Genomic DNA, 67,294 nt, shown 5'->3' with positions numbered 1-67,294 from the left:
ACACTCACAGGCCAAAAGGTCACCGGGCCCAGACTGCGGGGCCTGCCAAAAAACCACCCTTCCCGCCCCTCCCAACGCCCTTCCAAGCGCACCCAGGCCCAGCCCGGCCGCTCAATCCCCCAGGTCTGGGGCTTTTCCTGCGCAAGCCTTGGGAATCCAGGCTCTCCACCTTCTCCCAGGTTGGGACAGGAACTCCGGATCCTCCTCCTCTTCTTCAGGAGTCCCAGGATTACAGGTGGGGCCAGGCCGCAGCGAGCAGACAGCCTGGTATGTTCTGCTTTCTGCCGGCCCAGCCCACGTGCCGCCCCCGTACCCCTTGGCCCACGCGCAGGGTCAGATCCAAAGCATTGGAAATTCCTGCGCAGAAAAAGCTCACTATGGTAGGTGGGGGCGGGACAGGAAGGGGAATCCAGGGAGAGATGCTATGACTATGATGTAAGGTGGGGATGTGTCCCCGTGAAGCCCCGCCCCTAGCTTTCTTTCTCTGGGCCTGGTGCTGGGGTGAGGGTGGGGGCAAACTCTGGAGTGAGCTGTGATGTGAGGCATGGGGGGGGTCGTGTCCTAGTGAGTGCCGGCCCACTCTCCCTGCTGAGAGCTCCCGTGCCCCTCCCACCCGACACACCCCTCCCACCTACCCGGCCTGGGGGAGCTTCTTCCTGGAGTTGGAAGGTAGCATCTTGCTAGCCTTCCTAGCTGCTCTCCTCCCCCTCCCATGCTGGTGCCTCTGGCCTCAGCTAGATGGCCTGTCCCCCAAATACTAATATTGATCTGATAACAAGGATACTTTTTCTTTTTTGGACAGGACTGGGATTTGAACTAAGGGCCTTGCACTTATTTGCCTACAAGTTGAGCCATGTACCCAGTCTCTTTTGCTTTAGTTATTTTTCAGGAAGACCTTATGGCTGGCCTGTGCCATGATAATTCTACTAATGCTTTTCTCAAAGATGGGAGGTTTTTTGTTTATATGGGGTCTTGCTAATTTCTTTTAAAAATTATTTTTATTTTTATTTTTTGGCAAGATTGACCTTGAATCATGCATATCCTCCTGATCTCCATCTACTACTATTGTATTGCAGGCATGAGCCACCACATGCACTTAAAAAAAAAAAAAGGAAGTTTGGCTTAAAAAATATTTTTATTGTAAACATACTGTATAGAGGGGTTTACACTAAGCTAATGACTACATTTTCTATGGAGCATTTTTACCCCCTCTTTATTTTTCTCCTACCATCCCTTCTTACCCCACTTCTTTCCTCCCCACCACCCAAGTTGTAAAGTTCATTTTCAATATAGTGTCTTATACATATTTATCCTTATTTCAGCATTTTGTTATTTCCCTACCCCACTCCAAATTATAAAAATGTATATACAAGATGCAGGACACCGGAATCAAATGCAGTGAAAAATGGGGATATACTGTGGGGGAAGAACATACAAATGAAACAAAAAAAAATCATGTAGTCTATTATAATTACATTAAAAACAACAACAAAGTTAAAACCTTTTGTGTCTCTCTCTTTCGCTTAGAATCATCTTATATGGTTATATGTATAGTTTTTGATCTTTTCTGTTTGTCCTAGACATACACTAGTTATTGCAAATAAGGGAAACAATGGGACCTATGTTTCTTTAGGCCTGGCTTACTTCACTTAATATTCTTTCCAAGTCTTTCCATTCCTAACAAATGGGGTAATGTCATTCTTTCTGACAGAGGCACAGAATTCCATTGTATATCTATTCCACCACATTTTCTTGATCCATTCATCTATTGATGGGCGTCTGGGTTGGTTCCATATTTAGTTATAGTGAATAATGCTGCGATAAACAGAGTTGTGCTAGTAGACTTACTATGGCCTTGTTTGTTCTCTTTTGGGAAAATGCCTAAAAGTGGGATTGTTGGGCCACAGGGGAGCTCTATGTGGAGTCTTTTGAGGAACTTCCATATTGCTTTCCAAAGTGGTTGAACAAGTTTACACTCCCACCAACATTGCAGTAGGGTTCCCTTCTGGCCACATCCCCTCCATCATCTGTTGTTATTAGATTACTTGATAATAGCCATTCTAACTGGGGTAAGGTGGAATCTCAATGTTGTAATGATTTGCATTTCTTTTATAGCTAGAGAAGTTGAATATTTCTTCATGTGTCTATTGGCCTTTTTATTTTCTCTTCAGATACTTTTTAAGTCATAAGATTTCTTCAGGTCTGGAGAAGTGTGGCTTTCTGCACTGTTTACTAGTTTGTTTTGTTTGTTTGTTTGTTTTTTTGGTCAGTCCTGGGGCTTGAAATCTGGGCCTGGGTTGCTGTCCTTGAGCCTTTCAGCTCAAGGCTAGTACTCTACCACTTGAGCCACAGTATCACTTCTGGCTTTTTCTGAGTAGTTTATTGGAGATAAGAGTTTCACAGACTTTCCTGGCCAGGCTGCTTTTCAACTTCAATCCAAGGATCTGAGCCCCCTCACTAGCTAGGGTAACATGCCTGAGCCACTGGCACCTGGCTTTGGATTTTACTATTTTATGTTTGAGTCTCATTACCTGTCTGTAATGCACTGGAATGAGTGATTTTTTTTCCTGTTCCTGGTGCTTTAACTCTTGGGCCTTGGCCCAGTACCCAAGGTTCTTTTGCTCAAGACTTGAGCCACAGTACCACTTCTGGATTTTTTCTGAGTAGTTAATTGGAGAGAAGAGTTTCACAGACTTTCCTGCCTGGGCTGGCTTTAAACCACCATCCTAAGATCTAGGTCTATTGAATAGCCAGGATTGCAAGTGTACTAAGGCCCTGGCGCACAGCTGAATCTCCCTATTTTAAGCCTCATATTGTAGCTTAGACAGTAGGTATATGCCCCAAGAGCCAACATCTCCCAATTTTCTGCCAGTGCTGGCCTGGAACCCTGATCTTGACAATCTGAGCCTCCCAAGTAGCTAGGATTATAGGTGTGAGCTGCCAGTGCCTTAGATTCAAGGTCTGATATAACTGTTTAGAGTCCTGCTTGTCTTCTTACATAGGACAGTATTTCAGTAACAACTATCTTTTTCTCCCACTTCTGCACAATAAAGGAGGGATTGCAATAAAACTCAAGTGTGTTTTCCCCCTCTCACTGAGGAGGTTGAAACCAACTGCTTTTTCATGGTGTTGGCAGACTTGTATATTTACCATAAGGTGAGACTTCTGATAGAATGCCTGGAAAGGAAAATACCACCTCTAGGAAATTTTCAGGGATGTTCCAGTGGCAGATTAGGCTGTGATCAGATTCTAGAGAAATTGAGATTCAATCTCAAAGTTTCTATCACCAAGTAGAATGATATTTTCATTCATTCAGTACAGTGTTTAGGATAACCAAATTCCTAGATATTTTCTCAAGAAATAGCAAAGCCACTTAGACTCAAAGCTTTTACTTTCCAGCAAATAACTACATGGAAGGGGATGCTAGTGAATGAGAATGCTAGCTAGTGCTTTGGAAAATTGAGAGAGTACCTAATAATTAGATTTAGATGACTTTGGAGAAGGTGCAAAGAGGAATATAGGAATGTTGCACAAGAGATAGAGGAATGTGGAATGTTGAATGGAGGTATGACAGAAAAGCACTTCTGTGTTGCAGTTCATGTGCAGGAGGTCAGGATTGAATGAAAAGTTCACCTCTAGCTGGGTTCTGGTGGCTCACATCTGAAATCCTAGCTACTCAGGAGGATGAGCTCTGAGGACCTGGTTCAAAGCCAGCCCTGGCAGGAAAGTGAGACAGGTCTAATTAACCATCAGAAAACCAAGTGACACTGTGGCTCTAAGTAGTGGAGTTCTAGCCTTGTGTGGACAGTCTTAGAGAAATTCAAGAATAGGACGAGAGAGAAAGGTAATGGAAGGGAGAGAGGAGAGGAAGATGAGGGGAAGAGGAAGTAGAGGAGGAGATGGTATAGGTTAGAAGAGGAGGGAAGAGAGATGATGGGGGAAAGGAGGAAAAAGGGGTGAGAGTGAAGTGAACGAAATGGAGAATAAGAAATAATGCACAGACCTCAAGCCCCAGCTCTAGCACGCACTCACATACACACACTCAACTAAAGAAAAAGGGAAAAATCTGATAAATAGTACTTCCCTCCCATCCATCCTCTTCACTTAACACTGGCCCCAACTCGAACACTCCATGGAATTCAGGATTCTTCAGCTCCCTTCATTTCTACTGTCATTTCTCCTTTAGTATTACTGTGTACCCTGTCATTCACCATGTACCCATCTTTGCCATCTTGTGACTCTCATTGCTTCTCTCACTAGAATCCCATCCATTCTTTGAGGGAATCACTGCTACTCAAATATCCCTGAGCTGGATCAATGAAGCCCCAGCCTTCCTCCTGCTGAAAATCTCATCAGTCTGCTCTGCAGGCTCAGCCTCCTATTCCCAGTGCATACGTAGCAAAGGCCAAGTCTGCCCAACTCCTCCCCATCACATGCTTGTCACGTAAAGGCAGAATCAGCCCTCCACATAACCTCTCTGTGCAAAGCTAATGTCCTGGCTGAAGCAACACAAATATGGCAGTGGTGAAGGATCATATCTAATCTTCCTGAATTTCTGTTGATATGAGAATGCAGTTATCCCAGGCAGGATATGTCTACAGGCAGAGTCCATCCAGGCCCCATCAATCCACAAGTACCACTATATCTCCATGGCTTCTCAGGTCTCCTGTTCCATCATATATTTCACCAGGTTTAGCTGAACCAAAGGGAGTATATTTTAATATATACACTTTGTGATTCCAAAAATGGACTCTTGGTGTTCAGCATGATTGACTATTGAACATCAGCTCCCTCATCAGCACGCTGGTTCTCCCAGCAGAAAAATTAGGGTCTATTCTTCCATGAGGCCAATAGTCTTTCCCTGTGAACTGCCAAGGTAAAGGACCATGTGCAAAGCCTGGTGCTCTTGGGAAGGCGTGTCAGCTGGTGACCTCTCTGGGGACTCACTGGCTCTCTACCAAGATAAGCTAACACTCAGTGCTGACCCTCTTGTACAGTGCACATGTCCCTCCCTCTCTCCCTATCAATTTGTATACCAGCCCACCACCCCCTTTCTCCCACAACCATTTATAAGGTGTCCCTCACACAGCTGTGCCTCACATATAAGTACACAAATCCCTTTCATAACAACACAGAAACCAAAGTATGCCACAGCAGACTAACAAAGTCAAATTCACTTCCTGATGCTGGAGGCTCTGCCTGTCATCCTAACTGTCCCAGCAGCCTGTATGGGAACTAGAACACTCACTCCATCTTCACTTAACTAGAAAAATGCAGGCCTGGAGCTATCATGTAGTGGTAGTGTAATAAAAAGCAGTTCCAAAGGCATCTGCCTCCCCCCACATGCTGAACTCATTGTTCCCCTGTGACCAGCTGTAGCAGGAGGTAGGGGGGTGGGGTCAAGAAGGGATGGGACAGTGAGCTTCGTGGGGCCAGGGCATGAGTGGAGGTTGAAACTGTTAGAGCTGTTGGAGTGGGGGAGGGGCCCAGGCTATATATTGTCTGTCTGTGCTGAGGAGGAGGGGCTGGGGAGAGACAGACAGCAAGAGGCTCCTATCAGAACAGAGCAGATCAGGGCTGGCCTGTGAAGAGGCTTGCGGCCTGTGGACAGGACACTGCAGAGGCAGATAAAGGAGGAGGAAGGAATAAAAAGGAAAAGCTTTCCCCTTTGGAGGTTTGCAGACTGACTATTTGGAGGTTTGCAAGTCTGGAGGTGTGATTAAAGTGATAGTTAACCAGCCATGACCATGCAAGCTGAAAAAGAGAAAGTGTGAGAGAGGGAGGGGAAACCAGAGAGAGTCAGAGTCAGATTCAAGAGCAGGAAGAGAAGGAGAGAGAGTGGAAGTGTGCGTGAAAGGAACAAGAAGTGGGATAGGGGAAGCAGAATAGGCGAAGGTATGGGGAGAAAGGAAACAAGGGAAGAGAATGGTAGAGGAGGGAATGTGGGGAAAGGGAAGAGAGGAAGGAGAAAGAAAAGGAAACAGAATAAGAAAAAATGACTGAGGTCAATCCCCCCAGTACCAGCACAAGGATACACACAAGAACAAAAAGGGAAAAAAGGCATGGAGGCATCATGGATATCAAATGAACTACCTTCCACCCACCCTCTTCACCGAACACTGGTCCATGTGGAATTCAGGAGTCCTCAGCTCCCTTCATAACCTGGCTCCTGTCATTTCTCCTTTAGATTTAGTGTGCATCCTGTCAATTACCAGGTACCCATCTTTGTCCTCTTGTGGCCCTCAGTGCTTCTCTCACCAGAATCCCATCTCATTCTGTTTGCTGAGCTCTGCACCCCAAATAGCCCTGACCTGGACTCCTCATTCACCAGGAGCCCCAAGCCCAGCTCTTGCTGCAAATGTCAAGTCTTCTCTGCAGGCCCAGCCTCCTGATCCCAGTGTACACATTACAAAGGCCTACCTCCTCCATTCCACACTTGTCACCAAAGGCAGCATCAGCCCTCAACAACTGCCTCTGTGTGCAGACCTAATGTCCCTGGCTGAATCAACACTAATAACCCAGAGGTGGAGGATCACATCCAATCTTACCCAACTTCTGCTCATGTCCAGATGCAGTCATCCCAGGCAGGGTCCATCCTATATCTCCATACTTTCTTAGGTTTCTTACTACTTCACAGATTTCTCCACCTCTAGCTGAGAGGAAGGAAAACTATTTTAATTCATACATTTCTGTGATTCAAAAATGAGCTCTGGATGTTCAGAATGCTGCTCCCCAGCACTCTGATACCCCAAGAACAAAAACAGGACTCTGCTATTCTTCCATGAGGCTTAGAGTCTTCTCATGGGAACTGAAGGGGAGAGGAAGCACCATGTCCAATGTCGGGGAAAGGGATGTTACCTGGGAGACTCTGGGAACTCACAGAATCTCTACCCAGATAGGACATCACTCAGTGTTCACAACCTTCAATTGTGCACGTCCTTCTCATCTTGTGTATTCGGCACAGCAGCCCACCACACCTTTCCTTCACCAACCATTTTCAAGGTGTCCCTCACACCCCTCAGATAACTACACAAATCACTTTTGTCACATCAGAGAAGCCATCCTGTGCTATGCCAGTATAAGAAGATCAAAGTGTTGCTGATGGTGGTGGATCATGCCTGTAATCCTAACTCCTCCAGAAGCTAACACCTAGAGATCACAGTTAAAGCCAACCTGAGCAGACTTCATTTTAAATTAACTAGAAAAATCTTGGCTTGGAGGTGTGACTCAAGTGGTACAGCACCGGTTATGAACATGCAAACTCAAAGAGAAAGATCTAGAGAGGCAGGAGAGAAAAACACAGATTCATGAGGACAGATGAAGGTAGAAGGGAAGAGAAGAGGAAAAGAAGAGGATCGAGAAGAGGAAAAGTAGAAGAGGGAAAGCAGAGAATGGTCTGGAGGGAAGTTAGCTGGAAAAGGGGGGAACGGAAATGGGGAGAAAGAAGAGCTTTGACACAGAAAGAAAATCACTCAGTTCCAGTGCTGGGACCAGCACACACTCACAAATATATACCCACAATAAACAAAAAGAAAAAAAGGAAAGGACTGAGAAAATATGGAAATTAACACGATTTCCCTTCCCACCCACTCTCTTCAGTGGAATTCCATGTGGAATTCAGGAGTCCTTAGCTTCCTCCTCTCAGCTCTCCTTCCACATCAGTGTCAACCTTGTCTATCAGGAAGGTGCCCATCCTTTGCCCTCTTTTGGTACGCACTGCTTCTTTTCAATGGAATACAATCTCATCCTGTTAGCTGTGTTCTGTTCCCCAAATAACCCTGAGCTGGATCATTGATCCAACAGGAGTCATCGCCCACCTGCTGTTGCAAATCACATCAGTCTGCTTTGCAGGCTCAGCCTCCTGACCCCTGGGCACACATAGCAAAGATCAGGTGTGCCCAACCCTTCCCCATTACATACTTGTCAGCCGAAGCAGCATCAGACCAAAGCACTTGCTATGTGGAAATCTAATGCCCCTGGCGAAGCGAACATAAATAATCCAGTGATGGATCATATCCAAACATACCGAATTTCTGCTCATGTCCTGATGCAGTCATATCAAGCAGGGTAAATCCACAGGCACCAATATATCTCCATACTCTCTCATGTATCTTGCTGCTCTTTCCATGGATTGTCCACCTGGAGCTGAAAGGAAAGGAAATGTTTTAATTCATATAGTTTGTGGAACTAAAAATGGGCTCTGGATGTTCAGAAGGGTCTAATATTTTAGACTCAGGTCTCCCAGTAGTCTTGATCCCCTAGGGGAACAAAATGTACTTTGCTATTTATCATGAGGCTTAGAGACTTCAGCAGAGAAAAGCCAGGAAAACAGAAGCACCATGTTGAAGCATGGTGCCCTGGAGTAGGGGAGACACCTGGGGGGCCTCTGAGGGGACTCCTAGAATCTCAACTAAGATATCCCAACACTCAGTGCAGACACTCTTGAACAATATACATGCCTTGCCTCCCTGTCAATTCTCCACACCATCCCACCATGCCCTTCCTTCAACAACCATTTGTAAATTGTCCCTCACAGAGCTGTCCCCCAGATAAGTACATAAATCCCTTTTTCCACATTAGAAAAACCAACCTGTGTCTCACCAGATGAACAATGTCAAAAGTCCTGCCAGGTATGGATGGCTCTAGTCTGAAATCCTAACTATTCCAGAACTTCACACCCAGAACAGTGCACTTAAAGCCAGCAAGAACAGACCATAGAAATGCAGGCTTGGAGGTTGGAATCAAGTGGTAGAGCACCTGTGATGCACATGCAAACTGAAAGAGAAAGACAGGAGACACAGAAGCAGAGGCAGAGAGACAGATTCATTCAAATTTCTGCTCATGTGCAGACACAGTCATCCCAGGCCTGGTCCATCCACAAACACCACTATATCTCCATGCTTTTTCAGGTCTCTTGTTTCTTCACAGGTTTGTCCACCTCTACCTGAAAGGAAAGAAAATTAGCTTAATTCACACATTTTTCCAGTGTAATCAGGGACTCTGTTTGCTCAGAATATTCTCAAATTTGAAACTCAGCTCCCTCAGCACTCTGATTCCCCTTAGAGAAATGTGGACTCCCAGGGCAGTTGCAATTGTAAGTAATCTGTATAGGAAAAAGGGTCTTTAAAATTTACTGTTTTTATTTTACTGTAAGTCTGAAATAAGAGATTTTTGGATGATGGCATTATGTTAGAATGGCAATTAGGTTTAGAGAGAACACACAAGAAACTGCATTAAAATGGAGGAAAGTTGGGGCAGAAACTACTGACATGGTGCATGGAGACAGGTCCCTCTCTTTTCCCAGTGAAGATGAGCCCTTGAGCTTCGACCCAGCCAGTGTAAATAGTTGTACACAGTCACCTAGAGACTGCCCAAGGAGAAGCGAGGCCAGGATGCCACCTTCCCCCCAGATCCCCCTGCTCCTATACCAAGAAGCCCGAGGGCCACACTTTAAACCTAAGTAAACAAACTAGGCAAGTAAGTAGGAAAACATGCAACATATCTGGAAGGTGAGATGATGATCTGCTGCAGCATTTGGGACACAAACACCTTAGTGTTCAGGGGACAAATGGGAAGTTACTTAATAAAGTGACATTACTTGAAAGTAAGGGATCGAGATGGATCCACCAAGCTCAGAAGGTACAGACAGCTTGAGGCCAACTTTCAGCTTACTTTTCAACATTTAAAAGTCAGCTCCCTGTCAGCTCTCCTCTCACTGGAAGGAATGCTAGCTGGGGAATCCCCTAGCACTTGTCACTCAGCCTGGCTATGCTGGACTGAGACCTCTGCTGGGGATACTGGGCACACAGCAGTGTGAACATTCTGCATGACTCCCTCCCCTCCTGCAGATCTTCAATTCCACACCTCTCTGCTTTTCCACACCTTAGTGCTGTGGCTGAGTTCTGCACCTCTTTCTCTGGAACAGCTTTGTTCTTAAGCTGTGGACATTACTTTGGGGGCCTTCAAACAGTAGCAGAGTTTGTGAAAAATGGTGACTATCCTGTGAGCCACGCTCTTCCAGCCCCATCACTTATTCCAGCTGGAGGCTATGGCCTCCCCCTGTGCCTGTCCAGAGGGAAGGGCATTTTCCACCAAGTGCCAACTCTCTAGTCTGCTCAGCCAACTAAAAGAATCCTGGCCCCAGGTTAAGCTAGTACTGGAGCTGTGTGGGGAGCAGAGGGGAAGGACAGGCAGACTGGCACTTTGGCCTCTCTTCAGGCAACTGTTTGTCATCATTTTGCAATTGAATTTCTGAAGACAAACTGAATGTGTTAAGTTGTGCAGCTAAGCTGACTCTCCTTCATGGACAGAGGGCTGGTGGAAAGTGCCTGAGGAGTTGAGGTACAGTGGAATAGCCAAAGGCATCATTTTCCACTCCACACTTCTGGCACTCCCTTTTGAGTTTTCTTGGATGACCAGATAGGTACCCATGGCTTCATTGAACGCTCTGTCCTGGATTGCCTTTTGAATGTCAGCAATGTTGTAACCCATGTCCCATAGGACTGTGACACTAATGGGGTCCAGCTTTCTGGGCAGTGGCTCATCAAGAAGCAGGCCAAACCCCACACCTACAGCCAGCCATGGGTTTCTGATTGACATCCACAGTCAGCAGTTTGGAAAGGAGATAATGTCTCTTTGCAGATAGATAAAGGAGAGCTGTGTAACTGCCCTCAAGGATGTGTACCCATGTCTGCCATCTTCCTCCCCTCAAACAGCAACTTTCCTGTTGTCCTCACATACAGAAGCATACCTAGGATCCAAATGTCCTCTTTATAGGCATCATACATTTTGTATAGGAACATTTCTAGAAGTGTGAATATCAAGGCTCCACAAAACCCCTTTAGCAATTGCCCCAGCAACACCCTGATGCTCAGCCCCAAATTACTGACTTTGGCATTGCATTTGCCATCCACAGGATGTTCCTGTGTGTGAATCTATTCTTGTGATGGTAGTGCACAGCACTCACCATCTCCTTGAACAGCCTCCTGGCTTCAAGGTGGTGACAGGAGGATTTGCCAGTCCACCCTGTCCTATACTGGCTGTTGTTACACATTTTGTCATGACTCAATTTGAAGGCCTTTTGAGTCAGGGTAGGGTGGAGATACTGCCTCTTGTCTCCTGAAGTGTTAGTCATTTGGTTTGGACTTTAAATGACATCAAGCTGAAATTATTTACATTGTTTCAAAACCAAACAAATTGATGTTCACATGTTTTTTGGTCATGTGTGGGACTTGAACTCAGGGCCTGGGCAGTATCCTTGAGCTCTAATGCTCAACCACTTTGAGCCACAATGTCACTTACAGTTTCCGGGGTTAACTGAAGATAAGTGTCTCATGGGCTTTCTACTCAGGGTGGCTTTGAACCTAGAACCTCAGGTCTCAGTCCCATAAGGAACTAGAATTACAGATGTGAGCCACCAGTACCTGGCACAAATAGGATTTTAAAAAGATGCCAAGTTTTAACCTTAGACAAGACCATGAGGTCTGAAGGGCTGAGACCTTATCAGGACTTCTGCTTGGTAGTTCAAGTTCCTGTCTGCCATTGCTCTGTGAAGGACTCTATGTGTTTCTGAGTTAGCCCACGGCAATCTTTTTATTCCGTATTTTATTTCATTTTTAAAAGGTTTCAGTGACATTATTTTCCAAATATGTTTATGGAACAGCCACCATTGTCAATGGCTGGAAGTGGAACATTTCCCAGGGTGTTATTTTTAATAAGTCATTACTAACCATTATGATGCAGCATGGAACTCGTAATGGCTCTTGAAGGAAGGTGGAATCTTTCCTAATTAGGTTTTTATTATCTGTAAGTAATTGTACAGGACTGGGAATGTGGGTTAGTGGTCGAGTGCTCACCTAGCATGCACAAATCTCTGGATTTGATTCCTCAGTTTCATATACATAGAAAAGCCAGAAGTGGAACTGTGGCTCAAGTGGTAGAGTGCCTCAAGCAAAAGAAGCTCAGAGACAGTGCCAAGGCCAAGTTCAAGACCCAGGACTGGCAAAAACACAGGAAGGGGTAAATGATCTGAATAGAAATTTCAAAAAATAAGAAATGCGGGAGTTCCGGGAAGATGGCAGAGGAGAAGCTGGAATCTGAACAAGCACTCACATAGAAAGCAGTTTTAGAGTTCCAGTGAACAGTCCTAAGCCAGAGAATCACACCAAGTGTGCCATCACAGAACAGAGAGTTAGACAAGAGAGGGGAAGCCAAGGCAAAAAGACACATCTGAGCGCCTGCCAGCAGCTGCCGCTGCGGCGGCAGGGTCGCGGCGGCGACCACCGCCGTGGGGTCATACCTGAGACACAGAGAGTCCGGGATGAAGGAGCCAGATGCAGGGGACTAGCGGATTCTACTCAACCCCAACAAGAACTAACAAGGAAAAGACATCTTCATCCTGCAGTTTGCAGACCAGAGACGACCCAGGATCCAAGACTCGGCGTGAGTACAAGCCCGACATCCTCACTCCTTCTCAGGGAGCAGAGAGGGGAAGGCCACCCCTCCCCCCCCCCAGCACCGGTGATCTCCATCTTGGATACCGACAAAGCTCGGAGGAGCTGCTAGCTCCAGCTCAGGCCTTGGAATAAAACGAGTCATTTAGCAGGTCACAAGAACTTACTGGCAAAGTGACCTGCCAGACTCAGCTCCATCCAGGGAAAAGTCACCCAGCTCAGGTGCCAGCCATTGGAGTGGCTTTCCCCACTGGGTAACCAGAGCCAGAAGCTGCCCCTCCCTCTAGCAGCCACCACAATCAATTGAAAAACAGAAACCCTGAGAATGGCTCCAGGCTGGGCGCTGTGAGTTTTATCACAAAATAGCCCCAGGGATAAGCTACTGTTTGTTGAAAGGCCTCAACTCTACCCAGAACCTAGCCTCATCACTGCATCCCCCTCTTTTGTGATTCTCAAAGCTGATCAACCTCCCAGAAAACTAACCTGGGAAGGGGATCTCAAAATCTTGGGTAAAGCAGAGCATTTTTCTGCCTCTTCCAACAAACCGACTTAAGAAACAAATCAAGCCACAGGACCTCAAGCTGACCAGAGACTCCAACAAGAGTCTGGCTACAGACAAAAGGGAGATACAGGATTCTTCCCACACACACACACAAAAAAAAAAAAAATCAAAGGACTTTTTTTTTCTTCTTCTTCTTTTCTTTTTTTCGTTTGTTTTTTGTTTTTTTGTTACCTTATATATATATATATATATATATATATATATATATATATATATATATAATTTTTTTCTCTTCTAAAACTTTTATTAATATTTAATTTTTGCCTCTTCTGAAAAAATAATTGTTTTCCACTAGCTTTTTTTTTTCTCCTCTTATAATTTTTATTTTAGGAATATGTGAATGAGCGTTTTCCTTTCTCTTCTTCTCTTCTTTCTCTTTTTCTTTCTTTCTTAATCATCTTTTTTTTTTGTCTAGTGCTACTGAACTTCTGATCTTTTCTTCTCCATTTCCCATCCTTAAAGTTTTTCACATCTCCTCTATGTCCCTCCCTTTCTGTCAACATATTCACATTCCTCTCTAAAGAGATGGTCTTTTAATCTCTATAATAACATTAATTTTTACGTTTCTATTTTTTTTCTGGTCTCTTTTCATTCCCCTTTCCGTCTCTTCCTTTTCTCTCTCTCTCTACTTGCATCCTACCCAACCCATTTCCTGCATTATGATTAGGACATAGTTTACTCTCCTTGTGCCTCCCCACACCAATCTATTCCTATTTTTTACCCACATCTCTCCCTAATCCTAATAATTTCAGGTTTTCCAAATTCTTTTCTGCACTTCGAAGTCCTTTAACATATAGTTGTTCAATGTTGAATAGATGTATCTGTTGAACTAGATGCTATCTGTAGACTATTGACTGTACAAATGCAAACTTTGGTTGAGGGTTGCCTTAAGATAGTGTTCTAGCACAAAACTGGTGCTATCTTCATCTCAAATGGGCACAGTAAGCCGGAAAAACACAAGAAAAATGGCAAATTCGGGTATCTCAATTCCCAGTCCTGATAATCAGGGATTAGAACAGATAAAGAATAATCCAGAGGAGAGTTCCCAAATAGCTCTACAAACACTACTAGCAAACATGATAAATGAGATGTTTGACAATGTACAAAGGACTCTGTATGAGTGTGATAGGGAGAGAGAGGAGGCATCGCAGAAGTTTATACAGGAATAACATAAGCGTGAGGAAGCTACTCAAAAACTGATACAGGATTTGTGTGAACAACTTGAGAATACTCAAAGAGAAAGGGAGGAATGGCGTGAGCTGGCAAAGAACACTCAAAGAGAACTGCAGGAATCCCAAGAAGGGGAAGAAAGAGAACTGCAGGAATCCCACAGACGGGAGGAAGCTAATCAAAGAGTAATTCAGGAATTGAGAGATCAGGTAGAGAATACACAAAGATCACTAAAGGCATTCATGGAATCCATTAAAAAAGAGCTGAAGGAAGTCAGGGAGACCACAAAGGGAATGCTGAATGGAACCCAACAGAAGGAATGGGAGTCCAAAGAAACCATAACCAATCAACTAAGTGATCTGAGAACAAACACAGAACACCAAATTAAGGAAGTAAAGAAATTCATACAAGACCTAAAACAGAGCTTCAACAAAGAACTTGAAGCCATCAAAGCTGACCAATTAGAAGGAAAAGAGATAAAAAAGAAAGTAGAGAGTCTTGACAGCAGGTTAGACCATGCAGAAGATCGAATCTCAGGGATTGAAGACAGCCTAGATATTATAGAGAAAGTACATGCAACCATCCAAGACAAGTCCAAGAAATATGATAGGTCTATCCAACACCTGGAAGACACCATCAGAAGGCCCAATCTAAGGATAATGGGTGTAGAGGAGCACCTAGAAACATAAGTTAATGGTCTAGGAAATTTGTTCAACAGGATCCTAGCAGAGAACTTCCCAAACATACAAAAAGATAGGCCTATTCAGATAAAAGAAGCTTTTAGAACCCCAAATAGACCAGACCAGAATAGGACAACCCACCGTCACATTATAATCCACACAGGATCAACTCAGATCAAGGAAATGATCCTTAAAGCTGTCAAGGAGAAAAGGTTAATCACCTATAAAGGGACACCAATTAGAATTACCTCAGATTTCTCAGCAGAGACAATCAAAGCAAGAAGAGCCTGGAATGACGTATGCCATGCCCTAAAAGCAAACAACTATCAACCAAGAATACTGTACCCAGCTAAACTCTCCTTCATAACTGAAGGCCAAATAAAAACCTTCCATAGCAAAGAAAAATTGAAACAATACATCTCCACCAAACAAGCCCTACAAAAGATTCCTTAAGATGTCCTACACATAGAAAACCAACAAGACCGCAACAAAGGCCCAGAAACTGCACCCAAACTGAGAATCCAAGAACCTTAGGAAGAACCCAGTTTTCACAGCCCCCAAGAAGGTGGATAACATGGCAGGAACTCCCAAATACCTCTCAGTCCTATCTCTTAACGTTAACGGACTGAACTCTCCAATTAAGCGACATAGACTGTCTAGATGGATTAAAAAAAAGACCCTTCTATCTGCTGCCTGCAGGAGTCACATCTTGCCTGTAAAAACAAACACATTTTCAATGTTAAAGGCTGGAACAAATTCTACCAAGCAAACGGCCCTCATAAACAGGCGGGAGTTGCAATCCTAATATCAGATAAAATAGACTTCAAATTAAAATTCGTGAGAAGAGATAAAGAAGGTCGCTACATACTAATTAAAGGATCTCTCCTTCAGGAGGATATTACAATTCTAAATATCTATTCGCCAAACAATGGAGCACCCAAATTTATCAAAGAAACACTACTTTCGCTCAAATCCCATATAGATCCAAAGACATTAATTGTTGGGGATTTTAACACACCACTCTACCCACTAGATAGATCAACTCGGCAAAAACTCAACAGAGAAACCGCAGATCTAAACAGCTGCATAGGTCAACTAGATTTAAAAGACATTTACCGAACATTTCAACCAGCAGCATCAGAATACACATTCTTCTAAGCAGCACATGGAACGTCTTCTAAAATAGACCACATTTTAGGCCACAAAGCAAACTTGTCTAAATTCAGAAACATTGAAGTTATACCTTGCATTCTCTCTGACCACAAGGGAATAAAATTAGAACTCAACACCAAAAGCCACCAAAGAAAGTCTGGTATCACATGGAGGCTGAACAACACACTGCTGAATCACGAGTGGGTCATGGAAGAGATTAGAAAGGAAATTCAAATGTTCATGCTATTCAACAAAAATGAACACACAAATTACCAGCTCCTCTGGGACACAGCAAAAGCAGTACTCAGAGGCAAGTTTATAGCTCTGAGCTCCTACATCAACAAATTGGAGAGATCTGAAACTAACAATTTAATGACACATCTGAACCTCCTTGATAAAGAGCAGCAAGATAAACCCCAATCCAGTAGACGGAAAGAAATAATCAAAATTAAATCAGAATTAAATGAATTAGTATCCAAAAAAAACTATAGAAAGAATCAACAAAACAAAGAGTTCGTTCTTCGAAAAACTTAACAAAATTGACAGACCCTTAGCAAACCTTATCAGAAAAAGAGAGAACACACCCAATTTAATAAACTCAGAGATGAGAATGGAAACATCACCATGGAAACAACCAAGATTCAGAACATTATAAGGGAATACTTCTCAAAACTTTATGCTAATAAGTATGAGAACTTGACAGAAATGGACCTTTTCCTAGCAAATATTGACATGCCAAAACTAAATCAAGATGAGTTAAACCAGCTTAACAGGCCCATATCAAGCATTGAAATAGAAACTGCAATAAGAGACCTACCAGCTAAAAAAGTCAAGGAGCAGATGGTTTTACAGCGGAATTTTACAAGGCCTTCAAAGCAGAGCTCACACCAATACTTCTCCAACTCTTCAATGAAATTGAAAGAGAAAGATCACTACCGAACACATTCTATGAAGCCATCATAACCCTCATCCCAAAACCAGGCAGGGACTACTCAAAGAAAGAGTACTATAGACCCATTTCTTTGATGAACATTGATGCAAAACTTCTCAACAAAATATTCTCCAATCGACTTCAACAATTTATCCACAAATCATACACCATGATCAAACAGGATTCTTTTCAGGGATGCAAAGCTGGTTCAATGTATGCAAATCAATTAATATTATTCATCACATCAACAGGAGCAACAATAAGAACCACATAGTAATCTCAGTAGATGCAGAAAAAGCATTCGAGAAGATCCAACACCCCTTTATGATGAAGGTTTTGGAAAAATTAGGAATCCATGGAACATTTCTCAATACAATAAAGGCTGTATATGACAAACCTACAGCCAGCATTATATTCAATGGTGAAAAACTAAAGCCATTTCCTCTTAACTCAGGAACAAGACAAGGATGCCCACTCTCTCCACTTCTCTTCAATCTAGTATTAGAATGCCTAGCTACAGCAATAAGATAAGATGCAGACATAAAGGGGATCCAAATAGGGAAAGAAAAAATAAAACTCTCCCTCTTTACAGGTGACATGATCTTGTATTTAAAGAATCCCATAGACTCCACTCCCAAATTACTCAAGGTGATTCAAAACTTTGGCAATGTAGCAGGTTATAAAATTAACCCCCAAAAATCAATGGCTTTTCTGTATGCCAACAATGAGAAAAGTGTGGCTGAAATTAGGAAAGCAACTCCATTTGTAATAGTCCCACAAAAAATAAAATAACTAGGAATTAACTTACCTAAAGAATTTAAGGACCTCTACGATGAAAACTTTAAAATCTTGAAAAAGGAAATCAACACAGAACTTAAAAAATGGCAAAACCTCCCATGCTCCTGGATTGGCAAGATTAACATCGTGAAAATGGCAATACTTCCCAAGGCTATCTACAAATTCAACCCGATACCTATCAAAATTCCACCCTCATTCTTCAAGGAAATAGAAGAGGCAATCCAAAAATTCATATGGAACAATAAAAGACCCCGAATAGCAAAAACGCTCCTCAATGGAAAGAACACTGCTGGAGGAATATCAATACCAAATTTCAAACTCTACTATAAAGCCATAGTAATCAAAACAGCTTGGTACTGGCATAAGAAAAGACCTCAGGACCATTGGAATAGAAATGAAAACCCAGAAATGAACCTACAGACCTATAGCCATCTTATCTTCGATAAGGAAGCTAAAACAATAGAATGGAAGAAAGACAGCCTCTTCAGTAAATGGTGCTGGCAAAACTGGTTAACTACATGTAGAAAACTAAAACTAGATCCTTATATATCACCCTGCACCAGAATCAACTCCAAATGGATCAAAGACCTTGAACTCAAAGCAGACACTCTGAAAACATTACAGGATGGAATAGGAGAAATCTAGGTCTCTTAGCTCAGGACCAAATTTTCTGAATAGAGACCCGGAAACACAACAAATCAAAGAAAGGTTGGACAAATGGGATTGCATAATGTTGCAGAGCTTCTGCAGGGCAAATGACATAGCTAGCAAGATCAATAGAATGCCCACCGATTGGGAGAAGATCTTTACTAGCCATACAACAGACAAGGGTCTCAAATCTAAAATATATTTGAACTCAAAAAATTAAACCACCCAACAAAAAATCCTCAAAGAAAAAACTGCCCAATAAATCAGTGGGCGAAAGACTTAAAGAGAATCTTCTCTGAAGAAGAAAGAATGGCCAATAGACACATGAAGAAATGTTCAACATCCCTAGCCATAAAAGAAATGCAAATCAAAACAACATTGAGATATCACCTCACTCCAGTTAGAACAGCAAAAATCAAGAACTCTAACAACAACAGATGCTGGAGGGGATGTGGACAGAAAGGAACCTTACTTCATTGTTGGTGGGAATGTAAACTTGTTCAACCACTTTGGAAAGCTGTATGGAGGTTCCTCAAAAGACTTCACATAGATCTCCCCTATGATCCAGCAATCCCACTTTTGGGCATTTACCCAAATGTTTACAAACAAGACCACACTGAAGCTACCAGCACAACTATGTTTATTGCAGCATTATTTACCATAGCTAAGATATGGAACCAACCCAGATGCCCCTCAGTAGATGAATGGATCAAGAAAATGTGGTATATATACACAATGGAATTCTATGCCTCCATCAGAATGAATGACATTTTCCCATTTGTTAGGAAATGGAAAGGTTTGGAAAAAATTATATTAAGTGAAGTAAGCCAGGCCCAAAGAAGCATAGGTCCCATGGTTTCCCTTATTTGCAATGTCTAGTATAGGTATGAGTCAAGAGGAAAAGGTCAGATAATGTGATTTTCGGAAAATGAACCCTTAAATATGTATTTTAATGTTTTCGTTTCTTTCATGCATGTGTTTCTAACGCATTTATAAGATTATTTCTTTGTTGCTTTGTATGTCCCTCCCCCACAGTGTAACCCCCGCTTTCACTATATTTGATGTCAGTATAACATGTGGAGGAGATGGGGACAAACAAGTGGTTTAAGGTTTCAGGTGGACCTGTTGCAACAATGAGAAGTACAAAATGTCATGTCAAAACCAGCTTTACAATGTCGGTGTGGGGGCAGGAGTGGGGTATGATTGGGTGGAGGGGAGGGGGGAGGCTGAGAAGGGAGGTGAAGGTAAACAAAGGAGGAGGCTGCAATGCTTGGTAAGAAATGTATGCATTATCCTGCCCATGTAATTGTAACCCCTCTGTACAGTATGTTCTCAAATAAAATAAAATAAAATAAAATAAAACTCAAAAAAAAAGAAATGCAAATAACCAAAAATATATGAAGAAAATGTCCAGTGTCTTTAGCCATGCTGGAAAACTTTTTAAAAAAATCAAAACGATAGAAAGATAACATATGCTGGCTAGGATGTAGAGAGACAGATTGTAAATTGATACAAGCATTATGGTAAACAATTTGAAGGTCTCTAAATAAATACATGAGCTCACGTACAATTATACTATGTCTATTTCAAGATTATTTATACCAGCTTGGCTATAGAATCAGTCTAAATGTCTATCAATGGAGAAATTGGTAATGATCTTTCTCTTTCACACACATATATACATGCACACACACACACACAAAGGAGAATTTTCCAGGCATAACAGTGATTGGAAAGCTATCATTTGGAGCACAATGGAGGCAAGGATTAAGTAAAGTTATCGAGACAAATGGCCCAGGGTCGCTCAGATATGTAGAGAACAATGACGACCATGGACTAGTGCTGACCAGAGGTTGGGGAGGAGGAATGAAAAGGGGAAAGGTGAGGTTTGTTTGATCAGTGTGTCATGTCCTGTGTATGATTACTACTTGCTTATAAAAAGTATCAATATTAAGATTGTCATCTTCCATGACCAGAAGAGAACCGTTTTCTCCTGCCTACATGACTCCACTGCAGCCTAGGCCCCTGCCCCTGGCCCTAGGTGGTCTTCCCATTCGCCCTACTATGTCCCTCCCAAAATCATCCTTGTAAACACAACCCACAGCATACTATTCTCTGTGTGTATGTGAGTGTGTGTGGATGCAAGCACAGGCCAATATGTGGACTTGGACTCCCTGTTCAGTGTGAATGCTCTACTCCTTAAGCCACAGCTCCACTTCCAAGTTTTCTGGAATCATGCAATTTTCTACCCAGAATAGATTTGAATAATGACCTGTCAGCAGCCAGCCCTAGAATACTTTATCTGCATGCATGTTCTATTTACTATAGCACCATTCACAATAATATAGGGAATCATTCAAGTGTCCATCACTGGACGAATAAAAAGACAGTACATACATATTGTAGTACATTATTCAGCCTAAAAAAATAAAAAATAAAACTGCCTGGTACAGGTGGCTCCTGCCTGTCATCCTATCTACACAGGAGATAGGAGGATTGAAGTCAAAGCCAGCCCAGGCAGGATATCCATGAGAGTCTTACTTCAAATATCCATCAGAAAACCAGGAATGGAGCTGTGCCTCAAAGTGGTAAAGTGATAGTCTGGAGCTAAATGCTCAGGGACCACTTACTGTCCCTAATTCAAGCACCAAAAAGGAACCAGAAAAAAGAAACCAACACTCAGACACTATGGATGGATCTGGAGGACACTCAGTTTCATGAAGTAATACAGCCAGAGGAACACCAATATCGCACACACCCTTTCATATTTAAAGAAATGTGGCTTTAGAGTAGATAGGAGAACCACAGGACATTGTTGAAGCAGCCTCCTTTGGTGAAGTGGAGAGCCTCTGCTACCAAGAGGCTCCTGTGACTTCTCTGATCCTGTTCTCTCCACTGAGCGCAGGCTTCCTTGCTGCAGCCACACTGGCATTTGCACTGTAGGATCTGGGGGCCACTGCTTTTCCAACTGCCTGGAATGCGTTTCCCGACACCCAGCTGCTCACTCCCCTATTCTTCCCCAAAACCCCCTTGCCAAACAGGTCTACTCTGATACTTAAAAATACAACCTTGTGCACATGTGTACACAACACACATCTGCAAACACACAAAAACACAGAGTATTTCCAACACTCATCCTGATTCTTTCTGCCTTAATCTTCCTTTTCATATATACTATGTAGTACTTTTATAAGTTTGGGTATTCTCACTCTCCATGCTTGAGTGTAAACCCACAGAGATAATTTTATGCTGTTCTCAGCATTCTGTCAGTCTTCAGCATGATGTCACTCATCCTGTAGGCACTCAGTAAATGTCCATTGAATGAAAGCCTACCCATTCCCTCACACATTTATTCAACAAGTATACTGCCATACATGGTCAAAGCTCTTTCCTACTGTTTTCCCATGACTCCTCTACACAACCCCTGTCACCCTTGCCTCGTGGTCTCCCCACCTGTGTTCCCAAGCCCTTTGCCTAAAGCTTTGTGACCCTCAATTTTACATATGGAGATGGTGTGCAAACACCAAATAACCTTTTCCTCCTCTGGGAAGCCTTTCCATACCATCTGAACTCCTTACTGGAGTTCTTCCAAGTCTCTCTGTAAGCCATGAACCCGTCCTAGCTAATGGTCTGTGTGACATTGTGGCTAACCTGTGGAACCCTCATCCTCAGGCCAACTTTTCGTCTTCTCTCCAAGTACTGAGCCAAATGCACTCCAGCTGTTCCACAAAGGTTTAGGAGTGTTCGAGGATGCCCATGCATCATACTGTCAATTGAAAAGTCAAAGGAATACCTGAGTTTTGGAGAGTGAGCTCATCTGGCCCCAAAAGACTGGCATGAAATCATAAAATGACTTGCCTCCTGGTTGGCACAAGGCCCTGCCCACAGCCCCAAGGGTACACAATGCCCCTCTCCCTCATCTCCATAATGCAACCCAACACTGAAATCCCACCCAGTGCAGCAGTGACGAGGCACCCTATCTACTGCCCTGGGACTACTAGAAACTAGCTTCAAGCCAAACCCACTGCCGGGAACTGAAACCTAGTCCCTCATTTCAGGACCCCTGAGACAACGAAAAAGAACTTAGAAACCATGGAAATTCACAGTACGTCCCTCCCCATCCACCCATTTCACTGACCAATGATCCTTGCGGAATTCAGAAGTCCCTAGTTTCCTCCTCTCAGCTCTCCTTCAGCATCCGGGTCAACCCTGTCTATCAGCAAGGTGCCCATTTCTTGTATATTTTTGGCTCTCAGTGCTTCTGTAACAAAAATCCTATCTTATTCTCTGGGAAGAGCTCTGTTCCCTAATTACCGCAGAGATATACCACTGTTTCACTGGGAGCCTCAGCCTTCTCCTGCTGCAAATCTCATCAGTCTGCCTTGCACGCTCAGTCTCTTGACTCCGGTGAACATACAACAGAGGTCCAATGTGTCCAACACCTCCCCATCACACACCTGTCTTCCAAAGGCAGAATCACCCTCAGTACTTCCATCGTGTAGAAATCTAATGTGCTGCTGAATGAATATCACAGTGTTGGAGGTTCATATCCAATCTTACTGAATTTCTGCTCATGTCCACATGTAGTCATCTCCATCCACATGCTCCTATATTTTCATGCTTTCTTAGGTCTCTTGCTCATTCAAAGGTTTCTCCACCTCTAGTTGATAGGAAGGAAAAGTATTGTATTTCCTACATTTTTTGGTTCAAAAATGGGCTCTGGAGACTTATAGTGTGGTAATATTTGAAACTCAGCTTCCTCCACACTATGTGCCCTAGGACAATAATCAGGCCCTACTCTTCTTCCATGAGACCTAGAGGCTTCCCCTGGGAACTGACAAGGAAAAGGAAGCACCATGCCCAAGCCTGGTGCTCTGGGGAAGGTGGTGTCAACTGGAAGCATCTTTGGGGACTCAAAGGGTCTCTCCTAAGAATCTGACAAATCCCAGTGTTGAAACCCTTGTATTATGGAAATGTAATTCTCTATCTTTTCATTTTCCACATGCAGCCCAACCCAATACCCTTTCCTTCCCCAAACATTTTTAAGTTGTCCCTCATACAAGTACACAATTTCCTTTTGTCATAACAGAGAAACCAACCTGTGCTGTACCAGATTCACAAAGTCTAGGTGCTAAAGGCTCACCTGTATAATCCTAACTACTGCACACGCTGACACTGAGAAGACAGTAGATAAAGCCAGCCTGAGCAGACTCCATGTCCAACTCTGTAGAAAATCAGGCCTAGAAGAGTGACTCCACTGGTAGAACATCAGCCAGAAAAACACCCACACTCAAGAGAGAGAAAGGGAAAGAGGGGACCTGAGGGGGAGAAAGAAAATGGACAGAGAGAAAAACAGAGGGACATGCATACATACCTAAAGACAGAGAGACAAAGAGACAAATTCAGGAGAAAGGACTGAGTGAGAAGGAATGGGATAGGGAGAAAATGATTAGAGGGAGGAGAAGAGGAGAAGAAGAATGGTGGTGTAAAAAAGGAGAGATTAGAGACAGTAAAGGGGAGGATGGCCCAAGGAAAGGCCACAGAGGAAAAAGGAGACTGAAAAACAGAGTTCAAGCCAGCACACTCCGAAATGCATACACACAAAAACAAAAAGAGAATAAAAAAGCATTGAGAAATCATGGAAATTAATATTACTTTCCTCCCCAAATGCCCTATTCACTGAACACTGTTCCATGAGGAGTTCACCATTCCTTACTTTCCTCCTCAGCTCTCTTTGAGTATCAGTATCAACCCTGTCTTAAACCAGTTATGCATCATTTGTCTATTTGGAACCTTATTGCTTCTCTCACCAGAAACCTATCTCATACTTTGAGAATAGCATTGCTCCCCAAATACCCCTGAGCATTACCACTGATCCACCAGGAGCCCCAGCCCTCCTCTTGCCTCTAATCTCATCAGTCTACTCTTCAGGTTCAGCCTTCTGACCCAGTGTACACATAGAAAACGTCAGGTTTGCCCAACTCCTCCCCATCACACACTTCTCACCCAAAGGCAGCATCAATCCTCAGCACGGCCTTTGTGTGCAATTCTACTGCCCTGGGTGAACCAATACAAATAATCTAGTGTGAAGGGTCATATATAATCTTACTGAATTTTTGTTCTTGTGGGAAGGCAGTCATCCCAGGAAGGGTCCATCCACGGGTGTGGTCCATATACAACCAATGTCCGTCCAGGCTATGTCCTTCCACAGATCCCAGTTTATATCCATGATTCCTGAGGTTTCCTGTTCCTTTACCACCTCTAGCTGAAAGGAAGGGAATATATTTTAATTCATACACTTTGTGGTTCCAAAAATGGCCTCTTGATGTTCAGAATGTTCAAATATTTAAAACTTGGCTCCGATAGCATTCTTTATTCCACACGAAGAAAAATTGGGCTCTGCTATTCTTCCATGAGGCCTAAAGTATTTACTGGGAAATGGAAGCACCATGCCCATGCTGGGTGCTCTGGGAAAGGGGGCCTCTCTGGGGACTCATACAGTCTCTACTAATATTCTGACACTTCTCAGTGCACCTTTAAAGTGCACATGTCATCCTTCCCTGTCCATTTACACCAACCCATTACACCCTTGCTTCCACAACCAATTGTAAGGTGACTCTTACACAGCTGTCCCTCATATAAATACACAAATCCCCTTTCAAAACAGAAAAAGCAACCTTTGCCTCACCAGATTAACAAAGCCAATTGCCTTCCCTGATGCTGTAGGCTCATTTCTGTAATCCTACCTATCTGCCAAGTTGACACCTTGAAGATTGCATTTACAGCAAGTCTGGGAAGACTCCATCTTCAAGTAACTAGAGAAATGCGAGCCTGGAAGTGTAACTCAAGCAGGAGAGAACCAGACATATCCATGAAAACTGAGAGAGAGAGAGAAAAGAGAAAGACAGAGAGGGAGAAAGGGAAAGAAGAAATAAGAGAGAAGTGTAGAGAGAGAGGAGTAGTGAGGGAGGTGGGGAGAGAGAGACAGGTTCAAGAGCGGGAAGAGAGGGAAAGGGAATGGTAGAGGGAAGTAGAACAGCAAGAAGAGGAACAGGAGAATTAGAATAGCAGTAGTTATGGGAGGAGTGAAAACAATGAAGAGAAATGGTGGGGAGGAGCAGGGAGAAGGTGAGAAAAGTGGAGAGAGAACAGAGATGGCAAAGGATACAGAGCATAAGAAAAAAAAGCACTGAGGTGTAGCAGCACACACAAACACAGACACACAACAAACAAAAGGAAACAATAAAAGAATAACAATTGAGAAATCTTACAAATCAACAGTTAATACCTTCCCAATCACTTTCTTCACTGAAGAATGGCACATGTGGAATTCAGGATTCCTCAGTTCCCTTCTTAACTTGCCTCCTGTCTTCTCCTTTACATTTAGTGTCCACTCTGTCATTTACTTTGTACCCATCTTTTCCCTCTTGTAGCTCATATTGGGACTCTTACCAGAATCCCATTTTGTTCTTTCAGGGGAGATCTGCTCCCGAATAGCTCTGAACTGGACCACTGATCCCACCTCCTGCAGAAAATCTCATCAGTCTGCTCTGCAGGCTTAGCCTCCTGATATCAGTGCACACATAGCAAAAGCCAGGTGTTGGGGCTGGGAAGGTGGTTCAGTGGTAGAGTGCTTGCCTTGCATGCGTAAGTCCCTGGGTTCGATTCCTCAGCATTGCATAAGCAGGGAAAAAAGGTAGAAGTGGAGCTGTGGCTGAAGTGGTAAAGTGCTAGCCTTGAGCTGAAGAGCTGAGGGACAGTGCCCAGGCCCAGAGTTCAGGCCCCATGACAGGACCCCCTTCCCTCAAGAAAAAAAAATGTCAGGTGTGCCCAATTTCTCCCCATCACACACTTGTCTCCCAAGAGCAGACAGCATCATCCTGCACCACTCCCTCTCTGTGGAAATCTCATGGCCCTGGCTAAACCAACACAAATAACCCAGTGGAAGAGGTCATATTCAATCTTACCGAATTTTCACTCCTGTCCAGATGCAGTCATCCCAGCAGGGTCCATCCACAGGCACCACTGTATCTTTATGCTTTCTTAGGTCTCGTGCTCATTCACAGGTTTCTCTGATAGGGAGAAAATGTATTTAATCCATACATTTTCTTTCATTAAATAATGAGCTCTGGATGTTCAGAATGTTCTCAGATTTGAAACTCTGCTCCCCTGGCAATCTGATTTACTAACCAGAAAACTTGGGCTCTGCTCTTCTTCCATGAGGCCTAAAGTCATCACCTGGGGACTGCTAGGGGAAAGGAAGCACCCTGCCCAAAGCCTGGTGTTTGGGGGAAGTTGTGTCAGTAGGGGGACTCCCTGTGGATGAACAGATTCTCTACAATACCTCTCACTCCTTTCTGTGCTGACATACTGGCACTGTGCACAGGTTCTTTCCACCCTGTCCATTCTGCACAATCACCCACCACATGTTTCCCTCCTCAAACAGTTCCAAGATGTCTCTCACACATCTGTCCCTCAGATAAGTACACAAATCCCTGTGCTACACCAGATTAACAAGGTCAGAAACATTGCTGATGGTGGTGGATCATGCTTGTAATCATAGTTCTTCCAAAAGGTGACACCAGAAGATCAGAATTTAAACCAGCCAGGGCACACTCCATCTTCAATTAAGTAGAAAAATGCTGGCTTAGAGGTGTGACTTAAGTGATAGAGCAAGAGCTATGAACATGCCAACTCAAAGAGAAAGATCTAGAGAGGCAGGAGAGAAAAAGACAGATTTGTGAGTACAGTGGATGGGAGAGAGAATAGAAGAGGAAGAGAAGAGGAGAGAGAAGAGGGAAAGGGGAAGAAGAGACGGAGAGGAATGGCTTGGAGGGAAGTGAGCTGGAAAGGGGAAGAGAGACAGGAAATAGGGAGAAAGAAGAGACAGAAAAGGAGACAAAGTGAAAATCACTCAGTTCAAGTGCCAGTACCAGCACACACTCACAAACACATGCACACAACCACAAAATAACCCAAAGAAAATAAAATCAAACGAGAGACACAACATGGAAATCAACAGTAATTCCCTGTCCACCCGTCTTCACTACAGATGGTTCCATGTATAATTCAAGAAACCTTAGCTTCCTCCTCTCAGCTCTCCTTCAGCATCAGTGTCAACCCTGTCTATCAGCAAGGTGCCTATTATTTGCCCAATTTTGGCCCTCATTGCTTCACTCACCAGATTCCCCTCTCATTCTTTCAGCTGAGTTCTGTTCCCCAAGTGCCCCTGAGCCAGCCCACCTCCTGCTGCAAATCTCATAAGTTTGTCCTGCAGCTTCAATCTCCTGGACCCAGTGCACATATAGCAAAGGCCAGGTGTGCCCAAGTGCTCCCCACGGCTCATCACCTAAAAGCAGCACCAGCCCTCAGCATTGCCTCTGTGTGGATTTCTAATATCCTAGCTGAACCAACACACATAACCCAGTGGTGGAGGATGATATCCTATCTTAACAAATTACTTTTCATGTGGGAACACAGTCTACCCAGGCAGGGTCCATCTTCAGGTAAAGCCCATCCAGGCCCTGACCATCGGAACTACTTATAAGCAGAAGGACACAAGCAACTACTATTATCCACACTTTCTCAGGTCTCTTGCTCCTTCAGAGATCACTCTCACTCTGGTGAATGGAAAGAAAAAATGCTTTAATTCATATACTTTGTAATACCAGAAATTGACTCTGGATGTTAAAAATGTTCTAATATTTGAAACTCAGCTTCCTTCCCTCCATGGTTCCCATAGGAAAAAAATCAGGCCCTCCTATTCTACCATGAGACCTATATTCTTCCCTTGGGAACTTACAGGGAAAACACCATGGCCAAAGTCTATGCTCTGGGGAAGCAGGTTCAGCTGGGGCCTCTTTGGGGAGTCTCACAAGGTCTCTACTAAGAACCGGACACCTCTCAGTGTTGACACCCTTGCACTGTGGAAATGTAATTCTCTGCCTATTGTCATCCTACACACTAGCCCACCATAGCCTTCCTTTCTAAACACTTGTGAGTTGTACCTTACACAGCTATCCCTCACATAAGCATACCAATCCCTTTTGAAACAACAGACTAACCAACCCGTGCTCTACCAGATTCACAACGTCCAAAGAACTGCTAGCTCCTGGAGGCTCATGTGTGTAATCCAAACTATTCTACTAGTTGACATTGGGAAGTCTGCAGACAAAACCAGCCTGTGTAGACTCTACTTATTGCAACCAGAAAAATTCAGGACTAGAGGTGTGACTACAGAGGTAGATCACCAGCCAGAAACATGTAAACTGAAAGAAAAATGAGAGTGAGAGACTGAGACAGACAGAGAGAGAGAAAGAGAGAGAGAGAGAGAGACAGACAGACAGACAGACAGACAGACAGACAGACAGACAGACAGAATCGGCGGAAAGAGACAGAGACAGATTCAGGAGGAAGAAAAGGGTGAGATGGAATGGGAAAGGGAGAAGAGGAGAAACATCAGAAATGAAGGAGAAGAGGAAAATATGAGGGAGTAGGAATGAAGAGAAATGGTAGAGGGGGGAGAGCAAAGAAAGTCCAGGAGGAAAAGGAGACTCGGAGAGAAAACCAGACAAGTATAGAGTACAAGCCATTATACCACCACACGCTCACAAATGGATCCAATAATAAAGAAAAAAGAAAGACAATAAAGAAAAATCATGGAGACATCATGGAAATTCACAGTTCTTCCCTCCACACCCACCCTCTTCAATGAACTCTGGTCCATGTGGAGTTCAGGACTGTTAGCTTCCTCCTCTCACCTCTCCTTCAGCATCAGTTTCAACCCTGTCCATCACCAAGATGCCTGTCATATGACCACTTTGGCCCTCACTGCTTTTCTCACCAGAAACTCATTATTTGAGAAGAGCTCTGTTCCCTAAATACCCCTGAGGTGCACCACTGATCCCACAGGAGCCCCAGCCCACTTCCTGCTGCAAATCTCATCATTATGCAGTGCAGGCTCAGCCCTCTGAGCCCAGCCCCCCCCCCCCATAGCAAAGGCCAGCTGTGCCCAACTCTCCCCATCCCACACTTGTTACTCAAGGGCTGCATCCGCCCTCAGCACTGCCTCTGTGGGAATCTAATGACCTTGCTGAATCAAAACAAATTTCACAGTGGAGAAGGCTCACATCCAATCTCACTGGATTTCTGTGGAAATGCAGTCAGCCCAGGCAGGGTCCAGCCACAGGCACCACTATATAGCCATGCTTTCTCGGGTCTCCTGTTCCTTCACATAATTCACCACCTGTAGCTGAAAGCAAGGGAATATATTTTAACTGGTACACTTTGTGATTCCAAAAACGGACTCTTGCTGGTTCTCCCTGCAGAAAATTAGGGTTTACTTTTCCATGAGTCCTACAGTTTTTCCCAGGAAACTGCCAGGGGAAAGGAAGCATCATGCCCAAAGCCTGGTGCTCTCGGGAAGGGGGTGTCAGCTGGGGGCTTCCCAGGAAACTACCAGAATCTCTAGAAAGATATGACAACACTGAGCGCTGACCCTTTGTGCAGTACACATGTTCCTCCCTCCCTGTCCATTTGCACACCAGGCCACCACCCCCTTCCTTCAACACCATTTGTAAGGTGTCCCTCACACAGCTGTCCCTTACAGAACTACACAAAACCCTTTCAAATAACAGAGAAGGCAACCTGTGCTACACCAGACTAACAAAGTCTAATGTGTTGCCTGATGCTGGAGGCTCTTGCCTGTAATCCTAGCTATCCCACAAGTTTACCTGCAACATTATACAGACAGCACTTTGGGAAATTCCTTCCTCAATTAACTAGAGAAATGAAAGCCTGGAGGTATGACTCAAGTGGGAGGGAACTAGTTATGACCATGTAAACTGAAAGAGATGAAGAGAGAGATAGGAGAGACAGAGAAAAAGACATTGTGAGAGACTGATTCAAGAGCAGGGAGAGAGGAAGACAGAATGGAACAGGAAGATTCATGAGGAGGGAATAGGAAGAGAAGAAGAGGGAGAAGAATGAAAGGGGAAGAATAGGAGGAATGTAAGAGGGAGAAAGAAAATTAAGGAAGGTAGTTGGGATGGGGTGGAGAGGTGAGAAGGTGAGGATGAGAAGAGAGTGCAAAGGAGACAGAAAGAGAGAAAAGCAGAGTTCAAGCTCCAGTACCAGTACACATGCAAAACACGTACACACAACAAGCCAACATGAGATAAAAGAAAAAGCATGAAGAAATCAAGGAAAGTCAGAGAACTTCCCTCCCCACCCACCCTATTCACTAAATACTGGTCCATGTGGAGTTCAGGATTCCTCAGCTCTTTCCTGACCATCCTGAGTTGTCATACAGCATCAGTGTCAGTCCTTTCTTTCAATAAGGTGCCCATCCTTTACCCTCTTTTGGCCTTCCTTGTTTCTCTCACCACAATCCCATCTCATTCTTTGAGGGGAAATTTGCTTCCCAAATGGCCCTGAGTTTGATCTGATTCACCCAGAGGTCCAGGCCACTTCCTTCCACTGTCTACTCTGAAGGCTCAGCTTCTTGACCCAGAGCACAAATAGCAAAGGCCATGTGGACCCAACTCCTCCCCATCACTCCCTTGTCACCCCCCGAAGCTGAACCAACACATATGACCCAGTGGTGGAGGGTCACATCCAATGATACCAAGTCTCTGCTCATATTCAGAAACAGTCAGCCCAGTCAGGGTCCATCCACAGACAAAGTCCACCAAGCATCCATCCACAGGCACCACTGTATCTCCATACTTTCTCAGGAATTGTGCTCCTTCTCACGTTTCTCCACCTCTACCTTCAAAGAAGGGATATTATTCTACTTCATATCCTTGGCCAGTCTAAACAGTGGCGCTGGTTGGTCAGACTGTTCTCTTATTTGAAACTCAGCTAACCCAACCTTCTGCTTCCCCTTAGAGAAAATGGGGGCTCATGGGAGGAGTTGCAATTCAAAACAACCTGTCTAGGTAATAGGGTCTCTTTGATAGTGAGCAAATAAACAACTCTGAAAAAAGAGATTCTTGGATGATGGTTTTATGTTGGGATTATGATGAGATTTAGAGAGAAATCACACAGGCAGGAGAGTGCATTGAAATGGAGGAAAGTAGGGGAGAAAACATTGAAAGTGCACTGGGTGAATGGCGACAGGTATCTCTCCATTCCCAGTGAAGATTTGCCTTTATGCTCCAACCTAGCCAGGGTAACTAGTGTGCTCAGGTGTTGTACCCAGTCACCTAGAGACTGCGGAAGGAGAAGCAGAGTCCAGGATGTGTCCTGCCCCTCATATGCATGGATTCCTATACCAACAAGCTCAAAGGCCTCACCTTGAACCGAACTAAAGAACTCAATAAACTGGCAAGTAGGGACACAAGCAACCTACCTGGAAGGTGAGATGACCCGCTGCAGAATTTGGGACAAAAACACCTTAGTGTTGAGGGCACAAATGGGAAAGGTTGTTCAATGAAGTGACAATACTCTTAAGTAAGGGATCAATGTGGATATGCCCAGCTCAGAAGGTACAGGCAGCTTGAGGCCCCTTTCAGCTTACCTTTCAGCATTGGAAAGCCTTGGTGATGTCAGCTGTCCTTTCTCCAGAAGAAATCCCTGCTGGTGAATCACACAACCTGGCCATGCTGGCCTGAGACGTCCGCAGGGTGAACTTCCTGCACGACTCCTTCCCCACTTGCAGCTCTTCAATTGCACACCTCTCTGCTTTTCCACACACCAGATAGTCACCCCGAAGGTCTGAGTCTGGTGGGTGGTTTTCAATTTTGCTGTTTCAGAGTTCTGTACCCATTTCTCTGGGCCAGCTTTACTCTCAATCTGTGGACATTACTTTGGGGCATTCATGACTTACAGCTCTTCAATTCCACACCTCGCTGCTTTGGCACACCCCAGTTAGACTTACCCCAAAGGTCTGAGTCTGGTGGGTGGTTTTCAATTCTGCTGTTTCAGATTCCTGTCCCCCTTTCTCTCGGACAGCTTTACTCTCAATTTGTGGACATTACTCTGGAGCCTTCACACAGCAGCAGATTCTTCAAAAAATAGTGACTATCCTGTTAGCCACCCTCCTCCAGCCCGTCTAATGTTCCACCTGGGGCCTATGGCCTCCCCCTGAGGCTGCGCAGTGGGAAGAGCATTTCCCACTGAGTGGGAACTGTCTAGTGTGCCCGAGCAGCTAAAATAATCCGGGCCCCAAATGAAGCTGGAACTGGAGATCTGCAGGGTGTATAGCGGAAGCACAAGCAGACTGGAACTTCGGGTTCTCTTCAGAGGTAACTGAAATTCTGAGGACAAGCTGAAGGCCTGAGGTGCAGAAAAGGTTGCTCTTTTTCATGCAGGGAGAGGGCTGGTGGGATTTTCCTCAGGAGTTAGGCATGGTGGACTAGCCAAAGGCATCGTTTTTGGTTCTACACTGCTAGCATTCTCCTTGAAGTGTTCCTGCATGAGCAGGTAGGTGCCCATGGCTTCATTGAATTCTCGGCCCTGGATTGCCTTTTCAACGCCAGCTACGCTGTACCCCATGTCACACATGACTGTGACAATAATGGGGTCCAGCTTTTTGGGAAGTGGCTCATCAGGAAGCAGGCCAAATCCCATACCTAGAGCCAGCCATGGGTGCTGCATTATTTTCTTAATAGCAGGCCTCAGATTGAAGTCCACAGTCAGCAGTTTAGAAAGGAGATCACGGCCCATTGCAGATAGGTAAAGGGGACCGGTGTACCTGGACTCTAGGATTTGTTTCTCTATCTGAGTCATCTTATACCCCTCAAATGGGAACTTTCCTGTTGTCATCATATATAACAGGATGCCCAAGTCCCAAAAGTCCACCTTGTACCCATCGAACATGTTGTATAGGAACACTTCAGGAGGGTGGAATATCAAGGCTCCACAAACCCCCTTTACCAACTGCCCTGGGGACACCCTGATGCTAAGGCCAAAATCACTGACCCTGGCATTGTGGTTGGTGTCCAACAGCAAGTTGTCGACCTTCAGATCTAGGTGTGCAATACCGTTCTCAGCTCTTTCTTGAGAAGAACTTTGACCGCCACTGTGGTGTCTGTGAGGCAGTGATGGGCCAGTTTTACATAGCAAAAGCTGCCGTAACCAATGACCTCTCTTAAATTGTACTTTCCAATGACAGTGATCTCCTCCTCCCTGGGGAAGGAACTAAAGTTGTATATTAACATCTTGCAGCTGGGATGGCAAGTGATCAAGAATAAGAATTATCTAAGATAATCTAAATAGAGTTAGTAACTTATAAATCTTAAAAGGAAACTACCAACGAACAAGTAAATACAACCCCCACCCCTGACAAGTAAATGAAATCCCCAAACCCAAACAACAAAACCACCACTCCTCCCCACACCCAAAGAAAGCAGCCAAGTAGCTCGTAGTCCATCCAGCGGATCAGCAAGTAAAAGCTCCCAGCGCTGTAACTGACAAAGCTGGAGAGCAGCTGCTTCTTATATACCCTGCTGGGAATGCCTCACAATGCCCTGTGATGTCAGGGGCAGATGGACCAATCACAAGTCAGGCCATTGACATAAGTGAGGAAGTGGACCAATCAGAGCCCAGTTCACACCCGCTGGCAGTGGGCACATGGCAGGATGCTCTTCCTGCTACCATGGCAGCCACGTGGGAATCATGAGGACATTGAGCAGTGGCCCTCATATTTCTTGGGGTTTGGGCATCCTAGGATGGTCCCTGGGAGGGAATCACCCACTGGCCTCTTTATGAGACAATCCAGAGAGCAAGACAATCCTTGCAGGCACCATAAGAAGTGAACAAAACAAGTTTACACTATTAACCCCAGAAAGGTCTCTTGAGACTACCTTGTCCGGGGCTAGATACCCAGAACGAAGAGCAGCCTCAGCCACCAAACCTCCAAACCTCCAATAGGCAATTCTGACCCTCCAACCTTTATTAGTTGGTCTGCAAACCACCCATTAGTCGGTCTGCAAACCTCCAAACCTCACACCTCCAAAGCTCCAAAGCTCCAACTCTCCAAAGGGGAAGGCTTTTCCCTTTCTTCCCTTCCTCCCCCACATGCAGGCCTCTCCACTGTCCATAGACCTCCTGGAGGGAGGTCCCAAATGGCCATTCATGCTCCTCCCCCAAGCTGCCCAACTACAATCCCAATAGGCACCTTGCTATGTGCATGCCTCTAGAAGCAAGCCCCACCCCCTTGTGGTGGCATGCCCCTCCAGTGCCCCTTGGGGTGGTGACACCTTGAAGATTGCATTTACAGCAAGACTGGGAAGACTCCATCTTCATGTAACTAGAGAAATGCGAGCTTGGAAGTGTAACTCAAGCAGGAGAGAACCAGACATATCCATGAAAACTGAGAGAGAGTGAAAAGAGAAAGAGAGAGGGAGAAAGGGAAAGAGGAAAAAAGGGAGAAATGTAGAGAGATAGAAGGAGTGAGGGAGGTGGAGGGAGAGGGAGACAGATTCAAGAGTGGGAAGAGAGTGAGAGGGAATTTTAGAGGGTAGTAGAACAGCAAGAAGAGGAACAGGAGAATTAGAATAGGAGTAGTTATGGGAGGAGTGAAAACAAAGGAAGAGAAATGGTGGGCAGGAGCAGGGAGAAGGTGAGAAAAGTGGAGAGAGAACAGAGATGGCAAAGGATACAGAGCATAAGAAAAAAAAAAGCACTGAGGTGTAGCAGCACACACAAACACATACACACAACAAACAAAAGGAAAAAAATAAAAGAATAGCGATTGAGAAATCTTACAAATCAAGTTATTTCCTTCCCAATCACTTTCTTCACTGAAGAATGGCACATGTGGAATTCAGGATTCCTCAGTTCCCTTCTTAACTTGCCTCCTGTCTTCTCCTTTACATTTAGTGTCCACTCTGTCATTTACTTTGTACCCATCTTTTTCCTCTTGTAGCCCTTATTGGGACTCTTACCAGAATCCCATTTTGTTCTTTCAGGGGAGATCTGCTGCCGAATAGCTATGAGCTGGACCACTGATCCCACCTCCTGCAGAAAATCTCATCAGTCTGCTCTGCAGGCTTAGCCTCCCGACATCAGTGCACACATAGCAAAAGTTAGATGTGCCCAAATCTTCTCTATAACACAAGTGTCACTCAAATGCAGACAGAATCAGCCTGCATCAAAACCTGTCTGCAAGTCTCATGGCCCTGGCTAAACCAACACAAATAACCCAGTGGTAGAGGTCATATACCAACCTACCGAATTTTTGCTCCTGTCCAGATTCAGTCATCCCAGGCAAGGTCCATCCAGAGGCACCACTTTATCTACATATTTTCTCACCTCTACCTTCAAGGAAGGAATATTATTCTACTTCATATCCTTGCCAGTCTAAACAGTGGCGCTGGTTGGTCAGACTGTTCTCATTTGAAACTCAGCTAACCCAGCCTTCTGGTTCCCCTTAGAGAAAATGGGGGCTCACGGGAGGAGTTGCAATTCAAAACAACCTGTCTAGGTAATAGGGTCTCTTTGATTGTGAGCAAATAAACAACTCTGAAAGAAGAGATTCTTGGACGATGGTTTTATGTTGGGATAGTGATGAGATTTAGAGAGAAATCACACAGGCAAGAAAGTGCATTGAAATGGAGGATAGTAAGGGCAGAAACCATTGACAGTGCACTGGGTGAATGGAGACATGTACCTCTCCATTCTATTGAAGATTTGTCTTTATGCTCCAACCCAGCCAGGGTAACTAGTGTGCTCAGGTGTTGTACCCAGTCACCTAGAGACTGCGGAAGGAGAAACAGAGTCCAGGATGTGTCCTGCCCCTCAGATCCATGGATTACTATACCATCAACACCAAGGGCCTCACTTTAAACCTAAATAAATATTTTTGCATTATTTACCATAGCTAACATATGGAATCAACCCAGATGCCCCTCAGTAGATGAATGGATCAAGAAAATGTGGTATATATACACAATGGAATTCTATGCTTCCTGCAGAAAGAATGACATTGCCCCATTTGTTAGGAAATGGAAAGACTTGGAAAAAATGATATTAAGTAAAGTAAGCCAAGCCCAAAGAAACATAGGTCCCATGGTTTCCCTTATTTGCAATAACCAGCGTATGTCTTGTGTCAAGCAGAAAAGGTCAGATAAGGTGATGTTAGGGAAATGAACCCTAAGATATGTATTCAAAGATTTTTTTCCTTTCATGTGATTGTTTCTAACACATTTATAAGATTATTTCTTTGTTGTTTGTATGTCCCTCCCCCACATTATAACCCTTGCTTTCACTGTATTTGATGTCGGTATAATTTGTGGAGGGGAAGGGGAAAAACAAGTCATTTAAATAAGGATACAGGTGGACCTGTTGCAGCAATGAGAAGTACAAGTTGTCATGTAGAAAACGAACTTTACAACTTTGGTGTGGTGGGGGGAGGTTTCGGTGGGGAGGCAGGTGGAGGCTAGGAAGGGATGTGAAGGGTAAACAAAGAGGAAGCTACAATGCTTGATAGGAAATGTACTCAATATATTGCCCATGTAATTGTAACCCCTCTGTACAGTATGTTCACAATAAAAAAAATCTAAATAAATGAACTAGCAAGTGGGGACACAAGCAACCTACCTAGGTGAGATGACCTGAAGCATTTGGGACAAAAACACCTTAGTGTTCAGGGGACAAATGGGAAAGGTTGTTCAATAAAGTGACAATCCTCTTATGTAAGGGATCGATGTGGAAAAGCCCAGCTCAGAAAGTACAGCAGCTTGAGGCCACCTTTCAGCTTACCTTTCAGCATTGGAAAGCCTTGGTGATGTCAGCTGTCCTTTCTCCGGGAGGAAGCCTTGCCAGAGAATCCCCTAGCAGCTGTCACACAACCTGGTCATGCTGGCCTGAGACCTCCACAGTATGAACTTCCTGCAAGACTCCTTTCCCACCTGCAGCTCTTCAATTCCACATCTGCTTTTCCATACCCCAGTTAGTGTCACCCCGACGGTCTGAGACTGGTGGCTTTCAATGGTGCTGTTTCAGAGTTCTGCACCACTTTCTCTGGGACAGCTTTGCTCTCAATCTGTGGACATTACTTTGGGGCCTTCACATAGCAGCAGAGTCTGCGAAAAATGGTGACTATCCTGTTAGCCACCCTCCTCCAGTCCTGTCTAATGTTCCACCTGGGGGCTATGGCCTCCCCGTGAGGATGCCCAGAGGGAAGACCATTTTCCACTGAGTGGAAACTGTCTAGTGTGCCTGACCTGCTAAAAGAATCTGGGCCCCAAATGAAGCTGGAACTGGGGCTCTACAGGGTGTAGAGGGGAAGGACAGGCAGACTGGCACTTCAGGTTCTCTTCAGAGGTAACTGAAATTTTGAGGACAAGCTGAAGGTGTCACGTCCTGCAGAAAAGGTGGCTATTTTTGTGGAGGGAGAGGGCTGGTGGGATTCTCCTCAGGAGTTGTGTATGGTGGACTAGCCAAAGGCATCATTTTTGATTCCACACTTCTGGTATTCTCCTTTAAGTTTTCTTGGATGAGCAGGTAGGTGCCCATGGCTTCATTGAATGTTCTGTCCTGGATTGTCTTTTCAATACCAGCTATGGTGTACCCCATGTTCCACATGACTGTGACAATAATAGGGTCCAGCTTGCTGGGCAGTGGCTCATCAGGAAGCAGGCCAAATCCCACACCTAGCACTTTTTCCTCCCTTTCATTTGTCCCTCCCTTCCTTTCTGAGATAGAATTGGGTGATGTAGCCCAAGCTATTCTGATATTTATGTTCTTCCCGCCTCTCACTGGCAGTACTAGAGGAGTACACTGGTATGACTGGAAAACTCCCAATGGAGAGAATACTGGCCCATTATCTTTTTCCATAAAGTTCTCCCTAGATTCCCTAGACTCTTCACACTCATTAGGCTGTTTCATGTCTTCTATATCTCTTAAACTTTTTTTCTGAATTTCCTTTTTGTTCCTGTCCCATTCAGTGGCCCTTAGCCTCAGGGTGGTTCTAACCAGTGCCAGGCACACCTAACCTTCTCTGAGACCAGGTACCTTGGGCACAGACTCATTCAGGCAATAGACAGAGCATAGATGAGGTGTAGATTGTCCCTTCACTTCAGGATCCATGAGCCACAAGCTGAGCAGGTCCCCTTAAGGTAACACACTCTGAAAGGAAGTTCCAGGTCAAAACCATACCAGTCCTGACAATCACCTGCAATCTCTCATTTTTCAGAGATGGCCATGTCTAGTTATCATTTCTAGTGAATAGAACGTGGCAGAAATGAGAGATATCATTTCTCAGATTGCAATATAAATAGCTATTGCTCTCACAGTACTATCTCTCTCTCTCTCTTGCTCTCCCTTGCTCTCTCCTGCTCTCTCCCATTTTCCTATACCCTTTGCTCTGGGTGCAACAAATGCATGTGTGAGCAGTCTATGGAGAAGGCCCCATGACAAGGAGCTGCAGCTTCCAGATGACAGCTGGAAGACATGAGTGGGAAGTAGTCAAGCCTGGAAATGATTCTGACATAAGTCCAGGTTTTTTCTCTATCTCTTTTGGTTTCTGAATAATAATCATCTGGGCACAACTTCCCCAATGAGAAAATAATACCCAAGGGCAGCAGATGGCCATTCCTACAGACTATGCAGAAACCATGTTCCGAATGGCAAAAAGTAGACTTTTTTCCAAGTCTCATGGCTTAGCAGACAGTCTCCTCCAGCAGAGACTCTCATTCCTATCATGCAACAGAACCAGGCTGCTGCATCTTTCCACTGTAGATGAGTGCCTTGCCGTGATTGAAACAATGGTCAGAAAGAGGATGAGAGCACCTTGGTAAAATGCATCCAGCTGTAACAAGGTCAGCAGCAGGGGATGTTACATTCTGAACTCGCTTTACTGCACGCAGAACCAGAGACTGTGGTTCCAAATAGTATGGCCTTTTGCTTTGTGAGACAGAAATCTTAACTTCCATCCAGAAAGATGGGTGAAGAAAAAGAGGTCCTTGGCTAGGTTTCTTATGACAGAGTAGTTTGAGACCAGATGAGGCCAAGACTCACAGGTATTATATCTCTGCAGAAACCTGTCCCCAAAGAAGAGTGATGGATGGAAGTCAGCTCAGAGAGTGAGTGAGTTTCAAAGTGGTGCTGACTAGCATCTGGGGATGGCTCCTGGCTTCTGGCTTGATTAAGCATCTCTGCTAAGTGTGTCTGAAGATGTATAAGAACAGGCTTTCTAAATCATAGAGATAAATGATACACACAAACAAAAACTCCCACAGAGCAGGCAATCTGTCAACCTTGTCCATTCCAAGTCGATTGACCTGATTCAACAGTTCAAGTACTTCAGTGTTTATAAAAGTGCCTATGAGCCAGGTGCCAGTGGCTCATGTCTGTAATCCTAGCTACTCAGGAGGCTGAGACCTGAGGATGGCCGTTCAAAGTCAGCCTGGACAGAAAAGGCCATGACACTAGTATCTCCAATAAGTCACTCAGAATACTGGAAGTGTCATGGTTGCTCAACTGGTAGAGTGCTCGCCTTGAGCTAAAGAGCTGAAGGACAGCTCCCAGGCCCAGAGTTCAAGCACAATGACTGACAAAAAACAAAAAAAAGGGCCTATGAATCAATTCTTACATGTTGTTTTTCCCATATAGAAAATCTGTAAGAACACATCAGTAATGCTTTTTGAATGCAAAAAAATGATACCTGTTGTTGCAGAGAATAATTACACATGTTTGAAATCTCCAAATCTTGGTTTTCTATTGTGTAAGGATCACACAAATCTATCTACATTGGTTCATTTTATTCTTAATAATCATCCCAAGAATTGTCTTTTATTTATTATTATTCAAACATATACACACAGAATTGCAGCTTAAAATTACAAGTCAGGTATTTAAGTGTGGAATCTAGCATTGGAACCCAGATCCAACCACACTCATGTCCACTACTCTATGAAGAGGAATGCAAGCAAGCAATTACTTGAGGTTGTTTTTCTTTCTTTTAATTTTGCTCTACCACTTGAATAACAGCTCCAATTCTGGCCTTTTGGTGTTTAATTAGCAATAAGAGTCTTAATGGTCTTTTCTATCTGGGTTCACTTCCAAATGTGATCTTCAGATTTCAGATTCTTCAGTAGGTCTGCTTTAGGTGCTTTGCTTTCCCTGAAAGCTAAAATAAATTTATAGGTCTAAGAGAGGATGGAGGTCGGGGAGGATGTATCTCATTGTTAGTCAAGCTCCAAGAGCCAAGTATCACATTTTTTACCCATCCAGACTTAAAAAGAACGGCAAAAATCAAGAACTCTAACAATAACAGATGCTGGAGGGGATGTGGACAGAAAGGAACCTTACTTCATTGTTGGTGGGAATGTAAACTTTTTCAACCACTTTGGAAAGCAGTATGGAGGTTCCTCAAAAGACTTCACATAGAACTCCCCTATGACCAAGCAATCCCACTTTTGGGCATTTACCCAATTGTTTACAAACAAGACCACACTAAAGCTACCAGCACAACTATGTTTATTGCAGCATTATTTACCATAGCTAAGATATGGAACCAACCCAGATGCTCCTCAGTAGATGAATGGATCAAGAAAATGTGGTATATATACACAATGGAATTCTATGCCTCCATCAGAAAGAAGGACATTGCCCCATTTGTTAGAAAATGGAAAAACTTGGAAAAAATTATATTAAGTGAAGTAAGCCAGTCCCAAAGAAACATAGGTCCCATGTTTTCCCTTATTTGCAATATTGAGTATATGTACGAGTCAAGCGGAAAAGGTCAGATAATGTGATGTCAGGAAAATGAACCCTTAGATATGTATTTTAATGTTTTTTTTCTTTCATGCATGTGTTTCTAACGCATTTATAAGATTATCTCTATGTTGCTTTGTATGTCCCTCCCCCACAGTATAACCCCTGTTTCACTATATTTGATGTCAATATAACTTGTGGAGGAGATGGGGAAAAACCAGGATACAGATGGACCTGTTGAAACAATGAGGAGTACAAGTTGTCATGTCCAAAACGAGCTTTACAATGACGGTGCAGGGGGGGGGAAGGGGGGGAGAAGGTGAAGGATTGGGATGGGGGAGGGGGGAGGCTGGGAAGGGATGTGAAGGGTAAACAAAGGAGGAGGCTGCAATGCTTGGTAAGAAATGTATGCATTATCCTGCCCATGTAATTGTAACCCCTCTGTAAAGTATGTTCACAAATTAAATTAAATTAAATTAAAAAAAGAAAGATATGCATATCTAGATATAAACATTTTTATAGACATGACTAGATAACATGATTTAAATGTGGATCTATATTGGAATGAAAGGGAGAGAGAATGATAGGGTATAAATAAGATTAAGATACATTGTGATTAGGTAAGAAAATTGTGTAACGAGACACACTGAAAGCTACTGAATGTTGTGGTAGAAGGATATGGAAACAAAGTGTAATAAAAGAGAGGAATCAGAGTAAATTATAATATATGTACTGGTGAAAAGGCATATACAAAGCCCACTGTTGCCCTAAGTTACACTTAAAAAATGAAAACAAAATGAATGATAGGAAAGTAAAATATGAGGGAAGGCCAAGAGGGAAGCTGAATGAGAGTGAATATGGTACAAATGCTTTATGAGTGTATTAAAATAGGACAATGAAACCTGTTGAGTTTGGTAGAGAGAGTGGGGGGGGGCTTGAACTCAGGATTCAGCAGGCCCTGCTCCTGAGCTATTCTGCTCAAAGCTATTGTTCTATCCTATGATCCACAGGTCTACTTCTGGCTTCTCGTTAATTCATTGGAGATAAGTGTCTCACATACTTTTCTGTCCCAGTTGGCTTTGATTCAAGATCCTCCAGTCTCAGGTTTCTGAGTATCTAAGATTACAGGTATGAACCGCCAGTGCCTGCCTACATTTGTTTCAAAAAGGGAACAAAAGAAAGTGATGGAGAGAGTGTTTAACTGAGATGCATTGGATGCATGTATGGAACTATCATGAGACCTTTCCTTAGACAACCAATTACATGCTAATAAGAATGGTCTTTTAAAAAAGTTTGTTTTGGGTGCCTGTAACTCACTCCTATAATCCTAGCTACTCAAGAACATCAGTTTGAAGCGAACTCGGGCAGAAAAGATCTTTAAGACTCTTATTGCCAATTAATCACCAAAAGGCCAGAAGTGGAGCTGTTATTCAAGTAGTACAATGCTAGCTTTAAGCAAAATAAAACCAAACAAAATAAAAAAAAAACCCACCAAGCTCAAACACAGCTCCCAGGTGCTGATTTCTGGCTCCAGTACTGGGGATGGGGATGTGGGGGTTGGGGATATTTTGTGGCTATGCATGAATTTAAGTTCCTCCAAATGAAATGCATAAGATACTTTGGAGAAGTCCAGGAAACATGGAACCAATATCTACTATATAGTGAAGTACAGTAAACAGAAACGAAATAATTCATTCATTCATCCCTCATACTGGCTTTCTAGGGTTAAGAATATGAAATATGTGTCTCATACCCCTAATCCTAGCTATTCCGGAGGCTGAAACATGGAGAATCACAATTCAAAACATCCTGGGCAGCAAAGTTTTTGACACTCCATCACCAAAATGCTGGACTAAATGCATGGCTCCATTGGTAAAACACCAGGGCTGATCCAAAGAACTGAACAAGAACACACACTCCTGGGTTCTAGTCCAAAAACTAGGCCCACTGATGTTCATTTCTTCAATTTTGTATATCTAAAAATAGTGTTTATGTGAAGATGTATACACTCTATACACTGGCGGACAGTTTGCTGCATTCCTAGCTCAACCTTCTCATACTTTGGACATCAACAGAGGGATGAGTATGCTGTTTGTTTGGCCAGGACCACTGCTGAATGTTGCACAGATTTTGTATTTTGCAAGCCTACAGGCTACCATGCATATTCCCACTCACTTCTACTTGTTCAAGTGTCATGGTGACTTTCTGGTACACTCCATCATTAAGTGAATAAAGTCCAAATAGAAAGAAAAGGAAATATTGGGTGATAGTAGGGATTTGATTTGCCTTGGAACCAAAAAGGAACAGGGAAACTTCTCTGGGAGCTGTCATTAATGACGGAATAAAAGTCCTAGGGTAGGAGATAAAAATGAGGATGTATCCCAGAATCGTAAGACTGATCCTTTCTTGCTTTCTCTCCCCAGGTGTTAACACATGAACTTGGTTCAACTTGACAGACTTCTTTCTGCTCTTCTTACCAAGCAGCCAAGCATCTCTGGGAAAATTCACTTTACTGAGAAATCTGGAGTCTCTACAATTCCAGGAGAGGAAGCTGGTAAGTTATCTGTTTTTGTTGGTTTCTTTTTATTCTGCAAGTCCTGGGACTTGAACTCAGGGTTTGGGCACTATTCCTGAGTTTCTTTATCTCCTCAAGACTAGTGTTCCACCACTTAAGCCACAGTTCCACTACTAGCTTTTGCTATTTATTTGGTACTGAGGAATCACACCCAGGGTTTCATCCATGGTGGTAAGCGCTTTACCACTAAGCCACATTCCCAGTCCAAGAAGCTCATAATTTCTTAATATGATCTTCATACTTTTTTTCATCCCCATCCTTCCTGTTAAGTTTGCAAACTTCTACCCTTTTATTCAAGCATAGTATTTAGTCTTCATTTTGCTCCCTTAGTATATGGCCTATCTTTTTAAAAAATTAACTATGGCTAAGTAGCTAGCATTACAGGTGGGAGCTACCATCTCCTGGCTTTGTCATTTAACCTCCGGAAATTCAAGACAGTGTATAATTCTCTCCACACACCTCTCAACTCTGCTGGTGGGATTTTGAAAAGCTAACCCCTCCTACAACAATTTTCTGTCTGACACTTCTTCCCCCAATTATCACTCTTGGTGAGAATCTTCTAGGATATCACCTTCTCCAGGAAGACTTCCCAAGCACTGTTGTTACCAGATCATGTGAAAGAATCATCCCCAAGTAGCCACTTTTTGGTGTTCTCAGACATGTCATTATGGTTTCTATTTTGTTTCCTCTACTCCAATCCCGCTTTTAAGCAACTGGTACGCTGTAGCCAGTAAACCAAATGCATCCTTCCACCTTCTTGAGTAAACCAAGTTCCCTAGAATGTTGTCAGGCCCATTCATGTACCTACCATGAGCTTTCCCATCATGACAGCAAACCAGAGGGACTGTGACAGAGACCAACCACGGAGTTTCATATGCAGCCCTATGCTGAAATGTTCATACCCTCTCTCTTAAGAGAAAAGGAAGTGGACAGTCCATATTTGTATTCACAACCCCTTCTTCGGACATTGGCATAATCTACAAGCATAGTTAATTACTTCAAAAATGTTGCTGGATTAATGAAGGTAATACAGAAATTACTTGACCTCATATCTTTCAAATTGATCAAAATAAAATTGATCAAAAGTAAGAATTGTTCAAGATTATATTCCTTAGATGGAAGCACTTCATGTAACTTTTAGGGCAAGATTCCATATACAGGCAATTGAGCAGCATCCTTATAAAAACACATAGTTAAAAGGCACATAGTTAAGAGAGGTCCTCCCAGATAAATACCTCCTTGTTCTTTTTCTTTAGTCACATTTTTCATGACCTAATAATACTGTGTGTGTGTGTGTGTGTGTGTGTGTGTGTGTGTGTGTGTGTGTGTGTGTGTGTGTATACACTAAGGCTTAAACTCAGGACCTAGGAGGACCTGTCCTTTAGCATTTTAACTCAAGACTAGTGCTCTAAAACTTGAACCACACATGCCAACATTTCTGCCTTTTTATTCATTCATTAGAGATGAGAGTCTCAAGGATTTTCCTGCTTATGTTGGCTTCACACTGTGACCCTCAGATCTCAGCCTCCTCAGCAACAAGGTGAGAGCCACCAGCACTTGGCAATAAACACGTTATTTTCAATGACCTCTTTTCTCCAGCCAGACTGATGTTTCTTAAGAACTCAATTTGTTTTCTACAGCAATTCCACATTGGTGCTCAATGTGTCATGGATAACTAAAGACCCACAGAGTGCTCAACACTGTTGGTTCATGCCTGTAATCCTAGCTACTCAGAAGGCTGAGTTTTGAGGATCATGGTTAGAAACCAGCCTGGGAGGGCTGGGAAGATGGCTCAGTGGTAGAGTGCTTGCCTCACATGCATGAGGCCCTGGGTTTGATGCCTCAGCACTACATAAGCAGAAAAAGCCAGAAGTGGCGCTGTGGCTCAAGTGGTAGAGCACTAGCATTGAGCTGAAGAGCTGAGGGACCAGAGTTCAGGCCCCACAACCACCACCACCACCAACAACAACAAAAGATAGCTACAAGGGATTGGGCAGGTGGCTCAGTTGTAGAGTGTTTGCCTTGCATGCCTGAGACCCTGGGTTTGATTCCTCAGCACCACATAAGCAAAAAGAAAAAAGCCGGAAGTGGCATTGTAGCTCAAGTGGTAGAGAGCTAGCTGTGAGCTGAAGAGCTGAGGGACAACGCCCAGGCCCAGAGTTCAGGCCCCATGACTGGACTCCCCCACCAAAAAAAAAAAAAAAAACAAAAAGAAACCAGCCTGGGCAGACAAATCCATGAGACTCTTTATCCCCAAGTAGACCACAAGAAAAACAAAAGTAGAGAATGGTCAAGTAGAAGAGTGCTGTCTTGAACAAAAAAGCAAATGAGAATGTGAGGCTCTCAGTTTAACCCCACAAAAATAAAATAAAAAGACTCATCAACCTTTCTCAGTTGAATGTGTAGCTTATTTCTCCAAACATCTAACTTTACCTTCGGAACACTGAAGTCCTACCAAACATGTAATGCAAATTTCTATTTTAAGATACAGCTGTTTATTGACTTAACACTAATTGACATGCTAAGGAACTGAAATGTTTATGCACAAATCAATGTGGAATCAAAGTTGTGACATTAAATACAGGTAAAGGTATTGAGTTTTATAAGACCTATGATGATTTTTTTTGTTTGGGTTTTTTTTTTTGTTGCTGTTGTTCTTTTTGTATATCTTTTTTTTATGAACCCCAAGAAAAGGACTCAACTGTTTTTCTCTTTCTTGCTATTGTTTCTAACATATTTATAAGATTTTCTCTGTTGCTTTGTATGTCCGTCCCCCACAGTATAACCCCTGTTTTCACTGTATTTGATGTTGTTGTTCTTTTTGTCAGTCATGGGGATTGAACTCTGGGCCTAAGCACTGCCCCTTACCTCTTCAGTTCAAAGTTGTAGGTTAGTCTACTTTATACAAGTCCATTAATTTTATGAGTGGATGCATAAAAACCAATAGCCAAACTACACTGAGATGTTTTTCCATTTATCACAGAATAAGCAAATGCATTATTACCTTGAAATTAGATTTCTACAAGTATTTCCTTGACTGAGAGCAGCAAGGTAGATTGTTCAGATTGTTCTGATAGTTTTTAAAGTGAATAAAACAAGCAAATAACAGGTGTTATTTACTTAAGTTGTTACCTGGATATGTCAAACATTGGGAGAGTTACCTGTGAAGAATTTAAAGAAAGAAAATACTGATCTGTAAACTAGGCATGGTACTAAATGCCTGTAATCCCAGCACTTGGAAAGCTGAAGATACAGGAGGATCATGTGCTTCAGGCCAACATAGGTCAACAGGGTGCTATACTGTCTGACAAGAAAGAAAGAAATGAAAATAGAGGGAAGAGATACTGGCATGTATTTCGTTTTAGCCTTGAGGCAGCCCGGTGAAAAGTTACTATTAGCACATTTTTCTCCACAGAATATTGATATTTAGAGAGGTGAGGTCTCAGAGCTCGTGTCATATAGAACTGAGACTAAAATCAATTCTCCTGACTACATAGTTGACACTTGTATTTCTCCACCATAATTAAAGGTCTTTTTACATCTCAAATCAACCCTACTGATGATCAAGGATTACGTTGGGATTGTAAATTCATCAACCATAATCTGAATCTGGCTACACTATATTTATCTAAGGCCATTCTTGCCACCAATTTTAGGGAAACCAGTGCACATCTACATTTAAAAAGATAATGTAATTCCTGAAGCCTGGAAAAAAAGTAATTCCTAATACATGAAGCCTGGTGCTGTTCCTAGGCCAGCCAGAAGCCTTCCATGCATAGATGGGTTTCACCCAAATGGAGTCTTAAAGAGGAATCTGTAAAGCAGGTCTTCCTACATGGTGCATGATGTCAGTTTCAGCTCTATTAAACTGAACTCAATTCTCAACCTCCCTGTTTAAATATTCCGCAAGAACAAGAACATAATTAGTTTTCCATGCAGTACTTAGAAAGGAATCTCATTTCGTACTCATAAGCACCATAAAGAAATCTCCAAGGAATAAGACCACGCAAAGGCTGTCAGATGGCATTGGACAGAATGAATTCAGCTCTAGGCTTGAGATACCATTCACTGCCACCTGGTGGTCATAGGTAGGCAACAACGGAGTCCCTGAAGGACCTGAGACAGTGCCTGGCACAGGGCTTTTGGTGTGATCTATGGTGATTTATGAAGCCCTTTTCTCCCTGTTCACCCAGCAATTGCAGGACCTTTCAGTCCTAAGTTGATTTGGCAAAGACATATGTCTCAAAACACATATGCTCCCTTTAAGACATGTACAATTTCTTCTGTGTTAAAGCATTCACTTAGTTATCATAAAAACATCTAGTTGACAAATATTTTCAGATTGTCAACTAAGTGTGCAGATTTTTTTCTGGTCACTGGGGGATTGTCTATAGCAAAGACAGATGTAATCTTTGTTTCATGGTGTTTATTTTGGGAGTAGTGAGAACATCGCTGTTAGTAATTAGGGCCAGAGTTTACCAGTGGCACGCAATTATCCCCATAGATGTGAAAAGGAACGCCACTCTAAAGAAAATGCTATCTGTGTGGGAAGGGTTCCAAAGGCCATGGAATCAAGGCCTTCCCTTTGCAGAGGTGACAGAAGGGGGCTCCCGGGACAGGGTGATCCTCTATCTCTATGATCTATACAAGTCATTTAATCTTTCTGAGTCTTTTTGGTCCTCCTAATGGACATTGTAAAACTAGTTGTGACCCAGGTGCTGACAGCTCATCCCTGGAATCATAGCCTCTCATGAGTCAGAAATCCAAAGGACTATAGCTCAAAGCCAACCTGGGAAGATAAGTCCCAGAGACTTAATCTTCAAAGCAACCAGCAAAAAGCAAAACAGGAGATATGTCACAACTGGTAGAGCACCAGTCATTTGAGCAAACCTGAAAAGCATTTGTGAGGCCATGAGTTCAGACCCCAGTACTACCCCCCCCAAAAAAAGAACTCTGTAGATTTGCATGTGGCTTGGCAGACTTGTTGCAAGTTGGCAAGGGAAGGTGGGGTTCATTCAGAGGTGGCACCAGAATGTTGCTCCATAAACCACTGCTCCTTGTCCCTCTGCTTCTCATTTTTATCTACAGGGGGTAAAATATGATCTTCACACTGCTACAGAACACACAGAACTGTGACTTTGCTTTTGGGTTGTTCTTTTGTGTTCTTTTGGAAGACTTGGCACATTCCACATTATCACATTTCCCTCTCCTTTAGCACAGCAAGGAATAAGCTAGGATGTTATTGTCATGCTAAGTCACTGGGAGGGACATGTGAAGACCCCTGCAACCTGAGTGATAAGGCATGACTCTATCCAAGAAACATTAGTTGTTCATTCAAACATTACTGTTCATCCTCACTATGTCTTCTTATGATTGATTCATGCCTACTGATTAATCACATAATTACAAGTATGATTACAACTGCTTTGTGTGCATTTGACCTCAGGCAACAAAACCCTAAAACTCATGAGCTTAGTTTACCGTGAATCATATCCAGGTTATTTTGGATACTGTTCTGAAACTGGTCCTATTTGGAATCAGAACATGTAATTCAAGTAAAGTGCCCCCGGATACTATGAGTGACTGAGGGTTCTGGCACTCTGCTCTTTCTTTTCTCTCCCTCAACAGTACTGTTGTTTGGTATGCCAGGACTATGACTTGAACTCAGAGCCTCAAACTCTCACTTGACTTTTCTCCTCAAAGCTGACACTCTACCACTTGAACCAGACCTCCTTTTACACGTCAGGCTTTTCGCAGGTGAATTCAAGAGTTACTCGGGGTTTGCCTGCCTGGGTTAGCTTTGAACCATGATCCTGAGATCTCAACCTACTGAAATAACTAGGATTGGCCATGAGTGGCTGGTGTCATTACACCTCTTCTGTGCCTCAAAGGCGGGAGATGTTATGAGGATGGAAGGAAGAGGCATCAAATCCCAGGAGCAGAGAGTAAAGAAAGGAGAATGAAGGTCATAGATATTATTCATGAGCCAGGCAGAGAAGACATATGAATGAACAAGTATACCATGGAACTGATAGAGGTCAGAGGACAACCACCAATCACAGCCCATTATTGTATAGTGGACTACACACAGCTAGGACCACCACCAATCACAGTCAGACACTTTTTAGGGCAATACCCACATGCTGGAGAAGCCAAAACTCTACAACTCACACAACACTTTCAATCTCTACAGCCACACTTTGTAGTCACAAAGCAGCTAAACTAACACTGTTTAACCACAGATTGCCTGTTTGTCATCCTGATCTAATTAATTATCCAATTGACCCTTTTAAATAAATTGTCCCTTTTAAAATAAAATAAAAAGTAACATCGAATTTCATAAGGAAAATGATACAGTCAATCAGTTTATTAAGCAGGCTGAAGAACAAGATGCTTATTAAATCACAAAAGTGCTAGGTATTTATTTTTCATGTACCATCTTTTTATTCTCATACAGCTTGCTATAAAACTGGCATTTGTGCATAGCCTCAACCACAGTGGCAGGGCAGAAAATATCTCACATATGATTAACCTCTACAGTTTTCCAGAAAGCAAGTGACAATGCCAGAAACAAACAACAGAAATAAAACGACAGCAACAACACAAACTGAAGGTGTTAGTTTAAGAAAGAAATGCAACCCTGATGGATCAAAAGGCACTGTGGAGGGGCTGGAATGTGGCTTAGTGGTAGAATGCTTGTCTCCCATTCATGAAGGCCTGGGTTCAATTCCTCAGCACCACATAAACACAAAAAGCCAGAAATGGTGCTGTGGCTCAAGTGGTAGAGCCCAGAGAATAGCTTTGAGCACAGAGAGGCTCAAGTTGCCCAGGCCCAGAGTTCAAGCTCTAGGACCAACAACAATTAAAAAAAAACATACAGATAGAATAGTTATGCAGTTAATGTAATGAGATTTGGAACCATAATTATCTTTAAGTAGGAGAAAGGAATTCTGGAGGAGCTTAATTACCAATCTAAAACTCCTGCTGAGATTGAGGAAATTTGCATTCTAGCCCCATCTTGAGAGCTAGCCCATGACTTGGAAAAGTTACTTTGTCTCTAACTTTCCCTGGTTGCTTAATCTCTCCTTACTTCTCAACTCAAAAAGCAGCAGGTTGTTTGTTGGTGGTTGTTTTTGTAATGATTAAAACAAATAGCTAGCAAATCTAGCATGTAGAATAAACAAGGAAAAGACTCAGTGTGACACTAAAGAAAGCCAGGAAGGAAGTGACATTCTGCCCCCTGCCTTCCATCTTGGGTATTGGCATCCTTTGTAACTGCTTTCAAGAAATTGTCCAGGGACTGAAGACCTGAGGCCAGAGGCCCGAGACTGGAGGCCAGGGACTGGAGCCTGTTTGCTGAGCCTGTGTTTGCACTTGAGAAGCTCATGTAGAGAGAAAGGGACAATTCCCATGAGAAGCTGGGCATTCATACCTACCATCCCATGTAAACTTTTATCATGATTATCATTTTTCATTACTACAGATGGGATCCAAGGACTCTCCTACATTTCTACTTTGAGCTATGACCCACAGACCCTTCTGTTTTCAAGAACCTTAATATTTCTATGTAGGGGGGCATCAAACTTGTGATTGTGCTCTCTCTGCCTGCTGGGTAACAGTAATAACAAGCATGAACATTTATTTCTTTTATGCCTACTGGGGCATAAACTCAGGGCTTCATGCTTAGCTTTGTCTGCCAGGTATAACCCTGAACCATGATCCTTTCTGGGTCACAGCTAACATTTTACCACTTGAACCAGTCCTCCAGCCCAATGTTTTGCTGGGTAATGGGAAATTGAGTATGGATGATTGTCTTTCCAGGTTGATTCTGAACCTCAATCCTCTAGGTCTCAACCTCCTGATAGGTAGGATTACAGGTATGAGGTGTCAATCTGTTTTACTAATTTCTTTTTTTGATGCCAGTGCCAGGACTTGAACTCAGGGCCTCGCCATGGTCCATGAGCTTACTTTGCTCAAGGCCAGCACTTCAACCTTAGCTCTACTTCTGGCTTTTTTTTTGTAGTTTAGTGGAGATAAGATTCTCATAGGCTTTCCTGCCCTGCTGGCTTTGTATTGCAATCCTCAGATCTCAGCCTTCTGAGTAGTGAGGATTACAGACATGAGTCACTGGCACCTGGCTGTAAACATACTATTTTTTAAAGAAATCTGTATCCTCTTGATTTCTGGGTCCTAGATCTCCAAGCCAGTTCATCACTACCTTTGAAAGGAACCATTTTGCAGACACAGAATGATGCTTTCTTTGCCATTCTAAGTAGTGTCACATAGAATTTTCCCCTCAGATAAGAGTAACAGAGCCCTGGGAACTGGAAGAGGTGGAGACACAGACACACTAAGCAACATACCTCAATCGTGGAGCTATGAAGATGGCTGCCACAATCTTGCTGTGACACCAACACCACACCCAGCTCCTCCCTGTCCAAGAGCAGAAATTCCCCTCCGTGTCCATGAGATCAAAGGGGCTTTGGTGACATTGTTCTTATTTCTCATGGGCCACTTTTCATTCTACTGCAATGGTCTAATTAGGACAAGAAGGAAGGAAAGCAAAAAAATGACACTTTGCAGCTGGCAGAGAGGAAGAGGAAATGAGAGAAGGGTTAATTGCCTCCTACCTGTCAGTTCTGTAATTATATTCAATTTGTGGATTACAGGCTTCCTTTGATGATGTGAAACAAATCACCAAATACAGCCAATCTTCTGCTGTATGCTGCTTTTATTTCAAAAGTAAAGTGGCCTCGACACAGCCTGGGCTAAACGGTATGTTTTTGGCTAGTGGCCAACTGTAACTAAGTTTCTGATTGCTGGGGTTAGATTGCTTGCCTTCTGTGTTCTAAAAGAAAGTGAATGGGGCTGTGCAATGCGGCCATTAGAGTGATCTCAGCCCACACGGCAGGAATCAGAACACGGTTAAGTCCAGTAAACCCACGGAGTCATGAGAAATTGTAGTTGATGCTCTAAGAGGCTAAGTGCTGAGAGAGTGCATTGCAAAAGAGGCAAAGATGGCCTCACAAGGCCATGCATGCTCACCCACTTCTTCAAGCTACTTGCACAAGGTGGCGCCTGCACACGGGACTCTAGGTCACATGGAAATGCTGAAACAACCGAATCCCAATGTAGGACAAGTATAGGCCCCAAACCCCTCCTGAAGCTATGCTGAGTCAGCCTGGCTTACTCCACTTAATCTACAGGTGGCAAGAAATATCTAGTAATCAGAGACCAAACAAAGGATCGCTAAGCAAACACTGTCCACACAAGGACCTGCCACTCCTACGAATAAGAATGTATTTCAGGTTTTCTTCCCTCCTGTTTATGACCATACCATTTCTTTGCCCACACTCTGGAATGGTTTCCAAACTCCTTTATTTCACTTGAGAACTTCCCACATGGTGTGGTCCTGACGTTTTTTAGTTTTGTTTTTTAATAAGCTTTTTTTCTGGTGAAAATACTGTACAGAAGGGTTACAGTTACAAGAGAAAGGTAATGAGTACATTTCTTATTAAGCATTGTTGCCTCATCCTTTTTTTCCCCTTCCCATCCTTTCCCATCCATCCCCGCCCCCCCCCACCCCGTACCAAAGTAGTAAAGTTTGTTTTTCGACATAACGTCTTGTACATCTCATTGTTGCAATGGGTTCACCTGTATCACTATTTAAGCATTTCGTTTTTTCCATTCCCCTCCCCCAATTATATCAACATTGAATACAGTGAAAACAGGGGTTATACCATGGGGGAGGAACATACAAAGCAATAAAAACCACACATAGTACATTATAAATATGTTAGAAACAGTAGCAAGAAAGAAAAAAAAACACTTGTGTCTCTATCTTGGGGTTCATTTCACTTAACTTCATCTTATCTGGTCATATGTACATAGCTTTTGACCTTTTCTACTTGTCACAGACATAAACTATTTATTTCAAATAAGGAAAATCATGGGAATTATGTTTCTTTGAACCTGGTTTACTTCACTTAACATAATTTTTACCAAAGCTTTCCATTTCCTAACAAATAGGGTGATGTAATTCTTTTTGATGGGGGCATAGAATTCCAGTATATACATATTATATATCATATAAGTAATATATTATATATCACATTTTCTTGATCCATTCATCTGTTGAGGGGCATCTGGGTTGGTTCCTGACTTCTTGTACTATTTTCTCCTTTGGCTACTTGTTCTTCCATCATGGTTATGATGACATTCCATTTCCTTGCTCACACTCTGGACTGGTTTCCAAACTCTCCCTTATTTCGCTCCAGAGCTTCCCACATGGTATTGCCCTGACTTCTTCCACTATTTCCTCCTAAGGTTACTTGTTCCCAGTTACTAATGTCTTTTCATCATTTATGTCTGGATCCTGGCAGCTCATTCTAGCTAATCTTCCCTCCTTTCTCAGTCTGGTGTAGCTGCTTCTGCTATGAGCTCTGGGGTGTCCTAAATTTTCTGTTTCTGTTCTGTGCTATCTGTTCTCTTGGATTCTCTGCATAACTCTACCAGTCTCTTCGCAAGCACATGTGCACATGTGTGCGTGTCCACACCTGGAAGTGAGCATCTCTTGAGGTGGAAGAGGCAGCATGCTGTAGAGTTGGAAGTGCCCCATTCCTCAGCCCCAACTTCTGTGTGTGTATGTGTGTGTGTCTCACACTAAAAGTTAGTATCAATTCTTCACGTGGCCAAATGAGTAACTTAAGTACCTCCACCTGTGTTCTTCTGCAGCTGATTCTCAATGGCTGAATGTCAGGATGACGCTTGTTAAGAGTCGTCATGTCACCACTCTGCTCAAGGCTCAAGGGTGTTTTAGTTCATTAGGAGTAATACCCTCAGGATACCCTAGACCTCCAGATCCATCATAGCATCCTCATCTCTGCCACTACTCAGCCCTCACATACCTTCCACCCCTTGCCCCTCACAGTCATAGGCTTTGTCCTGTTTTCGTAAACCATTCTTCCCTGGTTATACCCTGGTAGACACTCTCCCCGATCAAATGGTCACATGACTCATGCCCGTCTTTTTCATATCTATGATGTGCCTCTCTCAAGAAGTACTACTGATATCTGGCACCAGTGCCTCATGTACCTAATCTTAGCTACTCTGGAAGCAAAGATCTAAGGGCCCCATTTAAAAACCAAACTAGAGAGAAAAGCTCCCGAGTGTAGAGTATCATCTCCAATTAACCAGCCAAATGCTGGAGGTGAACATGTTGCTCAAATGGTATACTATCAGCCTTGAGTAAAAAAAAAAACCTAAGGGAGGGCTGGGAAGGTGGCTCACTGTTAGAGCACTTGCCTTGCATGCCTGAGGCCCTAGGTTCGATTCCTCAGCACCATATAAGCAAAAATATAAAAGCCAGAAGTGGCAATGCGACTCAAGTGGTAGAGTGCTAGCCTTGAGCTTAAGAGCTGAGGGACAGCACCCAGGCCCAGAGTTCCGGCTCACAATCGGATCCAAAACAAAAAACAAACAACAACAAAAAAACAGAACCAAAAAAACTAAGGGACAGCTCATGTACTAGACCTCAAGCCCCAGTACTAGTACTAAAATAAAATTAAAATAGAAAGCCAGGCACCAGTGACTCATGCCTGATAACCTAGCTACTCAGGAGATATCTGAGGATCATGATTTGGAGGCAGCTGAGACAGGAAAAAAGTCCATGAGACAATTATCTCCAATCACCTTCAAAAAGCCAGAGTGGATCCTCTAAGGAGGATCCTCCTCTAAGGCAGAGGATAAGGAGAAAGTTGAGGAGGAGAAAGAAAGGAAACTTGGCACCAGTTGCTCATTCCTTTAATCTTTATCCCACAGGAGGCTAAGATTTGAGGTTGAGTTTTTTGAAGACAGACTGGGCAAGAAAGCCCATGAGACTGTTATCTTCACTTAAGCATGAAGAGCTTGAGTGGTAGAGCAGCAACCTTAAGCAGTGAAGGCTAAGGGACAGCACCTAAGCATGAGTTCAAGCCCCCGTATCAGCATGAAAGAAAAAGAAAGAGGAGGACATGAGAAAAAAACTGTAAAGAATTCCATTGTGTGGTCAGCTCTGTGCACACATCATCCACTCTCCCAGAGCAGCAGAGGTGTCGTCAGATTCTCTGTGAGAGAGACAGATGAGCTGGACACTAGTGTCTCACACCTGTAATCCTAGGAACTCAGGAGAATAAGATCTGAGGATTACAGTTAAAAGCCAGCCTGGGCAATGAAGTCCATCAGACTCTCCAATTAACTACCAGAAAATCAGTAGTGGAGCTGTGGCTCAAGTGGTAGAGTGCTTGCCTTGAGCTGAAGGGCTCAGGAACTGCACCCAGGCCAGAGTTCAACACCCTCCCCTGCCACTGACAAAACAAGAACAACAACAAAAGAAGAGAAGGCCCCATGCTACCTCTCTCTGGGACTATTTCAGAGCTATGCAATGATCAGAGGCTTGTGGAAAGCTTGAAAGAACTGTCCACATTGTAATGGTCTCACAAAACACTCGGATAGCAATGCAGTCTCTTGTAGAGACCAGAAAAACACATCACTCAAAGAGAATAAATGTGCCTGCCTGGTGCTGAAGTGGTCAAGATGGAAAGGGTATGCAGTCCTTCTATCAGCATTAGTCATTACAGAGTAATAAGCAGCACCTCTGTCACACACAGTGCCATTTCGCAGCAACCTTCTCCACAAGGAAGCAAAAGACATTTTACAGTCTTTCTCCTTCATTTAAACATGACATTCTGGGATCTGCACCCAAACTAACATGCTGGGATTCTACAGACAAATATACAGAAACACAGAAACACACACACACACACATACATACACTCAAAAAATTCTCATTAGTACAACTGATAAGGTTCTTATACCTAAAATATACCTGGAACTCAAACAATTAAATCCCCCAACAAGAAATCATCAAAGAAACAACTGCCCAATGAATAAGTGGGCTAAAGGCTTACAGAGAAAATTCTCTGAAGAGGAAAAAAAGATGGGCAATAGAAACATGAACAAATGCTCAACCTTTCTAGCCATAAAATAAATGCAAATGAAAACAACATTGAGATTCCACCTCACCCCAGTTAGAATGGGTATAATCAAGAACTCTAATAACAACAGATGATGGAGGGGATGTGGACAGAAGGGATCCTTACTGCATTGTTGGTGGGAATGTAAACTTGGTCAGCTACTTTGGAAAGTAGTATGGACATTCCTCAAAAGACTCCACATAGAGCTTCCCTTTGACCCAGCAATCCCACTTTTGGGCATTTACCCAAATGATCCCAAACAAGACCATACTAAAGCTACCAGCACAACTATGTTTATTGCAGCATTATTTACCATAGATAAGATATGGAACCAAAAAAAAGACATGGAACCAAGCAAGATGCCCCTCAGTAGATGAATGGATCAAGAAAATGTGGTATATATACACAATGGAATTCTATGCCTCCATCAGAAAGAATGACACTGCCTCATTTGTTAGGAAATAGAAAGAGATGGAAAAAATTATATTAAGGGAAGAAAGATAGGCCCAAAGAAAAATAGGTCCCATGGTTTCCCTTATATGCAATAACTAGTATATGTCAGACAAGCAGAAACAGTTGGATAAGTTGATGTGAGGCGAAATGAACACCACAATAAGGATTCAAATGTTTGTTTCTTCTTGTGATTGTTTCTAACATATTTATAAGATGATTTCTTAATTACTTTGTATTTCCTCCCCCAAGGTATAACCTCTGCTTTCACTGTATTTGATGTTGGTATAATTTGTGGATGGGAAGGGAAAAAAACAAATCGTTTAACTAGGGATACAGGTGGATCCATTGCAACAATGAGATGTATAAGTCGTTATGTCAAAAAACGAACTTTACAACTTTGCCTGGAGTGGAGAGGTGGGAGGGTGGGGGTATGTGCGAGATGGAAGGGATGGGAAGGGGAAACAAAGGAGGAGGCAACAATGCTTGATAAGAAATGTACTCATTACCTTGCCCATGTAATTGTAAACCCTCTGTACAGTATTTTCACAATAGAAAAATAACAAGAATAATTGGAAAAAATTAACATTAGGAACTTAAGTTCTTGACCACTTCTAAATTGATGAAGCCAACAAAAGTGACACCTGAAAAACAGAGCTATCTGCCTCCACCCTCAGCCTCAGCAATCCAAACTGCAAAAGTCCTGGTGTCACCAACAAACATAGCATGTTTGCAGTCTGCGTGCCTACCCCCTTAGACAACAACTCCACAGCAATAGCTGACAGATTTAAAAAGTCAAATTATTTTTATTTATTTCATTTTTTATCGGTTGTGGGAGCTGAACTCTGGGCGTGGGCGCTGTCCCTCAGCTCTTCTGCTCAAGTCTAGTGCACTACCACTTGAGCCACAGTGCCACTTTCAGCTTTTTTCTGCCTGTGCGGTGCTGAGTAATTGAACCCAGAGGCTCATTCATGCAAGGCAAGCACCCTACCACTGAGCCAACTTCACAGCCCAAGTCAAGTTATTTTTAAGGTGATATGTCAGCTCTTTTCTTTCAAAACCTTTTAGTAAATAAACATTCTGGGACTTTCATCAGTTAGCTTTCTTTCCTAGTAAGATGCTTATATATGTGTATATGTATATATTTACATATGTGTATATATTTATGTATGTATATATGTTTACATATATAAATATATTTACACAAGAAGAATTCTCTATAGTTAACTACATCCTTGTAATATAGAAAAAACTAACTGCTTATATATAAGGATGTTAACTTACATATATGTGAGTTTATATATGTGTATATAAATATATACACATATGTAGAGAATAATATACATACTGAGTGAATATTTTTCTTTCAATTTTGACCATTTATAATTGATTACTGTGGTAGATATAAACATTTATTAATTACTATTATTATGACTTTTTGAGGGAGGGCAGTCATGGGGCCTGAACTCTGGGCCTTGAGCACTGTTCCTCAGCTCTTCAGCTCAAGGCTAGCATTCTACCACTTAAGACACAGTGCCACTTGAAGCTTTTTCTGCTTATGTGGTCCTGAGGAATCCAACCCAGGGCCTTATGCATGCAAGACAAGCACTCTACCACTGACACATCTTCCCAGCCCCTTATTACTCATTTTGCTCAACTGTCTTTTGCTTTTTCCTTTTTATTGCCAGTCCTGGGGCTTGAAGTCAGGTCCTGGGCACTGTCTCTAGACTCTGTTCCCAAGGCTAGCACTCTACCACTTGAGCCATAGTGACACTTCCAGCTTTTTCTGAGATGAGAGTCTTGTGGACTTTTTTGCCTGGACTGGCTTCAAACAGTGATTCTCAGATCTCAGACTCCTGAGTAGCTAGGATTATAGGCATGAGATACTGGCACTTGTCTCTTTTCTTTTTGAATTTTGTGCCATTATTGGGGCTTGAACTCAGAGCCTCATTCTCTCCCTTGGCCTTTTTACTCAAAGCTGACACTCTTACCATTTTACTACCTGTACCATGTCTGCTGAAGACATTTTGCTTGTAAATTGGAAATAAGATTTTCACAAACTTTCCTACACAGACTGGATTTGAACTGCAATTCTCAGATCAATTGTAGCCTCCTGAGTAGTTGCATTACAGGTGTGAGCCTCCAGCATGCAGTTTCAGCAGAGGTATCAATGTTTTCTAGCCGGGGGTGCTAGAAAACACCTGCAATCCTAGCTTCTCAGGAGGCTGAGACCTGCGGATTGTGATTTAAAGCCAGCCTTGTTAGGGATGTCCGTGAGACTCTTACCTCCAATTAACCACCAGACAACCAGAAGTGTGACTGTGGCTCAAAGTGGTAGAATGATAACCTTGGGCGAAAGAGTTCAGGGAGAGTGCCCAGGCTGAGTTCAAGCCTCATGACCAATAACAACACAACAAAAATGTCTAGCTGAAGATTTTGCTCCATGGTAGACATTGATAAATGAAGAATCAAATAAATGATAAATCATATAATACAGTGTGCAAGTGGGTATGTATAGATGGCAGTTTTTATGTAGCTCTGTTAGCCATGCATAAAATACTAAGTCTATCCCAGAGGAAGTCCCATAGTTTATGGGCCTGAAGTTAATTCTACTTGACAGGTCTTTTAAGGAAAATAATGAGTTGGGCACCAGGTGTTTATGCCTGTAATTTTACCTATTCCAGAGACTGAGATCTTAGGATCTGGGTTTCAAGGAAGCCTTGACAGGCAAGTCCATGAGACTCATCTTGACAATTAATCACCAGAAAACCACAAGTATCCCGATGCCTCAAAGTGGGAGAGGGCTAGCCTTAAGCAAAAAAAAAAAAAAAAGATAGAAAGAAAAAAAAAGAAAAAAAGCTGAGAATGCGCCTACATCCTGTGTCCTGATCCCAGGACTGGCAACAGCAACATTAAAATGAGATACTCAAATAATGCTATATTCACAGAGATGCAGAAAGCAGAGGCAGAAGGTTTAGGGATTGAGGTCTACTTGGTCTGTATAGTGAGTTCCAGTCTAACCTGGGCTACAAAGCAAGATTTGGTTCAAAAAACCATCCCACTTCTCCTGCAAGAACACTCAGAGAAGAATCTCAGAGAGCTGTTCCTCTATAACCATATTTCATTTTCTCAATTATTGTCACCTACTACTTTATTCTCTTTAAAAACTCTCCATATTTAGTTGCTGTCATTTATCATTGTTGGTTCATACATGAGGGTTCTTTACACATCCTAACATATACTTTTCCCCTATTTTTGGTTCTTCTAATTCCCTCCCTTCATTCCTGGGTTTACCCCTTCCTTTTCTTTTCTAGTTCCTCCTTTTCTTTCCCTTCGTTGCATTTTTCCTCCCTTTGCCTCGCCCTCCCTTCCTTTTTGAGATAAAATTGGGTGATGTAGGCAAAGCTATACTGGAATTTATGATCTTCTTGCCTCAGCATTCTGTCATGACTGCCAAATTCCCAATGTGGCAGAATGATTGGCCCTTACATTTCTCTTGTGCTCTTTTGTTTCCTGTCCCGCTCAGTGACCCTTAACCTTGGGGCGGTTCCAGACTATGCCAGGCACACCTAACCCTCTCTGAAACCAGGTTTCTTGGGCACAGACTCATTCAGACACTGGTTATGACAGAGCATAGATAAGGTGTAGAATGTACCTTCATTTCAGGACCCATGATCCATTAGCTGAACAGTTCCCCTTAAGGGAACACACTCTAAAGTAGGTCCCAGGTCAAAACTACACCAACTCTAAAATCATCTGAATTTATATTTTTCAGATGTGGCCAGATTCAGTTCGTCGTTCTAGTGAACAGAACACGGTACAAATGAAAGCTATCATTTCTTAGATTGCCATAAAATGGCTCTTGCTCTCAGAGTGAGATCTCTTTGTCTGTCTTTCACCCTTTGCTCTGGGTGAAACAACTGCATGTGTGAGCAGTCTATGGAGAAGGCCCTAGGACAAGGAGCTGCAGCTTCCAGTTGATGACTGGAGTACATGAGCAGGAAGCAGTCATGCCTGGAGATGACCCTAGCCCCAGTGGAAACTTTCACACTTGTCTCCTAATCTCCTCACTCAGAACCCCCATGCTAATCGTCTCCTGGATTCCTGTCTCCCAGAAACTGAGTGAGAATAAATGCTTAGTGTTTGCAAGCATTTGTTACATAGGAATAGAGAACTGATGGTGTAGGTAGTAGTGGTGCTGGAGAATGGAGTTGTTATGAGGAGTAAGAGGTATAGTAGTTACTTCAAGTACAGTGTATAGTAGATCTCTTTAAAATGTTCTTAAAGAGCATCTGTTTTCCACAAATACCCAAAAGGATTGGGTCTGTTGGTTTTCTGCCATAAATTTTAGGAATGCAAGATCCTAGGATGGATGTGTCAGTGTCTTGTTGCTATTGTCACAAATGACTACCGATTTAGTTGCATAAAGCAATCAAACAACATCATTTCCAAGTTCTGGAAATGACAAATTCAAAATGGATCCCACAGGTTCTTAAGGGATCTCAGAGGAAATCAAGGTGTGCAAAGAGCAGTCTCCCTTTGGGAGGATATAAAGCAGAACCCATGCAGAGCCTCTTCCAGTGTCTACATAGGCTGCCCATATTCCTTGGCTCATAGCAACACCTCTCGAAACTCTGCTTCTGCTGTCACATCTCCTTTCCCTCAAACATTCCTCTCTAAAAAAAAAAGACCCTGAGTAGCATATCATGAGGGCCACCTTAGGTAATGTGATAAAGTTTTCTTTTACTATATTTACATCTACCAAATCCCTTTTTTCCATGTTACTGAACCCTTGCAGAATTCCGGGTATTAGGAAATATTTTAAGGGACCAACACGGATCCTCAGTTCCATCTGCTATTCCTCCCACCAGGGAATACATTGCCTTTGCCTTCAAGTCCTCTTCAATGATCTCCATGCCCCAAGATTCTATCAAAATCAGGCTCTGAGCTGCGGGCTAGTGGCTCAAGCCTGTAATCCTCATGTCTCAGGATTCCGAGAGCTGAGGATTGCAGCTTGAAGCCAACCCTATATGGAAAAATGTTTGTAAGACTCTTCTCTTCAATTAACCAGCAAAAAAGCCATTTACGAGCTGTGGCTCAAATGGTAGATTTGGTAGCCTTGATGATAAAAAAAAACTCAGGGACAGTGTGTTCAGGCCCTGAGTTTAATCCCCAGGACAAGCAGGGAATATAAAAATAATGATAATAATAATAAACAGGTTGTATGAGAGAAATTCTTAACACTTTAAAAAGTGAAGACTTCAGTTCTCACACATTTCACAACACTTCAGCGAAAAAACAATATTTCCTCCCTTTCCTGCTAACACCGTTATCCACATGAAAATGCCTGCTTCCTGTTTCAACTGGCTCCAAAGTTGCTCACACAAAGAAAGGAGAAATATTCAATAAACTCAAGCTGGCATCTTGAAACTGACCTTTCATAGTTGCTCATTTAGGTTTCCTCACAGTAGATTATTAGGGTTGTTACTTTGACAAGATTGCTCTTAGGAAGTGGTGTGTGTGTGTGTGTGTGTGTGTGTGTGTGTGTGTGTGTGTGCGCGCGCGCACGTGCGTGCGTGTCTGCGTGTGTGTGCACGTGTGTGTGTATGTGTGTGCTACGAATGTGTGTGTGTGTCACCACTAAGGGGCCAGAGGTTCACACAGGGTATGGGCCTCAGTCTCATAAGCATGGAGGGTATTGAAATGGCACCTATGATATCAGAGAGTGAGACAGAGCTCATAGGAAGTAGGGTGAGTGCATCTGGGTCTCTCCACCCCCTCCCACCCAGCTGTGTATCTCTGGGGCCATCTATGGTCCCATCACTATGCTAGTGTCTTGTAGGGAGCCAGGGTAAACACCATTACAAGATGGCGCCCACTCCCTTCCAGCTTTGAGGTAACCACTCCATTTCAGGCAGTGCTTGGCGGGATGGTGGGTCCTGGGCTTTGCGCATGCGCGAGCCATGTAGAGTCCCCAGCCAATCCCATGGCACCTGGTGACGGTGAAAGGCAGACAACCAATGATAGAAAGACCCGTGTTCCTATTCCCTATATAAGCGGCCATGTTTTGGGAGCACGCTCTCTTGCGCTCAAGCTCTCCCATCAACTAAAAGGCTCTCCAATAAAGCGTGATCTGAGAAGACTCCTGGTGTGGTGGTCGTTCTTCCTCGCTGGTCGAGAAGGCGTTCGCCGCAGTGTCTCCCTCTTTCCATATTTTTCAACAGCATGACATCTGGCCAACACCAAACAACAAAAAAAGCTCAAATGGTTGAGCTGTGAAGCAATGTGTGAAGCCTGCTTGTCTGTTAAAAAACAACAACCCTCAAGGACAGACACCAAGACTTTAAGAATAAGATATAAAACCTGCACTGAAAAAGTAAAGCAACCATCCAGGGGTTAAAGAAACACATGAACCAGCTCTGGGTGGCCAGTGGATTTCTACTTCTGAACCCCATAGGTTTGCACTCAGGACCAGGTCTTGCCTGTCACAATGAGACATGCTGAGACTGTAAAGGGGTTTAAGACCTATGTAAGATGTTCTTTGTCATAAAGAGGGAGTTTATACATCATGCTCAGATGGACTGACTTCTGTTCTGCCACTTTGTCGCTTGCAGGGTTTGAAGTGAGGGCCTGACCACCCTATTCATTTTTAATTCTTTTTTTTTTTTTTAATTCAAGACTAGCAGAATCTACAGTTTAAGCCAAAGCAGACATTTTGACTTTTTAAAAATGTTAAAACTTTGGGAGCTAGTGCTAGGGTTTGGAATAAGGGCCTGTAATTTGTAATAAGTTTTTTACCCCTCAAACTTACTGGATTTACATCTTTAGCCACAGGTGAAATTCTGGCTTTTTTATTTTATTTTTTTATTTTTATTGTGAAAATACTGTACAGAGGGGTTACTATTACAGGGCAAGATAATGAGTACATTACTTATCAAGCATTGTAGCCTCCTCCTTTGTTTCCCCTTCCCAATCCTTCCCATCTTCCCCCCGCCCCCTGACTCAATCCTCCCCCCCCCCCGCACTAAAGTTGTAAAGTTTGCTTTCCACATAACAACTTGTACTTATTGTTACAACGGGTCCACCTGTATCCTTATTTAAACGACTTGTTTTTCCCCTTCCCCTCCACAGATTATACTGACATGAAATACAGTGAAAGCAGGGGTTATACTGTGGGGGAGGGACATACAAAGCAACAAAGAAATAATTTTATAAGTGTGTTAGAAACAATCGCATGAAAGAAAAAAAAAAAAAGACTTGAATACACATCTTAGGTTTCATTTCCCTAACATCACCTTATCTGGCCTTTTCTGCTTGACTCATACATATACTAGATATTGCAAATAAGGGAAACCATGGGACCTATGTTTCTTTGGGCTTGGCTTACTTCACTTAATATAATTTTTTGGGATGGGATGTAGCTCAGTGGCAAAGCGCTTGCCTAACAAGTGCAACATCCTGGGTTCAATCCCCAGTACCAAAAAAAGAAAAGAAAAGAAAAGAAATTCTGGCTTTTTTATTTTTATGGTACTGGTCCTAGGGCTTTAACCCTTGCTATAACATGTTGCTCCCTTCTCAGCACAATTCTTTTTATGTATCCATAGATGGAATATGAAGGATTGATTCCACCCTGTTTTCCCAGGTGCATACAGATACCAGGCAACCCACCAAAGATAAGTGCTGACTGCCTGACTCCAGCAGGGCAATCACTCTAAGCCCGGCTCTAAGCATTCCACCGTGGGCCCAGCCAAAATATCCCCCCCCCCGCCTCCGCTCCCTTGACCTAGTGGCTTTTTCATTAGCTCTGCCTCCTTGCTCAGACTTCATAAAACCTAGCTTCTGTCACAGCTATGACAGGCTCCGAGCCTGTGGGAAGGCTCTTCCTCGCTGCTCTATCTCAATTAACAGTCCTTGCCTGCGGAAGATCAATTCAGGCCTATTTCCATCCTTTTTCCTTCATTTCTTAACAGTTTAATTGTTTTTCTTCCTCAAGGTTTGCAGCTCATACAATTTGATGCACAGTTCCACCAATGACCTTTTCTGTTTGACTATTTTCTGATGCTGAAGAGGAGATAAGAGACCCATAGGAAGCCAAGGGCACTACACAGAAGCTTGAAGCCTGAGGATTGCCTTTCAAGGCCAGCTTGGGCAGGAAAGTCCATGAGACTCACCTCCAATTAACCAAGAGGCAGGAATCAGTAGAGTTCTAGCCATGAGCAAAATACTTCCAGTTCAAGTGCATGACTGGCACACATTCAAACAAGTCTCATGGACTTTCATGCCGGGGCTGGTTTTGAACCATAATCCTCAGATTTCAGTGACTGTGAGAAGGTTGGATTTCAGGTGTGAGTGTAAAGGTTTAAAAACCTTTAATTGGCTCTTTCTCATGCCTGCATTTTCATTTATTCTGGGTCTTTTGTTTGTTTTACTTTTTCAGTGCAGGTTTTATATCTTATTCTTAAAGGTCTGGTGTCTCTCCTTGAGGGTTGTTATTTTTCAACAGGCAAGCAGGCTTCACACGTTGAACCACAGCTCAACCACTTGAGCTTTTTTTATTGTTTGGTGCTGGTCATAGGGCTTGAATTCAGGGCCTGGTTAATGTCCCTGACATTTTTTCTCAAGGCTAGGCTCCACAACGGAGCTTTTGGCTTTTTTTCTTTTCTTGGTGTTTAACAGGAGATATATCTATGTGAGGCCAGACACTACACAGGGACCTGAAATCTGTGTTTGGGGCAATGTGTGGGACAGCTCAGGATGAACAGTAGGAGGGAGCTGCTGAGAGGCAGGCAAGACATGAATTGTGGGTGTAAAGTACGGGGTCTGCCTAAAACTATGCTCTAGTTGAAGCTACTTCTCTAGTCACTGAGAAGATGCACCCCTACCTGGGTTCCCATGCCTTCTTCTCACCAATCACCAATGCACATGAAAACTTTGCCAAGGTGCCTTCCTGAGATTTTGATTCCTGGAAATGGCTCTACTGATGGAAAGAGAAGCTTAAAGTTTGGTTTCACATTTCTGTTCCTCAAATTCAGCACTCTGCAAGTTGCAACTACTGCAAATTCTTGTGAGTTTAGAACAGAAACCAGATATAGTCCTATACATATCCTAAGGTGAAGGCCAGCTCCTTTTTCCTATGCAGTGGCCAAGTGAGGAGTTACCAAGTGAGGAGAATTAGTGCAGAAGTGGATTCTTCTGCCCAGGGCAGCCCTAGTAACCTAGTATTTCCCACTTTACCTACAGGTTTACTTGCATGCCAATGCTGGCACCAGAAATATTTTTTCTCTCAGGAATGTGTGTGTGTGCGTGTGCGTGTGCATGTGTGTGTGTGTGTGTGTGTGTGTGTGTGTGTGTGTGTGTGTATCACACTTTGAATTTTAAAGTGTTGTACAGAGGGATTATCATTTCATAAGGCAGGAAATGAGTATATTTCTTTTAAGAAAATGTGAGAAATTATTTCAAAGGGGGACATTGATCATGATGCATTATGCTCATAATCTACCTTGTGGAATTGAAACTCCTTTACACAACTACATAAAAATAAATTAACCCATACACACCACAAATACTTGTGAGACTGATACTGGTTGCTCACACCTATAATCTAGGTACTCAGGAGACTGAGATCTGAAGATTGAGTTTCAAAGCCTGCCTGGGTAGACAAATCAAAGGGAGGTATGAATTCTTATGAATCAGTAGAAAGCTAGAAGTAGACCTGTAGCTGCAGTGATACAGCAACAGTATTGAGTGAGCATAGGTTAAGGAAGAGCACCAAGCTCTGAGATCAAGCCCCCAAAAGCCCATTTACCTTCAAGAGTTGATTTCACATCTCACCACCAAATGCTGTGCTTGGCCTTTGTCCTTTTGTGAAAAGCTCTGCACTTGGAGGGGGTTCACCTTGAATCCCAACTCTGGACTTTGGTAACAGTAGGACCCTAGTTGTCTCATATTTTACCATTAAGTGTATTTTTAAGGCTGTTAGGACATAATATGCCCACCCAGATGTATCAAAATCAACCTATACTAGAGATACCTGTATACCAATATATATCTGGGTGCAATTCACAACAGCTAAGTACATCAGCCTAAGTGCCCATCACCAGATGAATTGATAAAGAAAGGCACATGCTAACACAATGGGGTATTACTTCAGCCACAAAGATGTAGGAAATTATATGGCATATGCAGGAAAATGAAACCGGAG

At 43.2% G+C, this 67,294-nt stretch overlaps 1 long non-coding RNA gene across 1 annotated transcript; it reads right to left on the bottom strand.

Annotated features, from left to right (window-relative positions):
- Window positions 1-8,596: 8,596 nt before the first annotated feature.
- LOC138815025 (uncharacterized) lies at window positions 8,597-32,247 on the bottom strand. The gene is made up of 4 exons (XR_011368151.1): window positions 31,913-32,247; window positions 26,361-26,465; window positions 24,503-24,658; window positions 8,597-8,944 (listed from the first exon to the last, which is right to left on the bottom strand). It is a non-coding gene; the product is annotated as an uncharacterized lncRNA (long non-coding RNA).
- Window positions 32,248-67,294: the final 35,047 nt, after the last annotated feature.

This window comes from Dipodomys merriami, unplaced genomic scaffold (assembly GCF_024711535.1).
Source record: "Dipodomys merriami isolate MVZ:Mamm:240054 unplaced genomic scaffold, mDipMer1.0.p SCAF_1074, whole genome shotgun sequence".
Classification (NCBI taxonomy): domain Eukaryota; kingdom Metazoa; phylum Chordata; class Mammalia; order Rodentia; family Heteromyidae; genus Dipodomys; species Dipodomys merriami.
This window is presented reverse-complemented; position numbering and strand designations above follow the sequence as displayed.